The 72,089-nt window shown below is 37.8% G+C and overlaps 2 protein-coding genes across 6 annotated transcripts; one reads left to right on the plus strand and one right to left on the minus strand.

Annotated features, from left to right (window-relative positions):
* Window positions 1-16,332: 16,332 nt before the first annotated feature.
* Window positions 16,333-28,734, plus strand: LOC139723842 (uncharacterized). 5 transcript variants are annotated; one of them, XM_071635048.1, is made up of 8 exons: window positions 16,333-16,439; window positions 19,819-19,970; window positions 20,586-20,638; window positions 21,402-21,518; window positions 22,800-22,892; window positions 24,018-24,127; window positions 24,386-24,511; window positions 26,654-28,734. In XM_071635048.1, exons 2-8 carry the CDS (start codon window positions 19,933-19,935, stop codon window positions 26,852-26,854), a joined length of 738 nt encoding a protein of 245 aa, XP_071491149.1. In that variant the 5' UTR covers window positions 16,333-16,439; window positions 19,819-19,932; the 3' UTR covers window positions 26,855-28,734. The 5 variants fall into 5 exon arrangements, with proteins under 5 accessions (XP_071491149.1, XP_071491151.1, XP_071491152.1 ...); XM_071635050.1 differs by having other exon boundaries at window positions 26,657-28,734; XM_071635051.1 differs by having other exon boundaries at window positions 24,389-24,511.
* A 13,724-nt stretch (window positions 28,735-42,458) lies between these two features.
* On the minus strand, window positions 42,459-49,824 carry LOC139723798 (major facilitator superfamily domain-containing protein 3-like). The gene is made up of 5 exons (XM_071635004.1): window positions 49,618-49,824; window positions 48,462-48,565; window positions 46,640-47,684; window positions 45,380-45,544; window positions 42,459-42,871 (listed from the first exon to the last, which is right to left on the minus strand). Exons 2-5 carry the CDS (start codon window positions 48,543-48,545, stop codon window positions 42,594-42,596), a joined length of 1,572 nt encoding a protein of 523 aa, XP_071491105.1. The 5' UTR covers window positions 48,546-48,565; window positions 49,618-49,824; the 3' UTR covers window positions 42,459-42,593.
* Between the last annotated feature and the right edge of the window lie 22,265 nt (window positions 49,825-72,089).

Raw genomic sequence — 72,089 nt, forward strand, 5'->3', positions numbered from 1 at the left:
ATTTTATTTCATTTCCAACAAAAATATAAAGAACAATATGACACTTGCATGCTGTATACAAATGAAATCAATGCATTTTTTATAAAACAAAACATACAGTAGTTTAAGGGAATTATAGGCAAACTTTAAGTGAATTGTATCAAGGAAAAGTTGTTGGAAATGGAGGGGACTGCTAAAAAAAAAGTGAAATCAATGCATTTTTTATAAAACAAAACATACAGTAGTTTAAGGGAATTATAGGCAAATTTTAACTGAATTGTATCAAGGAAAAGTTGTTGGAAATGGAGGGGACTGCTAAAAAAAAAAAAAAACTTGCTTGTAGAATGCAGTCCCCTCTTGAGCAGTAGTTAATAGAAATGGACAAACGAAACGGTAAGAAAAATTGCCTGAAAAACAGAGGTAACATAAAACAAATCATACGCACATGGGATGCGCATGGGACAATCGATTCAAAAGTTATGAATCTTTACAGTTTTGGCGTTGGAACCGCTGGATGGAGGAGACTACCAAGGGTTATGAGAATTCCACAAAAAAAAATTTTCATGATAATTACACACTCCATCAACTTGATACTGACATATGTTAAAGGGAGCAATTATTCCCCCTGCTTTCTGAAAGCAGTTAGTCAAGTGCTCTTTCATTATGCTATATAGAAAAAGTGCATTTTTGTGGAATTTTCTTTCTATTTTCTTTATATTGTTTTCCACTCATACGTCATGACCTCTAGTAGTCTCCTCATCCAGCGGTTCAAACACCAAAACTTTAAGAATTCATAACTTTTGCATCGATTGTCCGATTTTCCTCAAACTTTCACTGATGTGTTCTACTAATGATGCTTCTTTCAGTCAATCAACATAGTTCTTTGGGTTTGGGTTCCCTTTAAGTTGACAGGGGGAAGAGGACAAGGAAAAGGGCAAAGGAGGAATCAGAGTTCAAGGGTTAAAGCCAAAGCACATGAGACCAGGTTTACCGAGATATACACTGTATAAAAAATGTGTTGTATTAGGTGAGTCAAGCAAAATTGATAACAATTAAACAATGCAATACATTTACGGCCTTCAGAAATGGAAATATTCATTCATATCAAACACGTATCTGCAACAACATTCATTTCACCAACCCAGGAATCTTATTGGCTCTCACAAATCCTTAGAACCGTTTTAAGAAAAATTAAAAAGAAATGATTACAGATAATTATTCTCTTTGAAACAAATAATCAAGCCCACAAATAATAATGAAATGGAGTGTATTACTGACAACAACTACAATAAAAACTCACAGCTCTTTCAATTCATTATCACTTGAAGCATAACCACATTAATCATTAATTGTGACCCTGCATCACAAAACCAACGAAAACTCGCCAGACATTATTTTTAGTTAAGGGCAGATTCTTAAAGAGCAGACTTTAAGCTTAAAAATGATGTATACCTCAATTCAAACGGACTCCTCTAACCTCTTTAAATACTAAAAAGAAAGCACACACTCTGGAAAAGTGTGAACTGAGAAAAGAAGTACAGGGTCTATTCAGGCGCTTAATCTTTACCAAGCCGTGCTAGCTGTGCAAAGGGACAAAACACAGGATGTAAACCACCGGAGCAACGACAATGAAGGGATTATCAGATTAAGCTGAAATTGAGCATGTTCTATTAACACATTCTGTCCATGATTAATACCAGCCTTCAAAGCAGTAGAGTTATCCTTTCAACAGTTATTAGACTTGAAAGTGAAGAGTGTGTAAAGGATTTCAAGAAATGAAAAGGGGACTCTAAGACATACCTGATCATTTTTTCTCCCCCAAAAGGGTTGTAGAAAAACTGCTGAAAACACACTTTCCCATTCATGTTATGATCTCAAATTAGAGAATGCTGTAGAAGAAGGATAGCTCTTTCAGAAAATATGAAAAACTCAAGATTGACTCGGTTGACGCATTTCACCTTTTTTGAGTCCTCACGTAAAATCAAGGGGTGCGACTTTTTATTCGTTTTGTGATGCACGGTCAGAATTACTTTTAAAATTAAATCAAACAAGGTTGCACTTCTTTTTTTATCCTTGTGTTCAAATTCTATAGCGAACAGTATTTGTTGTCGTTTTGTCATTGATTGATTGATTGATTGATTGATTGATTCATTCATTCATTCATTCATTTTTCCTTTTCCAACAGAAGCATAAAAATACAGAAGCTGAATGCATGAATTACATAACATTGTACAATAAACGAAATGTATAAGTTCTGCAAGTATTGAAAGTAAATACGAAAATGAGGGAAAATTGCTGTCATTTCATCAAGCATCACGTAAAATTTATTGTGACTATACCCATGGTTATTCTTAAAAGACGTAGGCCGTGATACATATTGATAAGTTACTGCTTTTATTGTTTTTGGCTTATCTTATCTTTGACTGACGTCAAGTAAAAGGAATTCAATTTTTATCTCTTTATGTCTGCATGTCTGCTAACCCCATGTTGTATACGTAACTGATATTTACAGCAATATGTTTAAAAATGCTGTGAGAGACTGTTCATAAGGATATTCAAAGAAAGATAAGACAGAGACAGAGAAAGAGAGATAACATATCATTATTTTTTTTTTCGTTTTGTAGTTCATTTGTTTTGCTTGGGTGGTGATTCGCTTTTAACCTGACCAAATAGCTGCGGTTCAACTTCAGATAGTTTGAACGAAGTTACCATCTTTACCTGAAATATGGATACAAAAAAAATAAGCAAAGTAACTAATTGTTGATCCTAAATTGACACAAAAATGTCTATAGAAAATCAGGGAATAGATATTTCAACGACACGTGATGCTCGTAGAGCGTTTGTGAAAAGCAAAGATTCGATGTGTTAACAGAGCGGTCTGGAAGCGAGAATAATTCGTCTGTCGTCATAGATCTCTCATATCACACATCCTACATGTGCGAGTGTCAAGGTGCAATGTATCACCATTCACGCCAAGGTATGCTTGTCAAACACTTCCCGTTTACTGCTAGTTGTGAAGAAAAATCTTACGTGTCGTGGCACAACGATATACAGTCGCAAAGTCCAGTTTCTTTCGTGGGAAAATGGTAACTTATGTGAGATCTTTGCTGGAGTGAGCTGGTTTTAAGAGAAGATTATTCCTCTATGAGGGTTTGGTTTGATCATGTTTGAAATTCAAAGCACGCTGTTTGATAGAATGATATCCCTGTTGTCTTTACATACACACACACGCAAACATGCTCTTTCTTTAATTTTTAATTTACATTTTTTTTAATAATACATGAATAATCATCATGAAAAAATACATTGATTATTACATGCGACACATGCAAGATCCATCTAAACCACAAAATGTTATAGCACTTGGCACAAATCAAACAGAGGGTGTATAAATAATTCACTGTTGACAGTTCAAAAATAACATGTGCAGTTATTTCGTTAATGTCCACTCATCAATTAAGGATTCTATCACTAGCATACGTTCCGTTTCTGATAAACATTGCAATGAAACAAGTTGAAATATTCTTTCTGTGAAATCGTTCTGTGCCAGAGACTTTGGACAGTGTATACAACGCTATGGGATTTTTTTTTTTCGCAAATAGGCACTAAAGCATACAAAAGGTTAAAAGTAACGCCCCCATCTCTATCACCCCGCCCCATCCCTCACTCATCCCCTCCCCCTGCCCCCAAGAAAACGGGAAAGAAAATAGCAAAATTCAAACAACACCGGACGGAACTTTCAAATGAATACTGAAAATTTGACATTTAACGCAACCTTATGCAAGTGATATCAATCGGAAGATGATGTAGATAATGGTGAGCTACGTACGAGCAATCACACGTATTCGCCACCGCCGCACTATATCAAAATGTCAGGGGCTGGTTTGCGGATATAGCGAGTAGCAGGCACGAAATTAAACGTTTCCAGAAATATCTATTCTGAGTGTCACAGGGTATAGTAGATGATACTAATAGCTCGCTCGACAAATTACTTTGTTGCTTCGGAACCTGATATGGAAATAGCGACATTATTAGACTGTTGAATTTTATTTGAATGTTTCATATCCTGAAGTGGCCCAGTGGGTTCCGGTCAGGTAAATGGTCATTAAATTCACGAATATGTCTTTATTCCGTCTCCAACACACGACGTGCCTTAGCGAAATTAATCAACCCCCAAAGTATCTATCGAGAAAAAAGAAAGAAAAGATTAGGAGGTGGCAAATCTTCGAGTATGGTTTCTAGCTTATTAAGCATTCCAGAGCTGCTTAAAGTTTAAAAGGAAATCCACATCCATTATGCGTGAAGACAAACGAACACAATAATGGAAGACTTAAATTGAATTTAAAGAAAGAATGAAAACATCGTTCAATCCTTTAAGTTTAGTAGCATTTTATAAAACAGATGTGTATCAAGCACGATGAAAATAATTAGACAATTAAAGCTATTCATATATAACCCTCCCACTTTTATCATATAAATTATTTATATACATTTATAACGAAATGTAGTTAAAATGTATTTTAACGAATTTGTATATCATGAAACCTTTCTCATTTAATTAACGAAGTCATCAGTGCTAAAACGCTACAACTTTATACTTGATACAAGAGATAATTTTCTTCTTCAAAAAAATTGTCTAAAACACACCTCTTTGTATTTCTTTCAACCTGTCTTGCATAGTGACATTACATGAGATTGTGTTTTAGTTATGTCACGGATTTATGCAATGAAGAACACTAATAAAACGCCAAACTTATCAAGTTAATAAGATGACCTTGTGGCATTTTATTCGTCTGAAATAAGCATGCTTTGTTGGTCTGAGTGTTCATATTTTTTTTCCATAGAATCTGTATTTCAGGTAGTTAGGGTGTCAAAGTGTAAACATGCATCATAATACGAGTCAACATCACTCTCTCGCAGCATGGATTTGCAGACAACACTGCACCAAAAAGGTTAGATTCGCGCCGGTAGCTTCTCATTTGCTGTCAATTAGTCGACTCGTAATACTTAAATATATCTTGTCCGCCCCGTGTTGCTATTTTCCCGCGCAATTTGACCCGATTTTTCCAAGCCGCCCCAAAGATGTCGTCTGATTATTGAGGCTCCCAGGGATAATCTACTTATGCAAAACATCACACCCAAACACACCAACGATACATCTCTGGCGGACGCGTATCCCATAATGGATTATGACAAAATAGGCGATCAAACTTGGTGGGCGTTTTATTTTAGATTTCCTCGCAGATGTTGAGGCGGTAAGAGGGACCACAACACTTCTTTGTAAAACACGAACAAAACACAGCGAGCTCCTCTAACCATAAGATCAAAAGATGCTTTTCACAGAGTTTAATGATGCATATGCATCGGTCATGCATCCAAAATATTTATGAGATTGTCAACGCTATACGGCCGATTTTATTTAGAGGTGCAGTCTTGACCACTGCCAGCATTCAACTTCATTAAAGGACAAGTCCACCTTCATTTATACATGTGGATTGAGTGAATGCAACACTATTCGTAGAACACATCAGTGAAAGTCTGAGGAAAATCCGACAATCCTTTCAGAATTTTTAAATTATCTGCGCAATCACTGCCGAATGAGAAGACTCCTACAGTGCATGGTGTCACATTCGTACAACGATAAAAGGAAAATAAAAAGAGAATTTCACAAAACTTTGCATCTGAATAAAAATGTACTTTTCTTCGACTTGTTACTGACGTATGTTAAAGGTATCCCCTTGCCTTCTGAAAGAGAGAAGTCGAGTGTTCTTTTGTTATGCGAGAAAAGTGAAAATATGTTGAATTTTCTTTTATATAATATACTTTCTTCATATCGTTGTACACATGTGACATCACAAGCTATAGCAGTCTTTTCATCCAGCCGTGACTGAGCAGAACTTCAAAAATTTATAACTTTTGAACGGACTGTCCGATTTTCCTCAAACTGTCACTGCTGTGTTCTACTAATATTGCTGCATTCACTCAACCCGCATGAAGGTGAACTTGTCCTTTAATAAAGCTGCACAAGCCTACTTTGTCCAAAAGAGGCATAAAATTATTGTTTGATGTGATCAAGATGAATCACAATACCTTCAGCAGGTGTACAGTGTTAGGTCCTACTAGAAACGTGACACGAATGAATGTTTAGTTTGTTTGTTTGTTTGTTTGTCTGTCTGTTTGTTTGTTTGTTTTCAGTAGTGTTATTTTGGACGACAGGGTTAAAATCTATGGACCATTAGAAAAATTGAGTCAGTTTCATGTACCGTACATTATAATACACTGTATACATAAAAAACACTGGCGTCAGGCTACAACCATCACTCTCAGGTCAAGGTTGCTCATTGCGCCGACATTATTCCCCAAAGACGAAGACAAGGCGGCTTAAATTGCTTCTTTTTCAATTCCTCTACGATCAAAAATCGTCACACTTCGTAATGAAGACTGAATTGTGACAACAGCAGCAAGTGACAGCAGCTATCTTGTACAGCTGCAAGTGGCTTAGCAATTATAATGAAGAGGTTGTTCATGGAAAGGAAGAATGCTGGTGAGGGTTCCCCACAGCCTGAAGATGACAACAAAAGGTATAGTGTTTGTTGTTGTGAAACAAGTAATACATGTCTGTCTCATCACTTCTACCGTTATTTTTCCTGTTCGTATGCAGCAAGGTAACGGGATTGGATGGAAAACCGTTCAAACATAAAAATTTGCTTATATTAGGGCACGTCTGAACCACGTCTGAACCCTTGCTATTCTATCAAAAAATCAGAATGTGAATTTCCCTTGCTCCTGGTGAGACATGCAACGATCGTGAACGTTGAGGGCTCTCTGACAGTCATGTACGATGGCGGGCACGTACGTGGAACTATCGTGTGTTCGAAAGTGAGGGGAAAAATGTGATTAACACTCACCCAGACAATATGTTTACAATTTATAGATTCAAGATTTACCACGAATATCAAACCTGCATGTTTCACTGAAATCTCCGCCGACGTAAAGGGTTCATAATATTTTTCTGTATGAGCTCCTCACAGGCAGATCAAGCGATTGGGACATAAAAGACACTGGATAAAAGTTTGGGGGTAAGTAGGTCTCTTATGAATAAGTTGTGAAATATATGATTTTCCCCTCTGTAGAAATTAACCCGTCTTTGGTACAGATCAGATGATGTATAGGAGAATTCAATGTAATTCAATAAATAACGTCGATTGTGTCGATGGCATAATCGTAATGACGAGTTTTGATATCGAAGGTGATTACAGTTGATATCGAGGATGGCTAGACTAGGGTGCAACACAGCAAAGAAAAAAAAAACAGCGCTAAAGTCCTAAGGTGCAAGATTACATTAGAATCGATATGAAGATTAGGAGAACTCACCCTTATGTTTTCTGTCACCATGGTAACAGTGGTTACGACCTAATTAATGTTCCACCTCATCCTGCCACGTCTTACCCCGACCAAACGATCTGGGAGCTGCAAACTTCCGACCAATCATGGATCGAGATATTGCGGCTTCCTTTGCACACATCCCCCTCATCCCAATAAAACGAAACCAACCAAACAAAGCACACACACACACACACACACACACACACACACACACATACAAACACGCATGCAAACAATAAAACAAAGAATAATTTGTAGATGAAAATTTTTTGGGAGTATTGCTTGAATGATAGATTAATATGTACAACGTATTACTTTCTCTCTTAATTCCTTTGATTTAGATGACGGACAAATAAAAAATTAGATTGAAAATCTCAATCTGGTCGATTTAAAGAAGTCAATCTAATTTTTAAAGCCTAATTTTGAATTTGTCCCTAACCACAATCTCATCGATTGATTTCCAATCTAAGGAATTTAGAGAGTTAATGAATATGCCTACAGTAGGACAGCATCAAAAAGCAAACAAATAAACAAACACGAGTACAGAAAATTGAGGGAATTTACTTCTTCCAGCAATGAAACTGACGTGGATTACTATAATGATGTGATTTGATGACGTCATCGCCAGACAGGTCTCCAGACCTCTTAACCTGCACAAAAACTCTATCAAATTTCCGTTAACTGAGCCATGGAAATGGTTACAGGATCTTCACTGAGCGACAAAGCAGAAGTAAGAATGAATATGACGTCATGGTAATTCTTTCAACCTCACCTTTTACTTGTTTTATTTTTGATAAAGCTATCAGTATTATATTGATCTTCAGCTCTGATCTTGTCAATTTTATTAAAAATTCATAGTTTCTTAAATGCGAATTCTCCATTTACGATTTTTTTTTAAATGTCTGTGCATAATATGCTAAGGATTGAAATAGAGAAGGATAACATGACAGTTGTAGCTTGGATGACATATACCTGCGTGATTACATCAATACGATTTGTGTAGAAGGTCTACGGTCCTATTGGCCTTGAGTAGTTGTCTGTAGTACAAAGACCCAGAATTTCTGAAAGCAGTTCTTCATTATCATACTCATACTTGCATGATAGAGTAGCTCAGACAAACTTATGATGTTACTTGTGTAATAAGTAGATATTAAGGAAGAAGAACTGACAGAGATAGAGAGGGATAGTGAGACCTTTAACTTGCAAACCAGGAATAATATGCATTTAAACGTTCGATGTGCCTTCAATAGAGGCCGCAAACGTGAAAATGGAATGAGCCATATCCTTATAGCCCCATCACTTTCTTGTTCTAAAGACAGAGCGTTTGCTTGTTAGCTGATGAAACCCGGAAATGGCACCAGAAGTTGCGCTGAAGGACTTTTTTTTTGTTTGTTGTTTTGTTTGTTGTTGTTTTTATCGTTTTTTGTTTTGTTTTGTTTTGTTTTGTTTTTTTGCTTGTTATCTGATCAAACCCGGAAGTGGCACCAAAAGTATAAAGTGCCCCCCCCCCCCACACACACACACACACTTTTGAAAACGTGTCGCCGGCAAGATACTAAAAGAAGGCGGGCATTATAAATGAATTTAGTAAAACATTGAAAAATAACAACTTGCTAAGAATTTATTACATTTGGTTGATTCTTTTTCTGAAATAAATCTAATTTTGAGGCTGGGCAGACTGTCTTTTCAATTTACCCTTTTTACAATTTACGTAAAAACTTAGCCATAATAGATGGTTTATGTTCTGCCGCAGTTTGAGACATGGAAAGAGAGAGAAAAGAAGAAGAAGAAGAAGAAGAAGAAGAAGAAGAAGAAGAAGAAGAAAAAGAAGAAGAAAAAGAAAGTATGTGCTATTTTTCAGAGTTGAAATCGTGGTATAGTGTTGATTGAGGTGAGGATTCAGCCTTTGACTTTTTGCATCATGATATACTAATATACTATGGAAACCACTTTGTGAAATGTTAAAGAGCTTACAATACTAAGAGGAATTCAAATTTTATTTGTTGAAAATCGGTTCCTTCATGTGTTCTTTTATGCGTTCTTTCATATATTTTGATAAAAAAGGTTTCTCATTATCCCCCCAAAAATTATCATCGTAATATTGTGTTGAAAATCTGAAGTCCCATCCCAACAGAAAATATATACCATCCCTTCAAAGACCATTGGGAGGTGTTTTGAGCAGGGGAAAAGGAAAGAAATAAGGAGTTTGTTCGCAAAAACCGATAAGTCCATATTTGCCAAATGGAGATATTTGCGATTAAAGGTCAAGAAAAATAAAGAGAACAATAAGATTTTTTTTGCTTCTTTTGACCATAACTTCAAAAATGTACCTTTATTCTAGTAGTGACCAATATATCATTTAAAAGGTATTATTTTGTACTTTATGACAGAGACCTTACTTAAAAATCTTCAAAAATGGACTTATCGGTTTTTGCGAACAAACTCTTCAAATACTTGAAAATGCTAAGGACCGGAGCCATTAAATCTTAATACGTGTGTCTATAGAGACCTTTGCTTGTTTGTTCGATTGTTTTCTTTTTTAATTACGGGCGAGACCCATCAGACACTGGCCTGTGTTTGCCACAAAGCCTTCAAATAGAAGGCTCTGGTTTGCCACACTGGCTTGCAACAGTCAGTGTAAAGCGCCCTCTATGGGGAAATTACTCTGTACTCAGAGTGTCCGTGAGTTCAAGTACTAGTATCATTCAAGACGTGACACCTGTAAAAGTAGCCCAGACCGAGCCCATCACTAACTTGTTGATATCAATGAAAGACACTATGAAATCCGGAAAGAAATCCTCAAACAAGAAAATAACCCACTGCATGTTGTTATACAAGCTAATTATGATTATTAGGTGTGGCTGATGGGGGTGAATCAATCAATACAAAACACGCCTCACTTGGAGACTAGATAATGATTATTATACTGTACTTATTTCTTTGAAGTCTAGGGGACTACAGTTTGTTTCAGCATAATACGTATAAATTTATGTGAGAAGAAACCGCCCTCTGTCGTTTGGAGCGGAGCCTGAGCAACCTCCCTCCCCCTTAAATTTCAGGGCTGATGTCGTGAAATAATTTGATCTATAAGATAATGATACCGCGAGTTTTGTGCGTATTTATTTGATTCATTTTGTCTTTTCACGTGATGCAATGAAGAACACTTTAAAGGTGTTAGTCCTCTAATTATTCTAAGATTTTTTAGTATAACCCCTCCACGTGCAGAGGGGCCATCCTGAGAAGCCCCGATCCTCTTTCCGGAGTTCACCCACCTAAATAGGGTGAACCACCTGTTCGTTGAGGCAGAAACGCGGCTGACGGCGAAACCGAGCCGAAGACATCTGTTGAGACGATGGCTTGCCGACCGATCTTAAAGGTGCCATTGTTAATGTACTCTTCTTTGTTAATACTTTATTTCTCGGCATTTTGCACTTTGAAATTCCGTTACTTGAATAGTATGCGTTCGACAGGATGATAATGATTTTATGTTGGTCGTATCAGACTTTTTTTTATTGTTAACTGTTATGAGGCCCCATCCATTTCAAGCTTAATCGTTCACGATGGTGGTTCCCTGCATAAAATAAAATAATCATTATCTCTGTTATCTATTGAAAACACTATGTCTATATAATGTGTACTACTCAATACAATTTCTTCGGTGTATCTATTTGCGTAATTTTATACTGGCCTCATTTTAAATCACTGCACTTGTCATTCTTTGTCTTTGTGCTTTTGAAATTATTTTGTATTCAATTTGTATTTGATTGAATGCAGAAATAAATCAAATCAAATCAAATCAAAATCGAATCAAAACTCCCACCCGTACTATGATTTGATCAATTGATTGATGGATTGTTTACGTGATTTGACTTTTCTCGGTGTCAATATCCAGAATAATAGACTTACGTACTTAGACTTAGTAGCTCCCGCGTCGTCCGACGCATGAGGCGGTCATCTTCTTCCAGCTTTGTCTATCGGCGGCTAGGGCCTTGATATCTTCCCACTCTTTTAGGTCTTTAACATCTCTGCAGACAGTCTGTTGCCAGTTCATTCGTGGTCTGCCTCTTCTCCTTCTGCCTGGAGGAACCCACCAGAGGGATTGGTTAGCTATACGATCAGGTGGAAGTCGTGCAGCATGCCCAAGCCACTTAAGCCGCCTTTTACAAATGATGGAGGATACTGGAAGTTGATCAGTTCTCTCTCTGACTTCCTTGTTGGTAATGAAGTCATTCCACTTAATGTGCAGTATTCTTCGGAGGCATTTTGAGTCGAATGCATCAAGTTTGGATTCTTCAGATGTTTTCAAGTTCCAAGTTTCACAACCATAAAGGAGTGTTGATAGGACATTTGAGTTGTAGAATCGAAGTTTGATTTTCAGGCAAAATTTCTTGCTTGACCAGATTGTGTTCAGCTTCTTGAAGGCAGCAGAAGCCTTCCCAATACGACAGTTAAATGTTCCTTTGCAATCACACCCTCCTTGTTTATAGAACTCCCACTGTGAAGTCATCCACAATGTCAATCTTTTCTTGGCCAATAAAGACATCCAGTGGAGGTTGGTGGTCGCCTGATAACATGTTTTTTGACTTTTTGGTGCTAATGAGCAGGCCCAGTTTCCCTGCTTCATCACTTATACTTCTGACTAGCTGTTGAAGGTCAGATGGGTTGTCAACTATGGCTGCTATATCATCAGCAAAGTCAAGATCAGGTTATAGGACTTGGTCCTCCATCCAAGTAATCCCCCGCCCTACTGTTGCTTGTTTCATCACCCAGTCAATTGCTATTGCAAACAGGATTGGTGACAGAATACAGCCTTGTCAGACACCAGTGAGGACTTGAAACCACTCACTGATCCCGTCATCTGTTCTAACACAGCATCTAGAATCTTAGTAGATCTGCTGAAATGCATCAACAACTTTTATTGGGATTCCATAAGAAAGAAGAACCTTCCATAACGATGGTCTATGAATACTGTCAAAAGCCTTACTATTAAAAGTCTATGAAACTGACTGCCAATGGGACTTGATACTCATAGCTCTTTTCAATGATACGCCTGAGAGTGAAAATCTGCTCTGCACAGGAGCGTTTGGGTCTGAAGCCAGCCTGTTGTTGGCAAAGTTTCCCATCAACCACCTCTCTCAATCGGTTCAGAATCATCTGACAGTACACTTTCCCAGAGATGGATAAAAGAGATACTCCTCTCCAATTGTCACAATCGGCTAAATTTTCTTTCTTTGGAATGCAGACAACAGCCCCATCTTTCCAGTCCTGGGGCACCTTCCCACCATTCCATGCACTGTTGCAAATTTCGAGTAGCCATGCAACGACAGTCTCTCCACCAGCCTTTGGCATCTCTGCTGAGATCGCATCCATACCTGGTGCCTTGTTGTTTTTCATCTTCTTGATGGCTTCTCTAATTTCTGCACGGGTGAAGTCATCAGTGTTAATTGATAAGGTCTCATTAGGTCGAACTGGCTCAGCAGGTGATTGTGGTGCAGGTCTATTGAGTACATCTTTGAAATGTTCAGCCCATCTTTCAAGTTTCCTTTCCCCTTCAGAAAGAAGTGTTCCATCTTTTGCTTTGATTGGGCCAGCTCTTGAAGCAGAAGAATCTGTGTGAGAATAATAGCCTGTGCCATTATTATCGAAGGAAATCAAAACCCAAACATCGATAATTATAGATGTTGATTGAGTTAAAGCAACAGTATTACTCAAATACATCTGTGAAACACAGATATAAACTGCACACAGTCACTAACTGCATACTTAGTAATCACCTCTAAAATGTAAACAATATTTGGTTATATAAATTGATCGGTCGCTCTCTTCCTCTCCCCCCCCCCTCTCTCTCTCTCCTCTCTAATAATTTATCTTTCTAGATCCCTCCCTCTCCCTCCCTCTTTTCATTTTTCTCTCTTCTCCTCAAAATCATCACCCTTTCTGTCTGTTTATATCTTTTTTTCTCCCTCTCCCTTAATCTATTCAAAAAGCACTATCTTTTCGCAGGTCTGTAATCCATTATCCCCTTTCCTTTTCTTTATCAACCGATTTTGTCCGTCGAAGGTGAAAGCTCAGATTATGATAAGCTGCTTATTTTCAAAAGACCCTTTATCATTTTGAAGGCTGCATTCCACCGAATTCGCTCTCCGATTTACTTGACTAATCAAAACAGAAAGAGGGATGATTCTCCTTTTAAAATTATAAAAATGGCGTCTGCACCCAAGCCTTGATTTCGGTCTGTCGAAACAGGGAGGTGGAAGAATTTCCCCCTCCCTGGTCGAAAGAAGCGTCAAACAGGCGAGATAAATCTATTGTGTGTGTGTGTGTGTGTGTGTGTGTGTGCGCGCGCGCGCGCGCTCGCGCGCGGGTGCGTACGTGTGTATGAACTCTTTGTTACAAATTTACAGCAATTGTATATTTCACGAATTAAAGATGGCCAAAATGATTATTTGTTTTCGAAAAAGGAAATTACACATATATTTTTAAGACCAAGAATGACAACACTTTTAACAAAGCTTAGGGAATTTCAGTATACATGGAGTTGTTTATACAAAGGAAAATCTTTTTGAGTTTGGTTTCGTTGCAAATAACCGGTGTTCTTTTTGTGAGCAATCGGTAGAAACTTATAAACATTTATTTTAGGATTGTGTGTATGTTAAGAATTTGTGGCAGGAAGTGATAGATAGGTTTGAGATGGCAGATCTTCGAAATATAGAGTGGAGAGATGTTCATTTTGGTGTTACGGGAAGGGATCCAAAAGTAAAATTTTATAATACAATGATTTTTATTCTGAAATATATTATTTTTAGATCTAGGTCGGAGGGAAAAATTCCTACTTTGGAGGAAATTTGTAAAAGAATAATAAGTTTTCAGGATAAAGAAAAAGAAATTGCTGTAAAAAGAAATAAGTTGGGATTACATTTGCTGAAATGGAAAAATGTTTCTGAAACGAGAGCTTAAGTATTGTTTTGTTTTCTTTTTCTTTTTATTAGTACAGTGTAGTTATCAGTGGTGAAGGCAATATAATGTGTCATTGGCCGCGCGCGGGGAGGGGTAAGTTTTTGGAGGCGTAAAAGTAATAGGATTTTGTCCGCAGTTAGGAGTTTGATTAGTTTTGTTTGATGAATTTGAATGTGGTGGAGCGGTATTGGGTGCGGGCGGACGATGCTTTTCTGCATACGGCCCATTACACGCTTGTATGTTGTACGTATCAATCAACATTTGGAAGTCGTTTTCATTAGGAAGGAAGGTGGTATCGCTTCGGGTGTGTTTGTGTGTGGGGTGTATGTGTGTATGTGTGTTCTGGTGTTTGGTGTGTATGTGTTTTGGTGTTTAGGGTGTATGTGTTTGGTGGTTGTGGATGTATGTGTTTGGGGTTGTGGTGGGGGTGTGGGATAGGTTTGAGTGCATCGGGGTTGGTGGGGATGGGGATTTGATTTTCAATGAAATGATTTCATTCTAGTTTTGTATAACGTATTTTCTTGGTTTTTATGTATACACCCTTGTATAATTATATATATATATATATATATATATATACCCTTATATACTCGATTTATAATCGAGTTGTTATGTTGAAGAGAGATGATTGGCAGTATAAGTATACCATAGTCAAATATATATATATATGAAGAGTTTGTTCGCAAAAACCGATAAGTCCATATTTGCCAAATGGAGATATTTGCGATCAAAGGTCAAGAAAAACAAAGAGAATAATAAGAAAATATGTGCTTCTTTTGACCATAACTTCAAAAATGTCCCTTTATATGTAATAACCAATATATCATTTAAAAGGTATTATTTTGCACTTTATGACAGAGACCGTACTTCAAAATCTTCAAAAATGGACTTATCGGTTTTTGCAAACAAACTCTTCATATATATATATATATATATATATATTATATATATATATATATATATAATATATATATATATTTTTTTTTTTGTACAAGTCATGTCAATACTTGGTCTTTCTCGTGAAGAAATGGTCAGTAGGATTGATTTATAATGGAGTTGTTATGTTTAAGGGAGATGATTGGCAGTATAAGTTGGTAATGGATCTGTCTTTTGAATGCCATTTGTACCGTTTTTATATGTTCATGTTACACCCAGAATGGGTTGATTTATGAATGATTTGAATGAAATCAATAAAATACCATTGAAAAACAAAGAAGTGTATGTGTGTGTCTTTTGCTCTTTTCATGTGGTGTTATTTTGAAGTTTATTATGTCAAAAATGTATGACCACGCACTTGCAATCATCATGTATAGTGTTGATAGTATAATACGTCGGAGCGTTCGATTGGACCAAACAATTAACACTAGCTAAATAAATGAAAAATATAATATTATTCAAACCAGATGTGTGCATTATTGTTGTGATCTTTTGTGACCACTATACCAGATGTTCAAAAGGTATGAAATGGAGATATATCAGATGTATCATTAACACTCACTAAAAAAAAAAAAAAATACACACAACCAACCATACTCATTCTTACTCTATTATTCTAGTAGAAAATCGAATCAAACACAAGAAGTTTTACGATAAAACGAAACTAATTGCACTGAACAAAGAAAGAAAAATGCTATTATCATTAACACTCACATACATACAACCAACTATGCTCAATTAAACTCTCTTATCTTAGTAGAAAATCGAATAAATCATAGAAAGGTACGATAACGAGACTAACTACAATAAAAAGAATCATTCAGCAGCTACACCACAAGAAGAGGAGGAAGAAGGAGGAAAAAAGAAGAAGAAGGAAGCAGAAGAAGAAGAAGAAGAAGAAGAAGAAGAAGAAGAAGAAGAAGAAGGACAAATTTTAAAGAAAGCACAGTTTTCGGACTTTTTGAAGATATTCATCTTGCAGCAGCTTCTCAGACTAGACTGATCAATCTGCTTATGGAATCATTAAACGTAGAGGGCAGCATACTATACACAATAAAGTTTGTTGACCCATCGATTGATGAGTGCAGTATACGGAAACATGGCTGCGATGATCTAGAGCGAGAGCCGAGAATCACGACCACAACATCTTACTTCACATTTCCTTTGATAGCATCAAAAAGGTAAGATCGGCGCTCATTATTTTGGCAGAAGCAAGATAGGCTACACTGGGATGGTTTTAAATGATTTTGCATGGGTGTTGAGGGATATTTTCAGGCATTCAGTAGCAGGCGATTATTACAGCCTTGTGCAGAAAGAGTCTGTGCTGCAGCTGCCGTGCTGCCGAGTCGAGGGAACACAGTACAGTTCAGTACAGTACAGTTGTATGTTTGGTGAATGAATATTATGTTTATGCCATGGACCCTGCCATGCCCATGCCATGGTATGGGTTGAGTGAGGCGCTCAGCTGGGTCCACTCAATACACCTGAGTGATACAGACAACACGCAGTGACGCCACATAGTAAATTTAGTCTACTAGAGTCTAGTCTAGCCTACTGTTAATTATGTTATTCTATGCTTTTCTGCTTGTCTATTTATCAGGATAGTGCCATAATCGATAATAGTCTAGATTTCCATGGTCATGGAGAGTCATTACAGTGTTGACAGTATTTTTTTTTTATGCCGCAGTCTTTCTCTTTGTTTGTCAAACAGGGAATCCGACAACACAATACCACATCTCGGCTCCAGAAATTTTTAATTTGAACCTGATCCATTATATGTAGAAATTAGTCTAGGAATTCCTTAGTCTACACTGCACTTAACCCCGGGACGCTCCGTATACACAGTTACACACTGTGGGAGCGTCCTGAGTCAATAGAGCGCTATATCGGTAAGCTTGAAAAACATACACAGTCTGTCACAGATTTTCGCACCTCCGTAGGTTTCGAATATCACGAGGAAAAAACGTACTTTTATAGTATACATAAGATTCTTATCTAATCAATACCCTTCGTTCACCTTGTTCTTGTTCACATTGGTCCAATGATCTTGAAAAAACGTTTTTTTCACGGCCATATACGGGTCCGTAGTCCTTGCTCCCCATCCCATTCACCATTTTCGAAATCAGTATGCAGTACACTGCGCACGTAAATATTCATGTGCTGGCGGAGTCGCAATGCGTTTAGCCTTCTGACAAGGCGTGCGCGCGCGCACCCACCCAGAAAGCAACGCAATATACAGCGAGAGGGTTTGCCAACAGTATGATAAGGCCTTGCCACAAAGCTACACGACTTGATGGCCAGCGCATGCGCACAAATCTCAAATCCATTTACTGTATAAGATGTAGTTCTCCCGAGTTCCTCTCGACCGAGTCGCATTTAACTCATCAAACCGAGCAGAAAGGGACTATTACCAGAACCAAAAGTTGAACGCAGTCAGTCTTCAACATTACATCTTCACCTGTAAGTCTTCATATTGCGGAATTTTTGCGATTTCATATTGATTTTTAGGCGCTATACTTCGCCTGTCATGATCATGTCTGCTACAATGCGCAGCCCCAACACTGCGTGTTGGGGCTGGTCGCAGTTACACTGCACTGTAACTGTAAGTCTAGATCTGTGTTACTGTTAGATCTGCTGTCAATAGACAATACTGACGTCATATTCAAGGTCTTGCTAGTGCTTGGCCTTCGTTGACACTGTTGCAATGTAGTGTTGGACTGATTCTGCAACAAACAAGTGAATTAGGCCTAGCTCTAGATCTACACAATATGTAGCTAGAGTCTAGGCTTCTTACAATTCTGGTTCAGTCTCCCTCCTTCAATCTTGACAATTATTGCAAACTTTGGATGTGTGTGTGTGTGTGTTTGTGTGTAAGCCATGATGGTGGTTTAGATGCATGGTGCAGAGTAGTAATCCGAATTATGGGTCTACACACTAAACAGTAACACAGTGCACACGACCTTCCGTTGGTCTATGATGAAGGAGGGCTTCCTTCCAGGGATGGTACAGTTACACAGTGCTCAGTGGGAGGATGTTCCATGTTCAACCTTTAATTCTTAAGTTGTCTGGGGAAGAAAAAAATGTTGTGGTATTCCGTTCTGGAGCATGGTATGACACATCCTTCTGCATGGAAGTTATTGGCCAAACGAGATTGCACGTGCAGTGTACATGCATCTACGTATGTACAACAAGGTTTACTCCTAAGCTAGAACATGTCTAGCATTTGTTTAATAGAGAGAAGCTAATCACAGTAGACTTCTATAACCTTTTTTAATAACCTGAGGCCCACTGCAGCTCATGACTGCAATTCATTTTTTTTTTTGAGGCCCTGTTAGTGATAGATAATTTTTTAAATTTTTTTTATTATTATTTCTTTTAATTTGACTGATATCGCTGCCCACCTGTGATAGCTTTGCAGCCCACTGGTTGAGAAGCATGTGCAGGGACACATCACAGTAAACTTTACATGTACATCTGACACTACGTAGTTGCACAGTAGTAGCAGAGTCCCATGATGTGCAAGGGGAGGAAAAATATTGAACAGACTGTCCATATCTGCCTGCCTATTTGCATAATGAAGGTGTCTTTCGCTCTTTGTTCTCTTCACAGTTGTATTTCGAGTGAAACATCAGTCATTGAAGGCCCATTTCACTATTTACATTGTAAAGCAACTTGTTTATGTTGCAGAATCTGCTGAAAGTACAACTCCATCTCAGGATCTGTAAAGTTTCAAGAAAAGTAGTTCCATGTGTGCCCTGCACTAAATTTGACCTACACTGTACATGTAGAACTACATGTGTAGTGTGTCTTTTGTGACCTTCTCTAAAACTAGTATAATATGGTGACTTTTTTTATACAAGGGTAGAGTAAAATATGGGACCTGGAATTTATTGATTAGATCCAATGATTTTTTTTTTTCTTCGGGGAATTCTAAAAGAAGTAAAGAAATATAAAAATAATAACGAAACTTTCTTACTCTAACCCTAACCCCTAAATTCCTACCGTGCAAATACTCTGTGTACCCTACTTTAGTCCCTAGTAATAGTAGTATTATTATTTAGGGATTTGCAATGATAGGTGTTAGATGTCATACTGTACATATTGGTACATGTTCTGGAATTTTCCCACCAGGACTTAAAAAATCAAATATGCATACATTGTATGAACTACTATCAAAGTGTATGTTACCTGTATTTGAAACTGCGTAACAATCAACTATGGCTCAATGAACAAACTACAAATTAGATGTGCAGACAAGTTGGTTCATATCAAGTGCCACCTTCTGCCTTCCAATCATTTACATTGTACTTGCCTTTGCACTTTGCTTCCCAGTAGACCTACTTGTACAATGTACATACTGTAAAAAAATATTTTCGCGGCATGATATTTTCACGAATTGGAGCCGACGGCCTTCTTAGCGGCATGAAATTTTCGCGAGTTGCCTCTAACATTCAATGCGTATAGTGTAGACTAGAACTTTTACATGCATTTTAATTTTGCGAATCTTGGCTCGCGAAATTCGCGAAATTAAAATGCACACAAACATTCCTCATTTTACAGTAGTTTCCAGTCGTCAGTGCAGAAGCTGTGAGTCTAGTGTTGAACATCACAGCTATTTTGAAGGACTAGGAGAGCTACATTTACTAAGTAACAGGCCAACTCATCATAATTCATATGGAAGGCTGGGTGTACAAGGAGAAAAAACACACAAGGTACAGATCTATAATAGTATATTATCAAATTTCCATATGTATGGTGGTTGATGGTATGATACCAAAAAAAAAAGAAAGAAAAATTGGGAATGTGGTCATGCAAAGTGCCTTCAAATTTCTGAGAATAGGAGTTCTAGGAAAAAAACTGCCCAGAATTCACTGTGTTTATCTTTACCTGGAAACTTTAGCCAATTAAAAGTACAATCTAATTCAGAAGAGTTGAGGCCTTGAAGTCATTTTCTATTCTATGAGATATTTATGAACATGCCTTGTTAAATGTGTGATCTGTCATTATAAAGTTTGTTTTCTCATCATTGTAGTACACAAAGAGGGCTGATGGCAGAGCATGTTGATTATTAAAAAACATGTACACAGAGATCTTGCATCAAGTACACTTGTATCTGTGTAGGTGTTCAACTTTCGAAGAATAAAGTCGCCAAAGTAATTCATAACATTTCAAAGCCATCGTTCAGTTTAAGAGGAGTGTTTTATTTTGTTTTGTTTCTTCCAGCACAATATTTGATAGTCAAAACTTGCATACAATGTACATGTACAATGTACACTGTATATTTTCTTCTCATACTGTATTTGTGTGTCCTTATTTCTTTGCTGCAGATCTGACCTGATGAATCCTGTTTATCCAGCTGGCTTACCACCGGGCTACCCAGGTGAAGTATTGAACAAACTAGTATGATGAGGTTTTGTAATCTCTCAAATTTTGTTAAATCTCTACAGTTGTACAGTGTATATGCCATGCATTAAATGTCTTGAGTGCAATTTTTTGCCTATTGGGACTTGAGCCATTTTCGTAAGTGGTTGAATTCATGATCAGGAACCACAGCAACAGAATGAGAAATAAGTATTATCCCTATTGAAGGAAAAACTCGAGGAATCCAATTACCCCCCCCCCCCCCCCCCCACACACACACACACACACACACACTAACACCCTTACATTGCATTTTTCTTATGGAGGAATATTTGTGAGTTGTTAATTTAACAAATTTCTATAAAAGATTGCAAAATTTGCAAAGATAAAAACACCACAAAGTGTATGGTGTGTAATACCAATGAAGGTGAGAAGTGTACAGTGTATTTTTAAATCCATTTTTTTTTTATATTTGTTTTTTTTCTTTATTTTTTCTTTCAGTAGAATGCTGAGTAAAAGTGTCTCATTCTCTCATCTGTTGTATTTACAGTGTTCTGTGGTATTCCAAAGAACTCTGTTATGTTATTGTCTCATGCATTACATCTTTTCTACATTCTATTGGTTTCTACAATATCTGTTTAGCTTTTTTACTTCCTTACTCAAAACCGTGTGTCATCATGTCTTTTTATGTATGTAAAGTTATTATTGCTGAATTGTCAAGTGCCTCTGACTATTATACCTTTCTTTCTCTTCCTCTGATGTTCATCTACAAATGCCCGCAGGTGTGGCCAGTATCACCACAGGCATAGGGGCAGTTCCTGGCGTGATGCCCCCACTAGCCTACACCCATGGCGTGTACTCACAAGTCAGCCCGACATACAGTGTTCCCAGCTCACTGAGTATGTACTGTAGTACTTAGCAAGGTGCTCAGAGTAGCTCTAGCAAAGGATGGAACTGTTACCATGACAACAGACAAACTTTCTATGTTTCTTTGACTTTTTTTTTTTTTTTTTTTTTTTGCTGTAGAGTTCTTTCCTGCATTTATTATATCTTCATTTAAATATTAAAATGTAACATTCTGGAGGAAAAATCATTCTGATAACTTTGGTAATACCATGCAGGCTTTTTAAGTTTTCCCTTGGCCCGGGGATGGGGGATATGGGAAATGTGGAAAGGATGTGTGGAGCTGGACAGAGCGAAGGAGGCTAGACTAGTTATAACTCAAGACTTCAATACTTGCACACAACATATAATATTAGTATGCTACTTCCTACCCATCACAAAATCTGGCCAACTCAAAATGAAATTTTTTTTTTTCAGTCCTGGGACATGAAGATGTGTACACTCGGTCATTATTTACAAAGAGATCAATTCAATCTCTGTCATAGTAAACTAGGGTAATGTTGTGTTTTTATTTTTTATTTTTTATGTTTTCAATTGTTCTCAATCTTCTGTGGTTTACGTAACATGCACAAAAAGAGGAAAGCTGTGAATACATGATGCAGTTTTGGTTGAGATATTGATGGCTTGCTTAAGAAACCACTAAATTGTAGCTTGTGTTTAATACAGCTACTACCCTTCTGTGTGTTACATGTATTTGTGGTGTCACGTTCAGCGGATAACTCCCACCAAAACCTGCTTACAGTGTACCAGTTCACTCTAAAATGGTGTGGAGTTTACGTGGCACACTTTCCCTTTGATAACAGAATATCAGTATTTTTTGTTTTGTTTTAAGATATCCATCTGATTGGTAGATCTCTGCGATAAGCAAATTTTTGTAATTCGCAATCAGCAACAGATGGATCAGGGAGGATATTCACGTCCAGCAGGGGGCCAGAGCACTTTATTATTAATCGTGACTTAGGGCAATATAAATTATCTTCAGTGTATATTCCAAATCTCTCGGACCACAAGGCTGCCAACACCCTATCTACGGCGGGTCAATGCCAGTCTGACGAAAGCCTGCGGAAAATAGTAGGCGAAAGCTCACAAACGTAGCTTATCAAACTCTGATTGTGAACTAAGGAAATTTGCTTCTTACAGAATAATTATTGGTAATGTGTGAAAGATTGTCAGGCATTTGCCAGGTTTGACGTTCTCACCTGTGTAGATGATCATGTGTTTGTACCAAGCTCTGTATTAGTCATGTGTTTTGCTATGCTTTTCTCTCCCCTAAACAGCTGCCAATGGCCAGGTGGCAGCAGCGCCCCCAGGTGGTGGGCTGCTGTATGAAGGATCAGCTTCCCCACTCATTAGACCTTATGGCAAATCAAGTGAGTACCCCTCCTCCACTGACTGCACAGGCCAAGGCTTTTAGCATTGGTACTTTCTTGTGTATTGCCAGGAGGTTATGATTTTGCCGGCGTTGGTACAGTGTATGTCTGTATATTTGTTTGTTTGCAACTAAAACAACTATTATACAACTTATGAATGGATCGGATGAAATTTTTAGAAAAAGTTGATAATGACACAAGGAACAAATGATTACATTTTGGTAGTGGTCTAGATCACTGTCTGGATCCAGGATTTAAAAAACATTTTTTTTTTTGAAGGATTCTTTATCATTGGGAAATACGTGTAGGGCTGAGAAACGAGGGAATTCAAGCTGCACACATTTGAGGTGTGTATAAGAGTGATGAGGGCGTGCTCATGCAAGGGACAGGATGAAGCTAAGATAGAGTTTAATACTAGCATGGATTTTTTATCATCGGGAAATAGGGTTTACTTTTGGCATATATAAATATGTGAATATTATGGTTGGAAATGAGCTGCTTGTCAGAGGTATGCTCTCTCTGAATGATTTTCTAGGTTTTGTACGTTTGTTTGCTTGTTTGCTTTTATGGGCTGTGAAAATCTGTCATTGTGTCACGTTTCCATTTTTCCAAAGGGATCAACAAGTAAATTGATTAAATAGATAAATGAATAAAGAAAAGCGGAAAAACATACAAGACTAAAACTTAATGTTTACATTAAACTGATCTGTCGTACAGACATGCTGATATTAGTTGTATGCATACTATGTAAACGATTGTTTTTGTTCAAAGTTCCCCAGCTAACATGTGTTGGTATGTATGGTTTTGCAGACATCTGTCTATGTTGTTCTTGGTCTCGTTTAAAGGTTTGAAAGGCAGAAGAAAGGGTTTGTCTCGTAATAACTTTGATCAGTTTCTCTCTGACTCGGATGACATGAAATGCTGTTTGCAGGTGTGAGCCTTGGAATACAATGGATAAAACGTTGACTACTACACGTGTATATAGGTATAACAGGCCCTTTTGGCAGAACAGCTCTTAAATTGATTGAAGCTACCCTGTGTTTTATTTTTTTTTTGTATTCTTGCTTCTGTTTCCTCTTGCTTTATATTGTGCTCTCGTTTTAAATGATTATAATTTCTTTCCAGCAGGTCCGTATGCTGTACCAGTTACCCACAGCCCGGCACACGCATACCAGCCGTCAATAAGCTCAGCTCCATCTCACAGCCAAACGGCGTACACACATTCTCTGTCACAAGTAAGTTTCCATGATCACCAACATTGCCTCTTCCTCCTCACTGTAACCCCCACGGAAAAAAACAAAAAACAAAACAAAAAAACCATGTTGAAGGCCCCTGTCTATAGTGGCTACCTGTTCATAACAATTTTTTTTGTCTCCCTTAAGTGCCCGCTATGGACAGGTTTGACTGTCAAAACTGTATACAAAAAAAAAAGAAAAAAGGGGAAAAAAAAGAATCCTAAACAGCACTTCTTCTTGCCACATCTCATTCCACAGCAGAATGGAACCTCGTTATACAACGCCCAGACTGCCTACCCACCGGGACTTCACCCCGCAGTCATGACACCTTCCACTCTGTACCAGCCTCAAGCTCGGCAACTTTATATACCCAGTGGAACACAGGTAATTTACCCCGCCAGGATTTCTAGGGGCAGGGCTCCGGTTTAGTCAATTTTTTTTTCCTCTTTTGAAGAAATGTGTCCATTAAGCTGTTTGCAATATGTTATACAGTAAACCTCGGATAAGTCGACGTCGAGTGAGTCGAAAATCACTTAACTCGAAGCAAAATAAAAAGTCCCGATTTTTCCCTATGTATTTTCTCTAAGAAATATTTGGATAAGCCGAAGTACAAGAGTCGAATTTCGGCTGTGTCGAAGTAAAACATTCAGTCCCTTTTGTACAAAATACACATAGTTTACATCACTTGAGCCGAAGAAGATTTGTCTGGCATTCTCATTACATTTAGAGGAGAACAAAAAATCGGCATGTCGCAGAACCCCGTCCCTGGCCTGCTGCAGGAAAGCATGCACACTCACCGTACCGCTCTGCACGCATGTCGAATACATACACATGTATACATGTATACACACAGCACATCGATCCATATACTTTATCCATACACACAGCACATCCATACTTTATCCATGTCAAGCCAGAACTCCTTGGTCAACCAATCGCTGCTTTAATATTTTAGTGACAGGCCAAGTGGGCGGAGCTTGTTTGTGCGTGCCCGGCTGGCTGTATACTTTTGTTCAATGGAGGTGGGATGGGCCTGGGAGAGTGTTTGTCTCAGGGTAGGTTGACAGAGATGGCTACCTATGTTGCACCATAGACATAGCACATGCACATTGCCACATTAGCGCAGACATTCTCAGAACTACGTTTAACTACAAGTGTACTAGTATTGATACAAATTCCATGTTCAATTTAGAACAAAATAAGAACATTATCTTCAAGAGCAGACAAATTTGAATGCAAACACACACACGCACGCACACACACACACACACACATGCATGCAAATGTACTATAATACATGTACATAACTGTGAGTCGGAAAAAAAAAATCGACTCTCGCGAGAGTCGAATTTCACTTAAGTCGACGCATTTTTGTCAGTCCCGAGAGCTTCGACTCATGCGAGGTTTACTGTATATAGTAAATCAGGGCTCGACACTAACGGTGGCCCGGGGCCACCAAAAATTCACATCGGGCCACCGAAATTTAAAAAATGATGAATTTGGTGGCCTGATCGGGCCACCAAAAAAGGTTGGATGTTTGCCTTTGGGCCACCAAAAATAAAAGTTACTGTGGAGCCCTGAGTAAATGCATTCAAATCAGGGTAATACTTGGACAAATGCGGTTGAATTGTAAATGCCGCCAGAATTATTTTCTCTATCTTAAGTTTTTACACGTCTTTTAACCGTCCCCCACTCACTGTAATACTTGGCAGTAGATATACAAATTGTAAGTCATTCATGTGAATCAATAAGACATTGTCATGTCATGTATCCGACAAGAATTATATCCATTCAATTATCACTACAAGGGTAACATGTCAATCTTCAAGGTCAGTAGTCAAGATCAATGAACTTCCATGCAAATGCTAGTGAAGGACCATACTTGGACATAATATTAGTGAATAGAAAGCAGAAGCTGTCCAGTCAAACAAGCTCAGCAGTACAATAAAAGCTATCGCTCTCGGTATTGCCTGTTGTGGAAACATTTCCTTTCTTATGTTTACAACACATAGGTCAGGTATACATGTACTTGAATTTCATTCTGATGCACTACACATATTATATAACATTATTTCTACCCAAGTGTTTTTGGAAACTTGATTTGCTGCTTTCACTCCTATGAATATTTGCAGTAATTTGCATAATAATTGAAGGGGTCGGTGCAATATAGTGCTAACCCACACAATAGTCATTTTGAGATAATCGCTGTTGAATGTTTGGAAAGTCCATACATTGTACATTAATGAAACATGAATACATGCATTTTTTACCATCTTATTGGTTGAATTCAAATATGATATTTTCACGGAGGTTAGAGTGAAGGGTAAGGATTATGAAAATGCATGTAACTCAATTTTGACAAAAGTGTGGGTTAGCACTATATTGCACCGACCCCTTCAATTGTAAAGAAAAATTTCCAAATGTGCACAGTGATTATTTGCCGATCAATTCAATTTTATTCAATCACATGCCATCTAACTCCCCCCCCCCCCCATCTCTTACTCCTGTGAATCATCATCTTTTCAGCAGCCACCGGTCAATCCAGCTCTCGGCCTGTCCCCGGGTCTGACCGCCCGGGGCTCTCCGATGCACACCATCCCCGTCACCCTTCCCCAGAGCTACTTCCCGACCATGATGACGCCCCAGCCCCCTTCTGGCGGGGGTGCCGTGTACCCCTCACAGGCCTTCTACCCCACCTACCACCCGGGCTTCCAGTCTCTGCCGTAGGACACGTGAGCGCTGGACAGGTCGGGCTGGATTAGCCGGGTAGTGAGTGCAGAGTGTAAGACTACATAAAATTACCGTAGTACGTACGTACATCCATCTGTCGGGGCATTGGATAGTAGAGCTCTATTTTCTGTGGTATTATTTATTCTTGTTTTATTCCAGTGCCGCTGGCCTGAAGGATGCCGGAGATATATTGTTTTGGGGGTTATAGCAAGTTTACAGAACAATGTGACCATACATATTCAGGGCAGTCAGAGAAGTGCATTGATAGGTAGCTGACAGACAGACATGAATACATAAAGTCCAGTGTTATTATTTTTCTTATTAATCAGATTTTTTGAAGATAGAAACATGATATTCTGTTCATCCCTGTATTCCGATACATGTACAGAGCCTGGAAAAAAAAAAAAATGTTTTCTTTTTCTTTTTTAAGATTGAAAACTGAAGTATCTTGGATGGGAATCCTACATATTTTTCCTCTTGTAAACAGTCGTGACAATTTCAAATATGTCTAGTTTTTAATAGGGCCGTGTGATTAACAGTAGACTTCAAGCTGGAATGGATAAGACAGTGAACACACAACAATTGACAGTGCAGAAGTTTGCCACAAGAACCGTGGTGGATTCGATGATGCTGTAGCAGATTTAGAAGAATGATGAATAGTTTTTGCCACAGGCAAAATACAATGTATGCGGAGCTACATGACCGGGTACACTGAAAATAACAAACCAGCAGCAGAGTAATATCCCCCTCCATACGGTACATGTGACATAAGTTTCATTTGATCTCTAACGAACACTTATTGGTTGTATGGGAGGTTACCTGTACCCTATTTCCCCACCGCTCATTCACTGGCAAACATACAGCTAGGTAAGAATTGAATGCAACATGATAGATTGATATTAGATCAGTTTCTGTATTAAAGCACATAATATACTCAAATTGTGACAAGTATTCATACTGCCAAGTCAACATCAACAGTGAAAAGACAACAAAAAGTTATTTTAACCCGTTGAGGACGAGTCCCGAGTATACTCGGGTAGGTGTCTATGGGAAACGTGTGTTGTAGCAAAATCAGTCCGTCCTCAACGGGTTAATTGGATCACGATTTTTTTCCTCCAACCTGTATCTAGAATAGAACAAAAGTGTAGAAGTGTACAGAAGATTATGTTCACTTCCCCCTTGTTTCTTGAATTACACCTGGGATGTTTTTGTACAATTCTATACTTGGAAGTCGTTTTATAGCTGTATGTTGTCATTATGAAAAATGTACAATTGTATGTACATAATGTATGCCATATGCCAAAGGCAAGGAAAGTATGATGAGATAAACATTACTAGTACTCCATGGATTATTCTATCATGGTTTATTAATCAAACCAGATTAATCTCTAATGATGCTTATTTTAAATGTTGCAGCGGAGTTAATTCTGTTGGTGTCGGTGACATGGGTGAATGAGTGATTAAATACCGGTATGACATTTAATGGCAGGGCATTAGTCTGTGTTGGAAGTGGTATTCTCATGTGGGCAAGGATCTAAGAATTGCCTGAACCACCCCGGTTTGTTTTTGTTTGTAATCAGTGCTTTATTCCTTGATTGAGTTGAGATATTGAGATGCTCAAGTCAGCTGGTAATACGAATCTGAAAGCGGCTCATGGATATATCTAAACGAGAAATCGTCTGTTGAGAATGAGAAGGGCGTTAAGTGGTCTTGAACACTATGGGTTTTGTGGCAACTTAACGCCCTTATCATTCTCAGCCGACGAAATATAGACACCTTTTGTTACTGTTTTTTTTCAGTGGCTTGAATGTCAATAGGATTGCTAGGTGTCCCTGATTGAGGGTATGGGGGTGGGGAGACTTTCTGGACAAATAGTAATTGACACCCCCCCCCCCCCCCCCCCCCCCAAAAAAAAAAAAAAAAAAAAAAAAAAAAAAAAAAAAGATATGTGTTCAGAAAAAAATGATATACAAGCATCTCTTTGTTCCAAGTACATTGTGTCACTGCTGGCAACCAGGGATAGCCTGGTGGTAGTGTCGCTCCGTGGAAAGCAGTGGATGACAGATTCGATACCCGCTGGTTTCTTTTTTCTGACATGCTTGTTAAATCAGAGATCAGCAGTTGTGATCTTACAAATTGTATTTGTAGAGGGAGTCAAAACTTGAAGAAAACTCACACTTCCAGCAACCCTAGTATGAGAATTGCTTCTACCAATTTAGGGGCATGAAGTGCTTGAATATCTCCTTGATTGCTCTTGGAACTGCTGTGATTTTGGTGTCTGACTGTTGGTAGTCCTGTATCAAATTTATAATGGCATGAAAATGCCCCATGGAACATAAACAATATTTCGAGCAGAAATGATTTATGGTAGGATTACTCCAGGCAAACTTTTGTTGTAAGCTTTAATATTATGATGTGATTGGGATGAAGCAGTATTTGGGAAAGTAGATGCATTTAATACCATCCCTTTAACTACTCCAATTTGTATCTACCATCTCAGCGACTGAACGACAGTGAGTAGGATGTGCTGAAAGTCCAAACTGATACCGTGGTCTAAATTTCTACATCCTGCTATTATTCTGCTGATAGTATTCAGTTTTACATCTCCTTAGATTTTTAAGAATGTTTATGTTACTATTGTTGATGTTGGTCAGTATGATTATAAGCATTCATTGTCATAATTATCTTCTTTTTTTGTCATTATCATCATCATCACTGTGATCAACAAGCTGATCATCATTGACACAGGCATCATTACAGATTTTATGACACTGCACTCTATAACAAAGTCTTCAAGACAGATGGTTTCCTTTCGTTATATTGGAATTCTGTTAAAGCCGAACAGCAAAGTACGTGAAGATGTATAGATGACAATATTGGGACCTGTATTTTTGACTTTGTTGTAAACGAGGATTTTGTTATAACCGTGTTCGTTATAACGGAAGTGCACTGGTCCATTCGTTGATTGTTGACATGAGATGTTGCAAACATCTCTGAACAAACGTAAAAGTTTGCTTCAATGTGAATCTGTACGGATGAACAGTAATGATGTCATAAATGAGGGTTTTCAACTCCAGTGGGTAGAAAGATGCACATTTGGTGATGAAAACAGGGGAAACGATTCCTGGTGGTGATCTTTTACCCAAGATGCCATAATCATTTTCTTAATTTTTGCCGTCTAGAGTGGTCACTCTGGGTTTTCAGCGGTTTTCGTCACTGGATTGATGCAATAGTATGGCTTTGACCATCTGGCCTCTCTGTATTGTTATTGATCTCTCATTTTTTTTTTTTTTAATCTCAGCTCCAAAGATCTAGTGTACCTTGTGCATAGTAAACAGTGGCAATCTTTAGCACTTTTTATACAATACTGGTTTATTGAACAATTTTCATGTACCAACAGTACCATGAAAGCTTGAAACTATTGTTTGTGTGGCTAACTAATGACTAAAATCCTGCAGATGGTGATACACGTTCACTGACATTAGTTGATGAATACTAATTAATGCTACTGTCAGTGGACTGACCATTACTGCTAAAACGGATGAAAAAAGAAAACACATCGTAGAAGAGCACCAACATCTTTGTGCTGTTCAAAAACATTATTATGCCCAAATGTTTTTTCAACGTTGTTCTAATATCTCCCTTCCTCTCTGCCAGTATTCAGTGGTAATGTGTTGGAGAAACTGTGAACATTTTCTCCAGCGTTATGTCCCAGCAACTCAGTTGGCGGTGATTGTATGTAGACAGTGTCTTTAGTACTTGTTTTATATGTTTATACTATTTATACATTTCCTGACTGTAGGTTTCCAAGCAACTCGTTTTGTGTCATCGCAAACAAGCAGCACATGCCGCGAAAGAGAATCAATTCTACAGCTCAAAAGTGGTACTTGCCTTCCATAATACCTGTAAAAGTAGGAGTGATTTACATGAGAAAAAAAATGACAATGTTACAGATCATGTTCTGAATGCATGATGCCTCGTTTGCTACGCTTTTCAACATGCAGAACTTAGACACATTATTTCAGACTTTACAATTACAGAATCCAAGAAGGACATGTCGAGGGTTTAGCTTTTCTTTCAGACATAGAATCTGAGATGTAAAATAGTCACATGAATTTCCTTTCATACAAGGGGATTATTTGGACATCTTCCTGGTACTACAGGAAAACAAAAATTACATGCAACTCGGTCAACTTTATGATGCGACCATGAATGGAGCTCCATGGCATGTTGGGAATACAAATCACCAGTGCACATGAAGTTTAGAACCTTTACAGCAGTAGAACTTAAGCTGTAGATCAGTGAGAATTTTGGCAAAATGTGATATTTGTTTGCTTGTGCAAGACATGACTGTGACATGATTTTCACAGCATAATTTCTTTTTTCCAAATACAGGCACGTAAAAAACAGACAAAAATATGATACAACGTATCTCAAAATTTAAATTATCTTATTTTGGATTGAAGTACTGAATGTCATCATCCTTGAGGGTGTGAAGTAGTGTATTGAATTTGATGATTTGAACATGGTCACCAATAGAAAGTAGTTTTGATGTCTTTTGATATTAAAATATGAATATTCTGGTCATGAATTCGTGAAGCAAATGAGGATTGTGCATTCGTTTGATAGCTCTGTCCGTCTGCATTTTGCTGTCAGCGGGGCAGTATATTTGCAGGTTCTGCATGGCTCTTTAAGCGTCTTAGCATTTGCCTCAGTACACTTACAATTTTCTCTGATCCTAAGCTTGCACTTCAAACTCTGGGGATCACTAATTAGATGTTTTATTTTGCTTTTAGAGGCCGCTTAATAAATTTACCGTTCTAATACTCTAAAGGGTAATTGAGCTCATTTTTTTCTTTTTCTTTTGCAACATCAGCTTCCGGCTCTCACAGGATTTAAGTGTTGACGACATGTACCTTGAATACATGAGAAACTCCAGTTAGCATCTTCTTGTTGTTTTCCATGGAATCTGCTTCCTTATGTTATTCTTCACATGGCTGTGTCAGTCAATCATGTTGATTATGTGACTGCTCCAGAGCTTCAAATATTTATTTTTAATTTTTTTTATTGTTCTTTATTGTTTGTTGTTGTTTTTTTATTAGAAAGAAGCTAATCCTACAAAGAGAATCTATGTAAGAGTATAACATACAGTAGATATCTCATGAGAATAGTTGTGGTGCCCTCAGCTGTGATGTCAGCAAAGCTAATTACAATCCTCCTTTGTTTTGTCAAAGTTTTATTTCCGTTGAAATGAATTCTCATGCAAGGTTTTCCTTCTTTCTTTCTTGCTTTGTTTAAAAAGACTTATTTGCTGATTTATCCAGGATATTAAGTCAGGACTTGACAAACCAGTCAAAACAAATTGGACATATCTTGAAGGCCAAATAGATTGAATTGCAGATGTATTCTTCCTTTGCTAGTGGGGTTTCTTGCAATAACTTTTTGATAGGTTTCCTAAGACAGCCTTTTGTATGTTTGTGTGTTTGTTTCTTCGTGTGATTTACCTGTGCTTTAGAAAATTCCACCCATGTAGGTTGGGCCATCCATATTAAACTTTGCGGACCTGCTTCTAAAAGATGTATGGCATTTAAACAAGTCCCTAAAGCCATGGATTGATATGTACAAACTGTATGGCTGCCTGTGTTTCACAATTTGGACACTGCACATAAATTGAACTCTTAAACGACGATGCCAGTAATTTAGAATGCGCACAGGATTGATGTGACTGTCATCAGCTGTCTTCAACTCACCTTACATCTCTAGTGTACCTGTGTGTTTGTAGCCATTGAGAACAGGGTTGAATAGTATTCTTGAAGTTCAGTATTCTGTGTGTATGTAGCAGTACTTCATTTGCTTTGTTGGTGTACTGTCATTTTTAGGTGCTACTTTTCTGTTTTACAATACTCTCAGAGGCTTATTTGAGTTTATTCTTTAAAATGTAGTTTCTGCTTGAATTTCCATCTCATATAACTTTCCTACTAAAGTAATGGATGGGGTGTATTATACATGGATCTGTGTTCTGTTGGGGAATAGGGGATATAAATGGTTATGAGCAAGATGTATTATTTGATGGATGTTTGTGTGTCGCAAACATGACAACTTCATTCCTTAAATATTAATTATTATCATTATTTTTGTAACCCGTTGAGGATGGGCTGTTTTGCTACAACATGCACTTCCCATAGACACAACTGCCTGAGTATACCAGGGACTCATCTTCAACGTGTTAATGTTGTCGCTGAACCAGGCAGGCTAAACTCTCTTGCGTGCAATTCGTAAATGCATCCAAAGCAATGTAATGGCACCATATCTAGAGGTTAAACCTTACGCAGTTCTTTTCCAGATCATGATTGCATGCAGTGTATGAGCCACGTTATAAAACTTTATTGTCTTCATGATTTCCATAGATACCAATCAGTTTATAATTTTAGTAATGTGGATAGACTTACAAATGGATCGCTGACTATTTTAGTCGCGACAAACCCACATCGTAATAAGCCATCCTGTAAAAATTTGCGGTTGCTATAAAGTCTTGAAACACACCCCGCATTCAAACGAAAGATGCATTACATGGAATTGCGAATGCACGATTATGGTCTGTGGCTGCCATGGAAATTCCCTCTATATATATTCTACCTGCAAATGGTGTTTGTGCTAAAAAAAAAAAATGAATAATTAAACACAAGTGTAGACTCTTTATGATCGTAAATGTAGGATGGCGAAACTGTGTCATCTGACACCATGTTTTTATTTGTGTCCTATAAGATCAAGATGCATGGTTTCACGTAAGATACTATCAAGGCTGCTTATGAAATATCAGTTGTAGTATCTGAATACTAGGGGAAAACAAGTACACGATCACCACAATAGCATCATTAAACTAGAGAGGGGCCGTCAAAGGCGGCAGACCCACGCCTAAGTACAAAGTCGGGGTAAACATAATGTGCATTCGGTCATCTACCAGAATTCGGCCACTTAATTGCCAGTGTGCTTTATCACCAGCCAGTGAGTTCTACCAAAGATCGTACACTGAAGTGTACGATCTTTGGTTCTACAGTCACATCACACGCAAATCACATAATTACACATACGGTATTAACACTCATTCACGTACAGGAAAGTCCTTAAGTCTCCTCCAAAAATCCATCGAAAATCCCAAATTCCACCGTCAAAAGTGCAGAATCGGAACTTTTCCAAGCGCGCGCGAATTAAGTCCAGTTTTAAGAGTATTGTCTACGCGACGGGTCGCGGAAAAAGCGCTAAAAATCGAGAAATACGCCGTTTTCTTGCGGGATATTTTGATTATAGCAAGCCGAGAGTGTGATGATATCAAAGGTCGTATGAGTGTACGATCTTTGATGGTATCCACAAAAGCAAAAAAGAAAAACAAAATTTACGTACCCCCTAGGCAATTACCCCTATGATTAGTGTCTACGGGAATTATTCAATGCAAGGGTTGAATGCAAATGTCTACTGCACCAGTATTCGGCCACCAACGAGCGCCGCAACGTCCCCGGTGCAATTTTGCACCAACAGTGTAGAGCGCGATGCATTTTCAGCGGCCTTGCACACGCATTGACATTGAGCACGCATATCGTGCAGTGTGACTGCGACCGAGCAAAATGCTCCTCCAACGAAAAAAACAATCAATGTTAATTTGAAAAATCATCAAATATCAAAGGTCGTATGAGTGTACGATCTTTGATGGTATCCACAAAAGCAAAAAAGAAAAACAAAATTTACGTACCCCCTAGGCAATTACCCCTATGATTAGTGTCTACGGGAATTATTCAATGCAAGGGTTGAATGCAAATGTCTACTGCACCAGTATTAGCCCACCAACGAGCGCCGCAACGTCCCCGGTGCAATTTTGCACCAACAGTGTAGAGCGCGATGCATTTTCAGCGGCCTTGCACACGCATTGACATTGAGCGCGCATATCGTGCAGTGTGACTGCGACCGAGCAAAATGCTCCTCCAACGAAAAAAACAATCAATGTTGATTTGAAAAATCATCAAAATACGGGCCAGTTTGTGATGACGGAGAACGAACTTTCATAAATCTAGAAGGACATAGTCCCTCAAATAGGCCTAAACGTAAATTTCGGAATTCTTACGAACATTTGAGCAGCGAAGTCGGATCGTTGGGGAGTTTATGTCTTCGTATGGTAGCGGAAAATCGCAAAGTGAGAAACGGGAAATTTTCGGAATGGTCACTATACCATGGGGTCAAAACTTCAAGGTCACACAGAATTTGCAAGGGTCAACCGATTATCACCAAAATCTAATCGATTCTTTCCTGTCATTATCCAAACATTCCCTGAACATTTCGTGCAAATCCGTTTTCCCGTTCTCTTGTTATCTTGTACACAAACAAACAAACAAACAAACAAACAAACAAACATACAAACAAACAAACAAACAAACAAACAAACAAACAAACAAAAAACAAAAAAACAAACAAACAAACAAACAAACAAACAAACATACGGAACCCTTTACATAACCCCCTGCCGATTTTCATCGGCGTGGGTAAAAAGAGAATTTAGGCAGTGCTGGTATTCTTTAGAAAATGTAGGTTGCTTTTTCCATGTGCTAATCAGTGTGTGTCGATTAGGGGTGGGTTGTTTCCCAAGTTCAGTGAAAAGCACAGTGTAATTTTTGTGTTATTTGTACCACCAGATTTAACCATCTCCGCTTGTGGTACAAGTCCTTGCTGACATGACTTTGATCAGTATGGATGTCCAGTGCACTGGTGGAAACACTGTACATTGTACATTATTCTCCTTCAAAATCAGTTAAAGAGAGTTGATGTCAATAGAACTTTGCCCGACCCAATGATGTTGATTGTGTAAAAATGAGTCTTTTAGTGACACAATGACACAAGTTTGTGAAATTTTCACCCAGAGTTGCAAAGAGTCAGAACTTGTGATTAATTGAGTGTCAGTGTATTAAGCAGCGTGTAAATTTGAGGGGGGGGGGGGGGGGGGAGGGGAGGGTTGTTGCATTGTGTCCACCAGTATATAACTGTGATGTTTCAATTTAGATAAGACGCGGTACCAAGTCACCCTACGTAGATGTTATAGCAGTGATAGACCTGGGTAGCTTGTGGAGTATGCTCATGTACCATGCACTGATCATTATTATGTTTAGAGGAATAAGAGGAGATTTCCATTCTTCCCATTCAAATTTCCATGTAGCACCGAATTTTATGATTTCATGCAAGCAGTGGCATGGATGGTCAGATGTGCACAAAGACTGCTATAATGTTCTTGACGAGAATCAAGTTTACTATGTTTCCAATACATATGATAGGGTTACAATGAGCCACCATACCCTTAAAGTTTGATCATGTGTTTGTATGAATACGATGTGAACATTGGAACTTCTTGTTTGTTTGTTTGTTTGTTCGTTATGATTGAGAAATCATGTTTATTTTATGTTGTTGTTTTTTCCAAGATGCAACACGATTTCATGACTACTAATAGTTGGTGAAAATGATTCTATGGCTATCAACTCTGCATATTAAAAGTTGGGTCAGTCCCGACTTCAGAATAAGCTTCAACTTAGACAGTGTTGGTTTTAGACAATGAAATGAATACAGTGTACACAGTTTTTACGTCATGGTCCTGAGAATTTACACATTTATGTACTTTGACTGAGGCAAAGGTTTGACTCATGTGGAGTTGAATGTGCTTGAGTACGGTCAGATCAAGCTGAAGCAGAATTATTCATAAACTGTCATTTTGATTCGATAATATTATATGCAGATATTGGTCTCGCAGTGTGAGGGCATAACAGTTGATACCAATGACATCGTACTCTACTAAACAGAGATTGATGGGCATTTTGAGTTCTGTCATGTTTGTAGACGTCCTTCTCATTTCGTTGCCTCGAGAGAGCGGGTCAGTGTAAAGCATATACATAGGCCGCACAGATAAATGCCATTTATCGAAGCATACGTACATGTAGTAACAACAAGAAGGGCATTCTTTATTCAGAATTGCCTCACATGATGTAGTTTTCACATGTTTCATACAGTGGACTCCCATTATAATGACGTCCTTGGGACCGGCAGTGTTGTTTCGTTACTGTATATCGAAATTTTGTTATAACCGAACAAATAAACAATTGAAGACATAGAGACAATAATGTTGCAGCCTGAATGTTTACTTCATTATAACTGGAATTTCATTGTAACCGTGTTCGTTATAATGGGGGTGCACTGTACATCAATTTAGTTTGAAGATGAGAAGAGTTTTTGTGCATAGCTGCAAATGAAGAGAAAAACAGTGAGCATATGTAATTCCCATTTGCGTGATCATTAGCTACCTTAGACTTGATGATTTTTAAGTTAAACTAGTACTATCATATTGATGCCAAATGATAATGACAGGAAATAATGTGTAGACATTTTAACGGTCTCAGAATCAAGTATCTAAACTTTACAAGGACCGTGTACCTTTAGCTGGGCCTGTTCGGCATGATGTATTCAAATTTGTTAATGTTACGGAGGCCAAATGTGTTAGAATTTCATTTGTTATCTCGTACTTGTACTTTTACAGATGGAAGTGCTCTTTGAAAACACTGGGTTTTTGCTATGTCTGGCAATCCATGGGAAATCTTAGACGAGTTTGGTGGATTGCCAAGAACAATCTTTCGAGATAGAACTCATAAAATTTGAATACATTATGACGTTGATGTGTAAGCACGTGCAGCATTCTTCGTGTGTAATTCTTTAAAATTGAAATACACAATTACAGCACAGGGAAACCCTGGCCTTATATAACAAGCTTGCTTTAATATGAGGAGGTACTGCTTTTAGCAAGGTGATTTGGTAGTGCCGAGTTTCCATTATTGTACTTCACTGGTTTCTTCTTTTGCAACAAGGTAATGGTTTTAACAGGGCAAAAAAGGCAGTTCTAATGACCTTGTTATACCAGGGTTTCCCTTTACCCTTCAAGTGATTCTTGATAAATTTTGAGTTTAAGGAGTAGGAATGGGGGCGGGTGATGAATTTGTCCATATTTTATGAGAAATTTTATGTGCTCACATTTTAGGCCATTTTTCAGTGTGTAAAATCAACATCAATGTAATAGACATACATTTGTATTTAATAATTCAAGTACATGTAGGCATCATCCCTCTTGTGGTCAACTTTAAGAGCATCAAGAACAATTAAGACATTTTTGTAGCATGTTTTGATACCCTCCTATGTAGTGTTAATTTTGTGAAATCTTCCTCTTCCAGTGAGGTCGTTTCTTACTTTGTTTCTTACCGATGTGTGTTGATTATGTGTTTACAATTTCTCGATCATAGTGTACTATAGAAGAACTATCTTAATTCTATTATTGATTATCTGTACATCTATGTATGCATTGTAAGTATGTATGATAATGATTGGATTAGAAATTACAAAAAACACACATGAAAAATTAGTGTGTTTCCATATTCAATGTCCTGTCGTTCGATTCTGATATTTTCATTCGAGAGAAGTTTGTGTGGTTTTTGCTGTGATGTATGTCTGCTTTAAAGTGATTATTTTCAGTCAAGACTCAAGACTCTCTAGTACATGTCATTGTCATCAAAATACAATGTAGTTTTCCTTGATACCAAGTGCCGACTTGACAACCAACATATAGACTGTTGAAGTACCTCCCCAATGCTGCCATTATCAACTTCAATTGATTTTCTCAAGTGGTGGCACCACATTATCCCATAATTGACACAAGATAGGCAAAATGAATAAGGAATTTTCAATGTTATGTGGAGTTGGAACATGATTGAAGATGGTCAAACAGCCAATCAACAGCCAAAGCAAGTACAATGCCTACAGAAGGCAGGGCTCAACACTAACCTTTTTTTTGTCTGGTGGCCCCTCAGGTCACTAAAATACACAATTAAATCTGAAATTTTAGTGGCCGAAAAAGATACATTTTAGATTGGCCTGAAATAAGAGCAAAAGAAACAGTCCATTTTGAATCTTACCGTGCAGGTGCCTGTTCAGGGCAACGAAAGATAAATTTGATGACCCGACACCAATTGATTTTTTAGTGGCTCCGGGCTACCATGCAGGCCGCTTGGCCACCACCAATGTCAAACCCTGCAGAAGGTCACGCGATACGACACCTTAACCACACAGGAAGGCTAAACAAAGATGTGAATATTCATTAAAGAAGTTTACCCGATCCGATGGCCACATGAAGGAAACGCAATGGCCAGGGGCGGATCCAGGAATTCTGTAAAGGGGAGGCGCCTTTGCAAAAGTAAAAAAAGGGGGGGGGGGGCGCACACACCCCCTTTTTTTTCTTTTCTATCTTTTGTTTTAGCCAAAAATAAAGAGGGGGCGCGTGGCCGGTGCGCCCCCCTCTGGATCTGCCACTGAAGGCTAGACAAAGATTTTGCCACCACTCACAAAATGGGAGCATGAAAAATGTTACCCGCAGTCATTGATATCTAAAGATATCTTCATGAATAACTAATGTTTCTACAATTAGAGCCAAATTGGAGGATATCCTTTGTCTTGTGCCCAACTTTGCTCAGTTTTGGACAGTGTGACACCTGCATTTGATAATGTACAGTGCACTCCCGTTATAACGAAATGCTCGGGACCGGCAGTTTTCTTTCGTTATAACCGAACAAATACAATATGTAACGAAAACAAGGAAGCCACGCATATATGATATTCTGTTTGTTGAATACTCGTCATACACTGGAAAGCTATGTGAACAATGAAACAAATAGTTAATCAATTTCAGATTAGTGTATTACAATAACGCAAGTTCCCCTCGGAAACTGTGCGTGACACACCAAGTGAACACACAGTGATGTAACGCGTTCGCCCATGCAGAGATGCTGTAAAAATGCCTTGTTCCGCTACGTATTTTTGAAAGCGATTTAAGCATTTCGTTATAACGGGGCACATTTCTTTTGCTTTTCTTTGTCAGTGGTGCTCGGAAAAGACTTTATGATAACGAAATTTTCGCTATAAACGTGTTTGTTATAAGCAAATTTTGTACCATAGACTTTAATGGCGATAATTTTGGGACCAGAAGTTTTACTTCGTTATAACGAAATTTCGTTATAACCGTGTTCGTTGTAATGGGAGTGCACTGTAGTTGGTCTTATACTGGTATCTGTTTCCTCTTCATACAGGACCAATGGCTGATGAATGTGTGTTCAGAGGGAATTTTACCCAAGTATAAAATTTAGTTTTACAAAGAGAGTGCTGCTATTAATGGTTCCGTGGCATTTGCTCCTGCGACAATAAGCTGCTCCCATGAAAAATCTGCACCCTATAGCCAAACAAAAATTCTAGTCAAAACATAACCCTAACCCTAATCCTCGCATCAATCTAAACCTAAAACCCTATTACAACCCTACCCTAATCCCAAGTCCTTGGAGAAAATGAGATCGGAGCAATTGTCACAGAAGTAAATGTCATGTCCCCTGCCATTATATGCACACACACACACACACACACACACACACACACACACACACACACACACACACACACACATGTACACATACACAAAGATACAAAAGAAAAGACCAAAATCTTCATGTTGATCATGGTACAAGTGTATAGAATAGAGTTTATTCTTAATTTGTGAGTTAAGATGAAAGTACACTACTGACAGAAGATTCGAATACCCTGAAAATATAGGACATAAAAATGATCCACAAACTTGTTCAAAAAATATGTGAAATAGAAAAAAAGTACCAGAAAAGAAGATACACATGTAGTCTTAGAAAAAAAAAATGCGTATGAAGTCAATTAACATTGATGTTGCCAAAAATGTACTCACTACACACACACTTGCTAGTACATAAATTGTTCTTGTCAAGGAATGTTTGTTTGCTTGTTTGTTTGTTTGTGTGTTTTTTTTTTTTTGAATTGCCATTTCCAGCAATTACAATTGTATCTGATTAAACTTATGGTCAGATTCATTTGAGATGAATTTGGTCATCAACTTGTTCCAGTCACTTGAACCACATGCTCATCTTTTCTTAACTTCATGATTTTCCCTTCTTTTTCTGTTCTTTTCTCCTCATTTTTTTAATGCTAAAAAAAAAAACCAAAACAAAACAGAGGTAGTTCTTCTTACAGGTTCATCTGTACTTGTTGGTCTAAAGAATCAGTGTTCACTAAGAAAGACAGTGTGAAGGGAGGTAGGTCATCGAGTCTAAAACTGTATAATATCTATAAATAATATCCACATCTGTATACAGTGTAAATACTATTCAGCCGAAGTGATGATACCTGCAAAATATTTTGTATACCTGTATACATTTTTCAACGAAGAAACGTCATGTCAGCTATTCATAAGAGAATCATGCTTCAGTGAAAAAACAAAACAAAACAAAAAACAACACTGGCATCTAATATCACTATGACAACATGGTATCAATGAACTCCTGTGGCGATTTAAAACTTGTCGGTGTGAAGTGTTTATGATTCAAAAGATATTTTTTCTAAACACTATGTTTACATTTAGATACACTATATAATTATGATTGTCCATTTGGGATATGAAAGGAAGATTTTCTTATACAACTGTATTCTCAAATCTTTTATTACATGCTTCCATTATTATTTTAAAGCAGTGCAAGTGTACACTGTAGGCACAAAAGGTGATATATTTCGATTGATTAACAATAATTTGTATTTTATTTTATAATAGCCACAGAAACTATGACCAATTACATCAACACTGATAAACTAGAAATTTCCAAGCCACATACTAAACATTACTTGGTTATAAAAACATATTTTTAAGCTGTCCAAACATGTTACAGTGGTTGTTTTTCAGAAAAGCATTTGCATCAGACCTTACTGTAATTTTGAATAGGTGCTGACTCTAAAGGAATGGTATAGTATTGGTGGTGCTGAGGATTTGGCTTTTAACTTTTTGCGAGATACCAAGAAACCACTTATGAAATGGTACTGAGCATGCCATAAAGAGGAATTCAAAGTTATTTGATGAAAATTGGTTTTGGAATGGCTGAGATATCCAAAAACAAAGTAAAACAAAGCGATTGTAATAAAATGTGGGTCCCACATTTTATTAGTATTGCTCTGTTTTGGGTATCTCAGTCATTTCATAGCCAATTTTCATCAAATAAACGTAGAATTCCTCTTGGAATTACATGCTCTTTCATATTTCATAAGAGGTTTCTCACTATCTCATCCAAAAATGTTAATAACCTGAAGTTACGAGTAGGTCTCAACCAAAACTATACGAGCCCTTTAATATAGAAGGTAACAGAGAGAGAGAGAAAAAACACACACGAAATACCAGTTCTTTTCTATCAATGAAACAGAATCAATATTTTGTAACAAATTTTACGCATTATACACTATCAATTTGATACATTTTCTCCAGGCGTTCAGGCCATGTGCAGTCATGACCTCAAAATGACACTACACAGGCTACAGCCACATGAGTGTGGTTCTTATCTGTTCAGTGTCACTTTGAGATTTAAGAAAAATACATTCTGTGTGTTTTGACATCTGTCTATTGAATTGACAATAATTATGATTATTTTTGTTTCAACTTCTACACCACTTGCCACTGAATAGATGAGATGCTAGAATCATGGTCTGCAGTGTCTATGTGTAAGCAAAATAGTCAGAATTGCTGAAATTTCAGAATTGTGCCGAGATAGTGGCTTTGAACCTCTGTATTTCATTTCTGTCCAGTCGTCATCTATTATTGTTATTCTCAAGAGCATTACTTGCTATTGATCTTTGAAAGAAGAAAGAGAGGTAGCAATGAAACGAGAGTAAAGCTGCGGAAGACCCAGGCGTAGCCGAGGTGATCAACAGCGAGACCTGCCAGCGAGGTAAAGACGACCTTCCCTACAACCTCTGCAGTGGCCATGGTGGTGTGATGAAGGGCCTGCGTGGTGGGGTCCTCCGCCCTCTGGGAGTACAGCATCATCATGGTGAAGGTTGCCGTGGTGATGGCCCCACCCAGCAGTAGAAGGAGGTACACTGGAACACACATGTCTAGTCAGAAAGAAGAGAGAAAGAGAGAGAGAGAAGGTAAAGAAAATAAAAAGATTTTATGTGAGACTGAACCTCGCTATGCTTTCATCCCTATAACTCAAGCTAAGGATAGATATGATTTATTGGCCCAAATTCACGAAGGTGGTTTAAATTAGCCTTTGCAAAGGCAGCTTGCAATGGACTCGCACACAGCTAGTGTAGTGAGCGGTGGACTCACACAGCTCTGCTCGCAGGTTGCTACACTAACTGTGACTGTGCACGTCCACAAATTATTGCTAACTGCCTTTGCAAAAGTCTACTTACAATGTAGTTGTAGGTTTAGATTCAAGCCATGGTCTACAGTGTAAGATATGCGTGAAATAAGCATACCTTTGACATGCACACATCAATGCATGTTTGTTACTGGACGTCTGTTGGCGTATGCAATCTGTCAATTGGATTTATGCATAAGAAATTTGCATGAACCATACACGGTCTAAATTCAAACACCTTGTGAATTCAAGCCATTGTGTCTGATCTGACGTACAGTTGTAGTGCATGCAGCATGGAGACATCATGCCAAAATCACATCGCCTCGAAGTTCTCATTTTACCCATTAAAGGTGAATAAAATGGAATTTACTTAGAAGTTGACATGCACTTTGATCGATGCGCCATCAACCAGACACTAACTAGCTGGTGTAGCAAAAGGCTCTAATCCTTCAGAATCAAAGCCAAAGCAATACAATAAGTTAAAATGTTGATAGGGTGTCAAATGAAGCCACAGCTTCACACAAAATCTGGACGTCTCTGTAATCAACAAAGAAAACAAAAATGAAGACAACTAAATGACCCTTAATATGAATATCACACAGTAATCTAAGCTACCAATGTTGCTGGACCAAATTTCGAATTCCTCTCCCTTTATTTGCATAAACTATACATGGTCTAAATTCTTTTCTTTTTTTCGTTTTTTTCTTCTTATGATTGCTTCAATTTAGTGTATTAGAAAGTACCTTTGTGTAGCACCCGCCAAGGGCCACAGGCACCAAGAGAATATCACTGACTAAAGCAGGAGGAGAGGCCATAGCATTGCTTCAGTCAGCGACATGGCCACTGATCACTATCTCTTTTAATATCTGGAGCTTCCTTGGAAGAAGCTCCTCTTCCTTACTCATTTGTGTTCACACTCTTCTGTTATGTTATCTTGCTAACATATGCAATCACAGTCACGTGGACATAATATTCCCTAATGAAAAAGAATTGTTTCATTAGCGTGGTACCAACACCACTGACCCACTACTTGTCTCACTTACTTCAATCCAGGAGTGAAAAAAGAGATACTTACAAATCAGTCTGAGCCGCATGTAATGGTTGTTACATTCTACAACAGTCGACAGCAAAAATATTGCTATGACACGGAGCACACACAGCACTGCCAGGCATTGGGGAAGAGTCCTTCGCAATGGCAAATAACATGAAGAAAGAAAGATGCAATTACAAACAACTGTATTAAACTGGCAGATAACACTTGCTCATTTCTTATCCATAGCTATAAAAGACACAAGACATACCGGTAATTGGTTTGTGACTTTCAGTCTTTTTTTTCCACTACGCCCACTCCCACTTTCGCCTTCTACAATGGAGGCACAAGTGATTAAAATGAAGTTATCCTACATGTATTACACAATGGCCTTCATGTTTTGCATTCATCCCATATATTTCAACTCATTGAAAAACAATGAAGGAACAATCAATTACATGAAGTTATCCCATATTACACAAAGGCCTTCATATATTTTGCATTCATCCTATATATTTTAACCCGTTGAGGACAGGCTGATTTTGCTACAACACATATTTCCCATAGACACCTGCCTGAGTATACTCTGGCAGACTGGTCTTCAATGGGTTAACTTTAAATACCCTGCAGCATGGGTAGAGAGGGTTGGTTCAGATTGATCTTCATGCACTTCCCATTCAGAGTATATTTGAAAACCACGACTAGCGCAGCCTTGGTCGGGAAGAATCGCTCAGTCAGTGAATGTATGCACCGAAGCATACACTCATCAGTAATGTTCAGATTCAGCCGAATGTGTGCTGCTGTAGACAAAACTGTGCACAATTCATTATGGGGGATTTCTGAATTTATCAGAGTCGTGCCACAGAGTCTTATGACTTGCAAAATGTCAGAAAATTTTTCTGTGCTATGTCAGTAAAACTTGACTAAAAGATCCTGAATCACTTGTGCATGATAATGGAAGATTCATACAGGCCACAAGGAAAATGACAGCCTGCTCTTTGACATGTCATATCAAGTGATTAAGCATGGTGAGAATGTCTCACTGTTCGGTATTAAACATGAACACTATTAGAACTTTTTAACATGTATGCTTCAAATGCTCACCATATTGCCGTGCTCAAAAAACTGTGAAACATATCAATCTGGTAATCGTAAGATGTTTTCACTATGTTTAGAAGGGTGTCAGCATGTCATGTTAACATGGACTGGCGTCCATAAATGTCAAACTGGTGCACCTTTTTGCGTCCATCCTGCTGACCAGCCGGGCACCCATCAGTGAGCCGGCGATGGAGATCCACTGGCTCAGCATACCGGTCCACAAGGCCACCTGTCTCGCAGAGACACCGGTATCCAGCAAGTAGAGGGGAAAGAGACTGGTTCCTCCCTGCTCGCCTGAAAGACAAGAAAAGTTTGCTTGTTTCGTCATTTGCTTGCTTGTTACCTCCGCCAAGGGAGGAGGTTATGTTTTCATCGGCATTTGTTTATTGTTTTGTTTGTTTGTTTCTCTGTGTGCAAAATAACTCAAAAAGTTGTGAACAGATTCGGATGAAACTTACAGGAAAGGTTGAGTTCTAATGACACAAGAAACAGATGATTAAATTTTGGTAGTGATCTGAGAAGTCTTTATGGACCTAATGAAAGATGTTCAATATTTTGGCAAGAAGGGTCAATGAACTTGGGAGTTCAAGCCTTGCATTTTTTTTAAAGGTTTTAAATATGCGCACTAAAGTGCATGCTCTAGTTTCTGCTAGGGTGAGGAGCGCTGCGCAGCAGGAAGTTGATAGTGTAACAAAAGGCTTCTATATTGAGAAATCGGCAATTTTCAGCATGCATAATATGTATGGTGGAAATCACTGATCTCTATGGAAGAACAAGATCAGTGGTGGAAATGAGCTGCATGCTTGGCGGAGGTCTGCGCTCCTAGAGTGCATCTCTAGTTTGCTTGCTTTATTGCCTGCTTGTCATAGTAACAAACAAAAGTGAATTTATTGATGTCACCTTAGCCTACAAGCAAGGCTGATTTTTTGGAAGCAAGAGGGCTGGAGAAACTCAAGAATTGTGTCATTCTCTTACCTGTAAAAAGGAGCAGTAGGGCCTATCAATATGTCAACATTTTATGGATGGAAGAGTTGGGTAAACCTTCAAGTAGTGGCCACACTCAAGACTGATGACCTGACCAAAAAAACGTATTCATCAAAACTACAAAAAATTGAAATTAACTATGACAGTATCTAAACAATATGATTAGATAGAATATTCACTTCCCACACATTACTTTCTTCAGCTACATAGATACATTTTTTGGTCAATTGTGGGTTAAGAAAGGAATCTCCATCACATTTCTGACATATCATATTCCTCCTTTACATGAAATAAAAACAAATCAGATATTTCATACTGATATCAGAATCATTTCAAGTTACCAGGAAAATGGTAAAAGCATTTACTGGAAAATATTGTAATGCATTTAATTCATAGGAGCCTTACCAAGCTTGTATGTCAGAAGGTATAGTATCAGCCATCCTGTATCTGGTACTGAGAAAATAGCAGCAAAGTTCTGTAGGGTTGACAGCTTCCCCTCAGCCTCGTCGATGTGTGTCTGGCATGTGGAAAGACATGCTGAATAGTGATTGTGGTCAAGGTTTACATTTTGAGCATGTGGCTGCAGAGTTTCCTTTGATCTTGCACACATGTGTGAAAATTCATTTTGGCCATTCCTACTGTCACAATTGGTTTGTTCTTTTGATGTCTTTTGCGGAAGACAAAGACTGGATGTGTCCTTGGTTTCTAATTGATGTTCAGCTCCTACGCCCTTGCTGGTCTTAATAATGGTTGATGTTCTCAGATTGTATCTGTGTCTTGGGAAAACAGCATTTTCTTTGTAAGGTTGATCGGGTGATCTACACTGCTCACAAGCACTTCCTTCATTTCCATCCTGTTTGGTTGTAGAGCGCTGCCTTTTTAGAACAGATGTGGAGTCACGCTGCACTATTGCACTGTAATTCTGTGGTCCCTCTTGTGAGTTGTGACTTGACTTATGCTCATCAGCGAAAGTTTGCGGCAGGAAGAAATGCACGGAGAGGGTGCACACCGAGTACAGCGTCGCTATAAACAGCAACAAGGCACTCCAAGGGAAGAGTTCGCTGGCCAAGGTTAGAGCGCCCCCACCCAGCATTGCTCCAAGCTTGTACCCAACAACCTGGATGGCGTTACCGGCGGCCAGCTGTCCAGGCGACAGTGACCGGATGGCAAACGTGTCCACAGATATGTCCTGGAGAGACACTAGAATGTTGACAGTGAGCATCGCTACACTCAGCAAACCTATCGACTGAATGCTGATGACTGATGTTAGTGCAAAGACCAGAGCCAGGCCACCCAGAGTGTAGGTCAAAGGTCGCTGCACGGAGCCTGAGCTGGTCACCAAGGGGACCCACAGGAGCTTCAACATCCAAGGGAGGTTGAGGAACCTGAGGAGTGAGACTTCTGTCAGTGAAGTTCCCCCAGCATGCAGTAAGATGGGTAGGAAAGCAACCTAATAAAATCCATAGTGCAAATGCAAATAGAAAAGGAAAACTACAATTCAGGTAACATTTTTACACTATTTGAAAAGTTCCATGGCAGCGAATGAAATAATATGCAAAGATTTCAACAAAGATAATAAACACCAGGATTAAGAGAATAATTATATATCTGCGTCAAGAAAAAATGGTCAAATGTTGTTTTTACATTGTACCTGTAGGAATATCATTTTCCAAAGTCATCATGTGGATGACAAATTGGGAATCTTAGATGTTACACAAGTTCCCTTTAACAGTGTGAACAAGTCACTCGTCAAAATTTGATTTCTTCATTTCCCCACACAAGGTGGGAGAGAGAGAGGGAGAGAATAGTTGGTATTGTTTATACACAAATTTCTATTATTCATTATTTTATTGTTTATAAGAATTTATATTCTTTGATAAATACGATGATAAATAGTGACAAATCATAATAAACTCATGTTTACACGAGTCATGAATGTTCCAAGAATATCAGGCAATTCATATCGTCTCATAATTAAGCTCATGTTCATAACATTCCATGGGGTCACAGAGCTTTTCTCTAACTGTCTGCATCAACAATTTACAGTTATACTAATTAAGAAAAAAGTATATTCCTTTTCTAAAAGATATCAGTGTCTCATGTATTTAGAGTTTATAACATTAATACATTACAACTCTTCTGTTGCAAAGTCAGACACACACACTACACATTACACTATGTGATGTGAATAATGCACTCCAATATCGGATGCATGAGCAGCAGTTACCTGAAATCCATATGGTACCCCCTGAATACCATACAGCAGCATCAGCCAGTATAGCTCCTTTGAAATGTTTATCATCATGATCATAGTAAATTATCTGCTACATTCTGGCAAAAAACGAACAAACAAACAAACGAACAATCAAATAGAAAAACATAAACACTTCAAGGGAAGAAAACATGTTATATATTATGTATGCAATCCAAATGCCTATTTCTGCCCTTCCTTTTTATCAAAGTCTAAGAAATATATACTTCTAAAAATACAGAATGCTGCCATATAATTATGTCTATTCTCCATGGTTCAGTTCTATTCAATTTAAATTCGATTTCAATTTCAATTTCAATTTATTTTTTTCAATTTCACAAAGAATAACAAATTACAAAATTGTAATATTGGGCGAAAAGACAAAAATCAATGATTTGACAATCATGACAGATAGCTGATAAGAGACTTAACGTATTTATACATCAGGTGGAAAAAAGATATGAGACCCGCTGAAAAGCAATGCTTGTAAATTGCAGAAACTCCTATTTACAAATACAAACTGTTTGATAATAGGTTCTGGCGGCTTTTGACGCAATTCCGCCATCATTCCTCTTTTATTTCTGAAAAGAAAGAAAGAAGAAAAAATAAAAAACAGAATCAGCATCAAGAGCCACCAGGTACACAAGACTGAAAATTTCAGCCTGAAAACTATCTACAATATATACATACAGTATGCGGAGATGAAATGATAATTGTGGGGGGGGGGGGATGCAGCACACTGACGGATGTAAATAAATAATGATAGACCTGCACTATACTTCATTCATACACACACTTTGTTGCAGGGCAAGGATAGGGTAAGTGTTATATTTGAAGTTTCATAATGAGTCCCTTTCACAAAATAGATAAAGATTTCTGGAGGCTCTGCCTGACATGGTTGATATACAGGTTATAGATTCTAACGTTAGACTACATGTACTCAGTACCGTACTAGATCTATCACGATCCCGATGTGAAGAAAAAAACAAGTGAAATACACTGACGTCACTGTATTACTATTATTATCAGACACAGAGCGCAGAGCAGATTGCTTGACTTTTTTTTTTTTCAATGCAAGCTTGATAGAAATACAAATTACTACAAAATTAGAAAGTTTTCTGACATTGCTTACCTGATCTGGAGAAAGCTGACCGATCTTTGGTGCCAAAAAATGATTTATTTTAAATACGAACAATGTTGAGCGTGCACATCTCATTGCTTTTCTATATATGGGACTATTACAAATACTTCCTATCTTTTGAGCTGGGGGAATTTCCGGAAAACAAAGGAAAGTTCATTTACATTTACACAGAGAATTTGAGGCACATCTACATCACAGCCATCCAGCAACTCCTGTCATTGCCAACATCAGAATATGAAATGAAACACCTGCGTTTCTGATATTTGTTCGTTCAGGATTTCTTCGTCACTCGGCAGCAGAACGTCGGTAGATTTAGTCTGGCTTCCAGACCCTCTGTTTTTACTACTGAACAGAATACAGTATTGACGCCCTCAACGTCGAAAACTGGAGCAGGTTCAGGTGAATTGGTTAGGTACACAGAAATCTACACACATAGAGTTCTGTGGTTAGGTAGAGTAAATTTGCGCTGAGGGGTTTTTGTTTGTTTGTTTGTTTGTTGTTGTTTTTAACTTGCTTGTTATCTGATATCTGATATCTGATTGCTATCGTTGTGCGAATAAAATCTGAATACATTTTTTTTTTTCTTTTAAGATGAGGGATCCCATAGAAGGCAGCAAATTTGTAATAGAAGGGAGAAATGTTGTCAGGGTGGTTGCATAGGGCCTACACGACTTGAATATAGGTAACTATAGTAAGTAGAAGTGTTAACTTCTCGACACCTCCCCTCTCGAACCCAGGCTCTGTATAGGGTCCTTCTTCTCCCCTTCACGGCATTTCCCGAGAATCTGGAACAATCTTCCCACTGATGTAAGGGATGCCGCCAGCTATGTTTCCTGTCTTCCTTCCTTAGTTCACTGAAGCAATCATTTTTGTGTGATTAAAGGAAACCAAAACCCGAAGAGAAATGTGGATTTAGTGAAAGCAGCAACATTAGTAGAGCACATCAGTGAAAGTTTGAGGAAATGGGACAATCGATGCAAAGTTATGACTTTTAAAAGTTTTGGTGTTGAAACCACTGGATAAGGAAACTGCTGTAGTACTCGAGCTTATGACATCATGTATGGACAACAATTATAAAGAAAAAAAAAAGAAAATTCAACATGCTTTCACTTTTCTAGTGTAATGAAAGAGCACTTCAATAACCGCACGTTCAGAAAGCAGGAATAATTACTATCCTTAACATTATGTCAGTATCAAGTTGATGGAATGTGTAATTTTCATGAAAATGATTTTCTTTGTGGAATTCTCTTTATATCATGTGTGGAGTTCCCCAAGGAAGCATTCTTGGTCCACAGTCATTCTCTATTATTTAAATGACATCCGATGTTCTTCAAGTGTTGTCTCTTTTATCCTCGAAGAAGTTGCTGATTATTCAAATTTATTCTATACTCATAGTGATCCTAATAGTTAGTAGAAGTTTTAAATGTATACACATGTAACTAATTGGATAAAAGCGAATAAATCATCTTCAAATAAAAAAAAAAAACATTTCATGTTATTTAACTCGGTTAAACAACTTCCTGAATAAGTGATACTTAATAATTCTGTCATTAAAGAAGTCAAGATCACAAAATTTCTAGGTAGGCCTATTACAATTTAGATTGAGCAAACTTGGAATCGTCATATTGATAACATTTGCAAGATAGTTTCAAGAACATTGGCATTATCAATCACGTTAAACGGATTCTCCCTAAGTCAGTGCTTCTTATGTTGCATTGGACTCTCATTCTACCTTACCTCAATCATGGCGTAATGGCATTGGGAAATACTGTACAAAAAAAAATATAGACAGTAATAGAGTTCTAATTCTGTTACAGAAAGGAGCAATGCGATTGATTTGCAATACCGCTTATTATAGATCACAGACTAATGTCTTGTTTAGAGAAAACCGCAAACAAAATGCTGATCCATCATTAGCTGTTTCTGAAAACAAAAGACGTACGCACACACACACACGCACACGCAAAACACATATGCACTCCACGACCGCCCCCATCGCCACCACTGCCATCACCATCACCGCCACCACTGCACCAGTATACCACCTCAACCACCTTACAAATAAAGATCTTTGTGGTACATTTTTCTTAAATTCTCTTATTATTAGGCCTACCTCGTTCTGTGCTAATTTCACAAAAAGGGTTCTCTGCATTCGACCTCATATTACGCTTGACATGAATGCATGGTTACCTGTAGGAACTTATTGGGTAACTGGTTAATGAACCCACACCCGCAAACAACGCAAAACACCCTCATACAGTCTGACACAAACGAGCATGCATTCATCAATGAAAATCATTGACAATAATGACTGTGATAGATCATGGCCTGTTGTGTCGATTATACAGCGGAGTAATATAGGCTACAAGATTACTAGTATTCAATTCAATTCCATTCCATTCCATTCAAATCAATTGTGTCCTACACTTTAAATGGTAGAGCTGAAAACTTTAATCGGATTATTCACACTGGATTAAATCATCAAGATCTAGAATCCCCTCTGAAGCAGAGACGTATAGGACTCACATAACTTTCTAGAGGTTGAACAGAAATAATTTTAAAAGTTTAGATTGATTTCTTTCATTTAATTTGTCTTTTCCCCTTTTCATGCCTGCTTGGATGGTACTGGATTACTAGTAACCCTTTAAAATATGTTTGTGTGCTTATTGGCACTTAAAATCACACAGCGTTTTCTAAACTGTCCACAATCCCTGCATGGCATAGCATGGGTCAAATGTCTTCAGAAAACGCAGTTCATGTCTCACCAAGATTTTAAGTTCTCTTTTAGATAGAGACAGTGAGCTTAGAGAAAAAAAAAACATGCTGAGGATTAACCTAAGAAAAGGGATTTTAGAGTTTTAGAGTGTTACACGTTTTTGCCGAATGCAAATTTTTCGTATGACCCACTAACACTAATAAGAAGACGCAATGATGTCACCACTTCGATATGACTCTCAAGTTGGTTTGTAGAGGAACAAAAATAATAACAATTACATTATTTGGGGCCAACAATTTAGCACCAGCGGCGCCATTATTATCCCACATGTAAGCAACAGATCACAAGACTAAAATAGCTTGAAATACGAAGGATTCAACCTATCAGTCTTCTCATCCATTCTAATATGGATGAAACGAGGAAAATTGATGATGATTTCTGCAGCGATTTATGGCCCAGTCACAATGTCGGCGATCTGTCGGGGAGTAGTTTTGGCCGGGGGTCGTCGTAGAAAATAAAGAATCCTTGAACAATCCTAGCAATAATCCTAATAAAAGTGGAGCAGTCACCATGTCTGAGATTTTTTCAAGGATTTTTACCCGGTTTTGTCGAAAAATCGTGGGATTAGCCTCCGATCGCCTCCGATTGCATCGGAGGCGATCGGAGACGATATCTGCGATCGTCTTTTCTTTTAATTTTTTCCCCCTGGGTATCAACATATATGTGGGGGAAAAGGAAGGAGGGTCTTGCGACTAGTCTCAGATTATTCGCAGGACGCCTCCGATTAATCGGAGGGCATCGTAGGTCATCGGATATTGTGTCTGGGATGCTAAAAATGGGTGAAAAATCTTGCGAGCAATCTTGCAATTTTAAAGGACAAGTTCACCTTCATAAACATAAGGATTGAGAGAATGTAGCAATATTAGTAGAACACATCATTGAAAGTTTGAGGAAAATCAGACAATCCGTTCAAAAGTTATGAATTTTTGAAGTTTTTGTGCAGTACCCGCTGGATGAGAAGACTACTGCAATGTATGAATAACTTAGATGTCACATGCGTACAACAATATAAGGAAAATATAAAGAGAATTTCACAAAATTCTATCTTTTGAAAAAAGTACACATTCCCCTGACTCGTTACCGACAAATGTTATGGGTAATATTATTCCCCTGCCTTTAGAAAGAGGGAAGTCAAGTGCTCTTTTATTATGCGAAAAAAGTGAAAATATGTTGAATTTCTTTTACAATTTCTTTATATTGTTGTACGCATATGACTCACAAGCTGTAGTAGTCTCCTCACCCAGCGGTTCCAACACAAAAATTAAAAAATTCATAACTTTTGCATCGATTGTCCAATTTTCTTCAAACTTTCACTGATGTGTTCTACTAATATTGTTGCATTTTCTCAATCCTTATGTTTATGAAGGTGAACTTGTCCTTTAAGTTCAAAGTTAGGGACCGCGACGGGTGTGGCGATGCCTAAAAAATCTGCGACAAGCCGCAGGCGTCCGGAGAGCGCCTCCGACGGGTGCAAAATCGTGAGATCTGTCTCAAGATTTTGTTAAAATTTCCCGGGTTTTACCCATCGCCGACGCATCGCAACTGATTTGTGACTGGCCCATAAGGAAAAATGTATGATTGCATTTTCTGCGCCGGGGATTGGTTTAAAGTGGTTGGATCCATTATCACTGTTTTGTGACTATGAGGAACTTTTGAATTCTCATAATTTCTTCATTTTGGGTCCGTTTTTCACAAAGTCTCTAACATAAGATTCGCACTCAACACAAATCGGTTAAGGATCGAGACTGTCCTTGATTATAGATTCGATACAGTTTATACACATCCAATATCTTGATGCGTTCTCCAGGCAAGGTAATGTTGCACGGATTGGTTGTTGTTGTTGCTGCTGCTGTTGTTGTTGTTGTTGTTTATTCCACTGATTGTCTTACGTGATAATTATGTTCACACATGAGCGATAGAATCGACAGTTCTTCCTACGTCTGAAACTAAGGGGGCATAGTTGTATTTAAAGTAAGAGTTGGACCTCCGCGGATGATAGTGAGGTCTGCATCCTGTCTACGCTGCCGATTACGAGATGCCGGCCAGAGCGCCTTGTAGAGGTACGGTCGGAAAGTGGGCAGGTGCAAGGCGTAGATCAGGGGGTTGATACAGGTGTTGAGATAGACCACAAGTATGGATGAATAGAGAAGGGAGTTGCCGAGCCTGGTGTAAGACTGGGCGCGCATGTCGAAGGTTATCCATGAGGTTATTGAAATATAGTAGCCGTAGCTAATCGCGTAACACGCCACGACGATTGTGATTGTCTTGAGGACTTGCGTTCTTTGGTTCGACCGTCTGCTGCGTTCGCTGGCGGAAAGACCAGACGTGGTCCGGTTGTCCCACACCGTCTTCAAAATGGCGGCGTAGCAGACGACAACGATCAGCAGTGGTAAGGCGTAGGACAGCGTCACAAATAGGATGGTGGTAACCTTAACCTGTGCGTACGAACGTCCGTAACCGACCTCGAAAACATTGGGACCCTGGCCGCTGAGAGCTACTGGTATTAAATTTATTCCTGAAACTAGAGTAGACAAGTGACATAGCTTGTTAACAGATAATGATGTGAACAAAAATGATGATTGAAAAAGAAAGAAACACCATCTTCTGAATGATTGCTGGATCAAAAAAAAATGTAATGAGTTGATCAACTGAATGAACAAATGGCCATGCATCACAAAACCAGCAAAAAGTCGCAAGACATGGATTTTTAGTTGAGGGTAGATTCTGAAAGAGCAGACTCTAATCTTTAAAATTATGTATAACTCAATTCAAATGGACTCCCTTAACTTATCTAAATACTGCAACGCAAGCACACACTCTGGAAAAGTGTGAACTGAGAAATTTAAAGAGGCTCTGAAGTACAGGGTCTATTCGAGTGCTTAATCTTTACCAAGCTCCGCTAGCTGTGTGATGAAAGGGACAAAACACAGGATGTCAACCACCTGAGCAACAACAATGAAGGGATTATCATGCAGATTAAACTGAAATTGAGCATGTTCTATCAACACATTCTGTCCATGATTAGTGCCAACTTTCAAATCAGTATTGTTATCCTTTCAAAAGTTATTAGAATTGAAAGTGAAGAGTGTGTCAAGGATTTCAGGAAATGAATAGGAATCTCTAAGACATACCTGGTCATTTTATATAACAATATTAAAGGGATCGTACAGTTTTGGTTGAGACCTTATTTCAAGTTTCTAGCATTTTTTGGTGAAATAATGAGAAACCTCTTATGAAATATGAAAGAGCACATAATTCTATGAGGAATGCAATGCTTATTTGATGAAAATTGGTTTTGAAATGGCTGAGATATCCAAAAAAGAGCAATTCTAATAGAGTGTGGGACCCACACTTTATTACGATTGCTTTGTTTTACTTTGTTTTTGGATGTTTCAGTCATTCCCAACCCGATTTTCATCAAATAAACTTTGAATTCCTCTTAAAATGGCATGTTCTGTACTATATCATAAGTGTTTTCTTGGTATCTCACAAAAAGTTAAAAGCCCAATTCTCATCTCCACCAATACTGTACTATCCCTTTAAATACTCTCCCCCCAAAAGTGTTGTAGAAACACTGGTGAAAACACACTTTTCCATTCATGTTATGATCCCAAACTAAAAAATAATGTAGAAGGGGGATAGCTCTTTCAGAAAACATGAAAAACTCAAGATTGACTCGGTTGACCCATTTCACCTTTTTTGAGTCCTCACGTAAAATCAAGGGGTGCGACTTTTTGTTCGTTTTGTGACGCATGGTCACAGATAAGTGATGGACATAACGACATGAAATAAAGAAAGAATTGAATGGTTTTAGAGGATATGATAGTAACAATTTTGAAAAGCAGACTGAGACATTATTAATGTATTTCCGTCGAACAGTGAATTGCAATGTAAGTCAATGTCTGGTAATGGATTTTTACCTTTTGTGCTGGCTACTTTAAGGTTCTTTTACAGGCTACGTCATTGTCTTGTAAAATAGCTATCTACTAATTCATGACCCGTCGCCTGTACATAGGCCTATGGTTCACCGTAGACTCATTGCAAAATAAACACTGCTCCAGTAATGCAATGAACTTTGATAACTGAAAATGCTCAGAAGGGAGAACTAACATTCATAACCCTAAAAAAAAAAAAAAACCAAACAAAAACCAGTGGCTATAGAAAGTTAATTAATCGCGTCAGAGCACTCTCCTATAATGGATACTTAATTGATTTTTTACCTCCTTCTCTGTGTGTACTATGTACTGTGCTTATGTGCATGTACACGTGTGTGTGTGTGTGTGTGTGTGTGTGTGTGTTTGTGAATGTGCTTTTATGTTCTTGCAACCTTGCTTAATGCATTTCAACAAAAGGCGAAACTATCATGGCCGTACGCAGAAAATCTACAGTGTATTAGTGGAGGGGGGGGGGGGGGGGGAACTATTCCCGTGCTCTCTTTCCCCAATATTATAATCATTCTTTTAAGTATTCCCATAGAGGATGAATCAGACTGTTCCATTTAAAAGCATACGCAGGAGAGAGAGAGAAAAAAAAGGAACAGAATGAAAATAAAACGACAAGACCTGTTAATTGCTTCTTTACAGTAGATACAGATTTGTAAGCTAACAGGCGAAACTATGTTAAGGCCATACGCAGGAAAATATATGGGGGAGGGGTGGGGGTACTACCCCTTGATCTCTTTCACCAATTCTTTTTTTATATAGTCTTACTGAGGATAAATGATACTGTTCCATTTAAAGGCATGCAAGATATACAATCAGTCAGTATAGACATGAGGACCTGCTGTTTCCTTGCAGTAATAGATAGAGGCCTGACCACGTGACCACCGACCCCGCCACAAGTGATTGAATGATAGGAAATTTTAAAACGGTATATTTGCCTTCAGTAACGGCAAATTGAAATATAAATCAGTTTCTTGAAAAGATTGCAAGCTTATACACAAAACGAAGATGATAATTATCATTATGCAGATGGACATTATCACAATATCGACGCAGTTTTGATTTTAACGTGAAATGTTACACATTTGATTCGACCTGCCTAAAAACATGTATAAGTAGTAATTCAGAAAGGAAAATAACACTGGATGAGGGCAAATGGACCAAGATACGATAGACTACATCCACGCTGCCGATACAGAGAGAGAGGGAAAAAAGAAGGTTCGACCTTAATATCTTCAAGAGAAGAAAGATCTTTCATGGTTTAGCTTCTGTTTTCAGGGACATTCGGGATTAGTTCCTCTAGGGCTCACTCCCATTTTAAATCGTTTCACTCTGATGTAACAGTCAGAGGTTAATATTCTTTTGTTGTCGCTGTTGCTGCTGGCAGCTGCTGTTGTTGAGGATAACAACACAAGGATGCATAAACAATATCATAATTAATCCCGCCTTGATGTGAATGATGCGAGTATAAGAACTTTTTTCCCTCAAGAATAACGCCTGTCATTATTCCGAGTTGAAATCTTGTTATCAAGAGTTGCTATAGATGAATCCAATCATAATTATTATATCACATAAAATCAACTATCCGTATAGATGATTTCGCTGTCATTCTATTTAATTTTGGTGTTCTAACTGTTCTTTTTGGGTCGGAAATATGTATTCTCTTATATATCTGTATATTTTCATCAGCATCAATAATATATTAGACTAGAAAGTGAAAACAATTAGCCTTAAAATTAAAGTGTGTATGTACTTACTTATCCAAACAAGTCCACAGGCAACAAATGATCGCTCCTTCGTTCGCCAGGCCAATGATCGCAAAGGATGAACAATCGATAGGTATCTATCGATTGCAAGCACAACCAGCGTGTTGAACGATGCGATTGCAACAAACTTAATAGATAAAGCAAAAAAAATAAGAGGAGAAAGAGAGGAGAAAGATGAATATAAAGACATGAAAAGAGACAAAAGGAAAAAAGGACAAAAAGATACTTCCTAAATATCTGCATATATAATGCTGAATATCAAAAAGCAAAAAAAAAATAATAATAATAATAAAAATGCGCATACGGGTCTGGGGCAATTACCCCATGGCAATTACCCCGGACCCTTCCCCTGGCCCTAATCCTAATTCTGAACCTAATCCTAACCCTAACCCAAACTCCTAATACCTAGCCCTAACCCTAATCTTTACCTTACCTAACCTTACCAATAACCAGTATTTAGTCGGGGGTAATTGCTCTCTGATTGGGGTAATTGCCCGGATACGCTTAACAACAGCTTATTTCAGAGAATTATTTGTTTCATTAAAAGGCAATATGATATATATATAAAAGTTGGGACATTGTTAATCAATTCAATTTGATTTAAATCAATTTCACAGAAGATTGCTTAACCCTTTTGTGAGCTTTAAATGTTGATTGTCACACACACACACAAAACAAAGCCGTGCATTAAATGCCCAAAGTCCATGAGACAGGAATGGTTAACGAACTAAAAGTGTCTCACATCTATGGAAACAGAATTATTAGGCTATAGGTATTCGAACGAAATCATTGCGTTACAATTATCATAACTGCAAAACATTATAATCATATTATGAGCTCTCTGACCGTTACAGTTTATGGTAGTTAAGTTTTCCTGAGTGATGACCTGCAGTTTATTTTCCCTCCGTTTGTATGTATCAAAGAGGAGCTGAATACATTATAATCACATGTCATGAAAATTCATATCGTTGATGGAATGTATGATAGCTTTTATCCAGATATTCATGCTTCTTTTACGAAATCTCATATTCAACTACAGAGAAGACTCGGAGAATCATTTTCGATTGCATTCATATCACCTTTTAGGTTCAACATGCACAAACACACTTTAAACAGAATAAAGATGATTGGATTCCCCACAGAAAAAAGGAACATAAAAGCAGATGAGTTTAAAGGAATTGGAAATTTCAAAACTGGAGAAAGACACGCTGCTTCGGCTGGCAAGAGATTTGATTATTCATGTACACTTTAATTGAGTACAATATAAAATCCATTGAAACAAAGTTTGAGCTTTTGTTACATCCCTTACACAGTAGTTGCTTAACTTTGAATTTCGAAAATGGAAATAAAAATTGAAATGGAAATATCATCAAAACTGGCAAAAGATACGCTGCTTCGGCCGGGAAGAGATTTGATTATTTACGTACACTTTAAATGAGAACAATATAAAAATCCATTGTAAAACAAAGTTTGAGCTTTAGTTACATAGGCCTACCTTATACTGTAGTTGCTTAACTTCGAATTTCGTCTAAAATTAATGTTAACATATTGGTATAACGGGCAATGCTTTCTAACATTAACTGAAGAGGGGATTTATCTTGCCAAACTACTATAGGGGTATATTCTTTGTGACCAGTGAATTAAGCAATTGTTTATAATACAGCCATTGAAATGAATTGATGTGAATGATCGAATCGTTTTGTTATTAGATAGCTTTCCAACCACCGCACTTACCATCTGGACAAAAATAGTGCAGTGGTGATAGTTATCGTTTCTGAAGATTTGAACTTGAAACGCGACCTGCGAGAAGACGACTACGTTGACGCCCGCGACAATGACCAAGAAGAGAACACCCAGGAAAGCCATGTTGGCCACGAAGATGTTGGGAAGCGTCTTCGTCTGCTGGCCATTAGAGAAGATGATGTAGATGAGAAGGACGTTGGTGAAGAGACCGAAAATGATCAGAACGGCGCTGATGACGACAAATCCCAAGGCGAGGTCTGATAAGAATTCACAGTCCTTCTGGCGCAATGACGGTTATCATAGAATTCACGCATGTGGAGTTGAAAGGGGGTACCGACTCCACCACTAAAGTCACATCTGGTGTCATGGACGGACGTCATACATGTAAGTTTGTCCAGCAGTGCTTAAAAGTTGTGCAGGACTATGGTTCCTTTATGGAAATGTGATATGTATCCGTCCTACCTGAAACAACAAACAATACATACATACATGCATATTGTACATATACACATGCATAAATAATTACAATAATTATAACAGAATACATTTTAGGCCTCCCTTTTTGGGAAAATCGACTAATTTCATATAAGAGCACACGCACGAGTTTAAAAATAACTCTGCAGAGTTCACGATTACTTCACAGCATATAGAAATCGGTATCAAGTTAATATTTAAACTTTTGAACCCAGTTCAACTGGAATTCTTATCTTTGAAAGTGGGAGCAAAATTATAGTCATAGAAAGACACATTGAGCCACTGATCGAGTGGATCCTTGTGAATGATCACGGACGCAAATATTGAGACAATTACGGTGCACTTATCTACGTCTTCTTCGTAAGCATATACAGAAAAAACATTAAACAATAATATAAAAAAATTACCATTCATCTTAAAATGTTATGATGTGACATGACTTACCAATACGTGTACGAAATCCACGTCGTGCCGCCTGAGCTAAGCCGGCCCTTCACACACGTGTAACGCTTTTGACCCCAGTTCAAAACAAGGCGAGAAGCAACGGAAAAACGTGTTCCAATCTAAGCTGCGGGCCGCACATTGGTCATCTATCAGTGATGATCATGTCCCACTTCACTGAAAACCGTGATCATGGTCAGACAGATGAATAGAAGGCATGTTCATTCATACCATACTGCCGAACACACAAGTAGATCAGGAAAAGCTCCGAATTCAAATTGTAATTAAAGCAACAATGCGAAATGTGTAGTTTTAATCAGAACCGTACACAGAGAAGCCTCACGCGAGGTACACTTTTAACAACCCGTTTGGTGAACACTACTAGTATTCCGAGGATATGGGCACATAGAGCACTATTTCGGTCGCTGCTCCACATAGGCATAATTGATTCAACGCCATGGCTAAATGGCACGACTTTAATCAAGAGTACCACACGCCACGGATGGACACACACAAATATAACATTCTAAAAAAAAATGGAAATCGCAGTTAACAGAAGTGATTGTAAGCACAGGAGAGGCACAATGCATAGACTTGCATGCCTGCTAAAATCTAAAGCGAATACTAGTACTGATAAAGATTAAAGGGATCGTGTAGTTTTGGTTGAGACCTAATTTCAGGTTTCTAAAATTTTTTGGTTAGATAATGAGGAACCTCTTATGAAATATGAAAGAGCATCTAATTCCATGAGGAATTCAACGTTTATTTGATGAAAACTGGTTTTGAAATGGCTGAGATATCCAAAACAGAGTGATTCTGATAGAGTGTGGGACTCACGTTTTATTACCATCGCTTTGTTTTACTTTGTTTTTGGATGTTTCAGTCATTCTAAACCCGATTTTCATCAATTAAACTGTGAAGTCCTCTTTCATAAGTGTTTTCTTGGTATCTCACAAAAAGTTAAAATCCGAAAGTATTGGTAGAACTTTATTATCCTTGAATTCTAAGTGATGATGATGAAGGAAGCTGGTCTGGTATCAAATCTATTCTCCTCAGAGAACTCAAGTGTAAAACATTGACAATGTACCTCGAGATTTCACGGCAGGTATTATGTTCTCCGCGAACTTTACTGGTATATTTGCGGTCAATGAGAACCCGCTCTGGATTAAAGTGCACTCTCCTATGCTACTAGCGAATAACATTATCACCGGATATTTCTTTAGGTTGCTCACGGCTTTATTTTAGAGAGTAACTTACAGAGATCTATTACGTCACACTGTATTGAGTTCTCACAGTGACAAGCCTCTCTATGGCCGTTTTATGATAACTGAATATTGCATGATAGTTATGACAATCATGAGCTTGTAAGAACTGTTTTGATAATGATATAAGAGTAATATGATATTATTACTATGATTATTGTTCGTAATAGTAGAAGTATTGCAGCAGTAGTAGTCGCAGTATGTACTATGTATACATTCATAAATGGGACATTAGCTTTATTACGATGATGACCAATGTATAAAGGACTTTGCAAAAACTTTGGACCCTATCAAAGGAGAATTAAATCCCCAAATATCGTTGGAGTGTAGGGTACGCAAAAATTATTAGTAGAAAAGCTCAGCCAGGTTTTAGGAAAATCTTACAATTTGTTCAGAAGTTACATGAGTAATGAACATTTTCGATGCAGCAGTCGTAGTCAACGGATTGTATGCTTTTCAAAAAAGAATATATTATACAACGAAGAATCAAGAAATAAACGAGTAATGCATTATTTTGCCAATAAAGAATGAGTTTATTGTACTCAAATTTTCGATGGCCTCCACCTTCTTCAGGAGTCTCGACGGGGACTATATTATGCATATAATATGTTATGTATATAATATGTATATGATATTATGCATATAATATATATATATATATATTATATATATATATATATATATATATATATATATATATATATATATATTATATATGCATTTAGAATTTCTATCATGGTGACGTCACAAACTACAGTGGTCTTCTCAACCAGGGATGGCTGCGCCAATACTTAATGTATAGATTACTTACTCTTCAACGATTTGCCAGATTTTCGTCACAATTCGCTGTTCTGTATTCCTCAATGATGATGCATTCAACCAATCCGTATGGTTTGGCTTCATCGTGAATTATTTTCATGTTTCATTTCATGTATTTTTGGAAAGGTGCACCGTAATGTGGCAGTTTGGATTGATAGCATAGGTGTAGATATTTCCCCTCCAATTCCAGCAGATTTGCATTCGAATCAATGAGAAAGCGATATAGCGTTCATGGTTCTTTTTATTTGTTTAATCATTTAAAGTTGTTTCGTTTCACTCATTTAAAATCATATTTCATACAAATTGGAGAAAAATGCTTTAACCCCACGATGCAAAGTCAGCATTCAATTTTGCAACAGCTGGATTGACGTTCAATATCGTCCCAAGAGCCAATTTAAATATCATTTGATATAATTATTTTAGGCACGCAACTTCCAAATGTAAACACTCGAATTCGATGAACATGATGTGATTCAATTTCATTTCGGTCTTTTTTTTTCAATGGTCTCTTTCATTCAATCACTAATTTCAATCATGTTTCATGTACACTGTACCTCTCTTCATTCTAATCTATCTTCCATTTTCACTCTATTTATTACAAGTATCAACAATTATAGGACCTAGTAAGTAGTTCTTAATACGGAATGGTCATATCCCCCATTTCTTTCAGTTTGTATAATTTTACACGTTCGCAATCAGATCTATATTTTTGGACCCCTCCCTTTGGTCAATATTTATGTTCCTCGTATGCACATTGCCTGTTGTGCTACTGGAAAGAAAACAGTGTCCCACAGTGTGTTCAAAATGTGTTCACATTATTGTTGTCAACTGTATTTGAAAACGTTCGAATTTATGAATATGACGATAATTTCACACTGTGATGTGGTTGATCAATTACATTTTCATGGTAATGTTCTGTTTCATACTTTGGATTGAGGATTCACACTAATGTTTGAATTTGACAGTGTGAACAGATTTCACACTGTGTTCACAATGTGTTCACACTGTGTTCTACATAGTGCTTAACACTGTAGTGGGACACTGTGTTCTTTCCAGCAAGGCTATACGCTATATTAACAACAACAACAACAACAACAATAATAATAATAATAATAATAATAATAATAATGATAATAATAATAATATAGTAGTAGTAGTAGTAGTGCTTAGTAGTAGTAGGTAGTTAGTAGTAGTAGTAGTAGTAGTAGTAATGATAATAACATAGGTTTACCCGGTCAATTTCACACTTTTTTCATTCAGGTTCCTTTTCTGAGCATTCGATTTCACGCATTCCACTCTCGCAGCACTGAATCAGCAATCAAATTCAATATCCAGTCATTCGAATTCCCTATCGGAGCATTCAAATTCACTGTCGGAGCATTCAAATTCACTATCGTAGCATTCAAATTTAAGAGAGGAACACGCATTTCAGCAAATTCCTGAATAGGCAACCATGTTCCAAATAATTACAATCAATTCAAAATAAGTCCTGAATTTAGTGAGTTTTGGGCCGTGTATGTGGAGGTGCCATGTGTGAGAGAGTCACAATTCATGCGCGTGAAAGATTCCACTTCATTTATTCATCGCAAAGAGCAGGGTAAACAGCATTGAGTTATTGTGCAAAGAATATAAGCAGTGAAGTGAAAATGCTCCTCAACCCTTTCCTTGACGTTGCTTGTTGGATAGATTGATAAATTGATGTTTATTTCTACATTTCTTTTTCATTAACATACAGATGTAAATTTAATATAAAGTCGATTGAACAAACTAAATGAGTACAATATTACTTGAATCTACAACCCCATTGTACACAGATATTTTCCCTCATCGGTCACTCATCGGAAGGTAAGTTTATCGCTTCTGGCCACCCACCGAAGTGTATGAGATCGCAGTCCGATGAATCAGACTTGTGTGTTGATCGACTATCAGGTGAGTGTCAGACATGTCGGGCGATGATCCGATGAGGCAAGTGTAAGATCTTATGAAACGAACTTCGCTTCAGCTGAGTGACCGATGAGGAAAAAAAAACAACTTTGTGTAATAAAAGGCTACTACAGTTGAAACAAATGACTTTGAACAGTGTAATAACGCATTTGTGTATGTGTGTGTGTGTGTGTGTGTGTGTGTGTGTGTTTGTGTGAAAATTGGCACTCAAAAGACAAAAAGGGTTAAGGTATGTAAGGTAAACATGGTAAATGTCTTCACTGTTGATATAATATATCATGTGTCTCCTGGCAAGGAAATGTTGCACAGATAGGTGGTTGTTGTTGTTGTTGTCGTTGTCGTTGTTTTTGTTGTTGTTGTTGTTCATTCCATTTATTGTGCTGCTTGATGAATTCACACTTGAGAGATAGGATGGACAGTTTTTCCTTCGCCTGAAACTAACGGACCATCGCTATAAGTAAGAGTCGGACCTCCGTGGATGATAGTGAGGTCTGCATCCTGTTTACGCTGCCGATTACGAGATGCCGGCCAGAGCGCCTTGTAGAGGTACGATCGGAAAGTAGGCAGGTGCAAGGCGTAGATCAGGGGGTTGATACAGGTGTTGAGATAGACCACAAGTATTGCTGAATAAAGAAGGGAGTTGCTGAGCCTGGTATATGACTGGGCGCGTCTGTCGAAGTTTATCCACATGAATATTGAAAAAAAGTATCCGTAGTTGATCGCGTAGCACGCCACGACTATTGTGATTGTCTTGAGGATTTGCGTTCTTTGGTTCGACCGCCTGCTGCGTTCGTTGGCGGACAGAGCAGATGTGGTCCTGTTGTGATACACTGTCTTCAAAATGGCGGCGTAGCAGATAACAACGATCAACAGCGGTAAGGCGTAGGACAGCGTCACGAATAAGATAGTGGCGACCTGTGTGTACGAACGTCCATCACCGACCTCGAACACGTTGGGACCCTCGCCACTGAGAGCTACTGGAAGCACATTTAGTCCTGAAACTAGAGGAAATAACTAGCATAACTGTAAGGTTCACAGTATTTATAATGATAAAATCAGGATAACATGCTGGATATAGTAAGAAATCCGATGATATTCCGGATTATCAAAGTATTGATTTTAACGATATGAAATGTTAACATGCAATTAAGCAAACGATTGACTTTAAAACGAAAACACGCCATTCGGAGGAAACGGACAAAATGATATTATGTCCGTTTCCTCCCGAATGGTGTGTTTTCGTTCTAAAGTCGATCGTTTACTTAATTGCATTTTATGAATGGTGTCCTGTTGACTGTAAATTAATGATGAATTTCAGTCCAGTTCTAAGTTTGTCTGATAAGAAAGAGTGAAATTTTATCAATATATCAGTAAAAAGATGATAAAAACTGAATAAAAATTAGGTAAGTTATGAAGTTATACGGTTTTGCTAATTTTTGCAGAGCAGTTTTTTGACAGGAATATGCAAATAATTGAGCTCATGCTGTTACCACCTCACAATTTTGCTTTGATCGTGTACCAAAAAAAAAATGCCACAAATCAAATGTTTCTGTTATTCAGTGTTACCTGTGATGTTATTTTCTGGTTGAAAAGCTTCAGAATAATGATCAGCTAGATATATCAACATTTGAAACAGTAGCGTAATTACGTTTGAATGAAAGGATTTTGAAATTGGAAATTTCAAAATCTTATGTACAACCTATGTGTGGCAAGTTATGAGGGGAACGATTATATCAAAACTTCATCATTTGCACTGAGTGTCAAGAAATAGGCTCCTGACAAAAAGGCGAAACTTTAAAATGCCATGGTTTTCTTATTTGTCATCCGATCGTGATCGAATATTTGAGATGCTTGAACAGTTTTATTCCTCCTCTTGAAACTAATTTTCAACTGCATTTGAATTTCCTCCTTTAGTCAGTGTCTCGTTACTGGTTATAGCTTTAACTCGCGTCTTGGCTTCTTCGAGGTTCTTATAGGCTACGCTACTGTTTTGTAGAAATAATAATCGATAATAGATACTTGCTAATTCATAACCCGTCTGCCCGTAGTCCTAAAAAACAAAAGAAAGTAAAATAAAACAAAACAAAACAAAAATATGCAATTGCCGAAGATGCAGTAAGGAAGAAATAAAAAATATAACCCTTACAAAACAGTTTCAAAAAAGTTAATGCCAGGGCACTATCTTAAAGGATTTCTTGTTTTTTCACTTCCTTCTCTGCCCTATGTACTGTATCTATGTGTACATAATAGCTGTGTTCGTGTGTGTTCGTGTGTGTACATTTGTCTGTGTGAATGTGCTTTTGTGTTTTTGTACGCTTGCTTAATGTATTTCCATAACAGGCGAAACTAAGTATAATAATGTCCATTTATACGCAGAGAATCTATTTGAAGAAAAGGGGGTAGAGGTTCTACCCTGGTTCGTGCTCTCATTCCCTGATTTCTCTTTGTATTTATATTCTTTTATTCAGGATGATACCATTCACGTTTAGAGGCTTACGCCGCGGGAAAAAATTGGGGAAAAAATGTAATGAAAAGGAGACGAGAGGCCCTGCTTCTTCTTTGCAGTAGATACATCTTTGTGAGCTTGCTTCTAATATTTCCATAATAAGGGAAACTATGTTACTCATATTATCACATACACAAAAAATCTTTACCATTATAGTATTTGAAAGTGATGGGGGCACTATGTCAGTGCTCTCTATCCCCATTTTTTTTCATTTATATTTCCTTTCTATTAAGGATGGACAATACTGTTCCATTTAGAGACACACATACACACAAAGTGAAAAGAAGGCAAGAGGACCTGCTTTTTCTTTGCAGTATACGTATAACAGGCCTGACCATGTGACCACTGACCACGTCACAAATGATTGAATGATTAGAAATCTTAACAGGGTATTTACCTTCATAAATGCAAATCGAAATCAACCAATCTTCGTGAAAGGATTGCAAGCTTTAGTACACAATATGAAATCGAGGGTACGGAGAAGTAAAGAAAGAGGGAAGAATATTATATGCTTTCCTGGCAACATTTCATATCAGAAACATTCATTTTCACTAAATTTGCACAGTCATCGAAATGCCGTCATTCAAATCGCTTTTCTTTGTTCAAATTGACTTATTTGGCAACCGATTGAAAAAACATTTTTGGCAATGGTTATTCAACTTCGTCTCCGCCTGTCGGCAAATATTCAAATTAGATAAGGGGGGGGGGGGGGGGCAAATAAACTGATGAATAAGACATATGCACCCACGCGGCCGATACGGAGGGAAAACAGTTCGACCTTATATCTTAAAGCAAAGAATTGGGGGGGGGGTCGTGGGTTTAACTTCTGTTTTCGGGGACATGCGGGATTAATTCCCTTCAGATACAACAATTATTACACATAGGGCTCGAGCACTCCCATTTTAAAACTTTTTGCGGTGTAAGAGCAGAAACTGATATTCTTCTTTTGTTGTTGTCGTTGTTGTTGTTGTTGTTGAGGAAAACAACACAAGATAATCAGTACCATAATCATTTTCACCATGGGAATAATGCGAGGTTAAGCATTCCTTGTAAATAGTTTTTTTTTCCCTCGAAAATATTGTTATCAAGCATCAGTATATATATATGAAGGGTTTGTTTGCAAAAACCGATAAGTCCATTTTTAAAGATTTTGAGGTACGATCTCTGTCATAAAGTACAAAATAATACCTTTTAAATGATATATTTTCCACTACATATAAAGGTACATTTTTGAAGTTATGGTCAAAAGAAGCACAAATTTTCTTATTATTTTCTTTATTTTTCTTGACCTTTAATCGCAAATATCTCCATTTGGCAAATATGGACTTATCGGTTTTTGCAAACAAACTCTTCATATATATATATATATATATATAATCCAATCAATCTTATTCCATGAAATCAACCATTTGATCATAATATGAGTGCGCTGTCACTCTGCATAATTTTGATTCCTACTTCTGATTTTGGGATAGGAATTGTCGACTGTCATATATCAGTGGTTTTTTCATCAGCATCAATAATCTAATTTACTGGAAAGTAAAAACGATCATGATGAAAAAACAAAAACAAAACAAAACATGTACTTACTTATCCAAACAAGTCCACAGGCAACGGACGATCGCTTCTTCGTTCGCCAGGCCAACGATCGCAGAGGATGAACAATCGATAAGTATCTATCGATTGCAAGCACAACCAGCGTGTTAAACGATGCAATTGCAACGAACTAAGTGATAGATAAGGGAAGAAAGAAGAAAAGAAAGAGACGACGAACGGTGAATATAAAGACAGGAGAATAAATAAAAGTTAAAACCGACGAAAAGAATGAGAAAAGAAGAGAAATCGCATGAATATCTCATAAATAATGTCAGATATCAATAAGGGAAAAAATGCCTACACTACCATCTTCCTCCAGACAATCAAAAGCGATTAGAATAACATCTAATTGGGGAATTGCCATTCATATCAATTCGATCAAATTCATGTTTTCAATAAATTTCTTTATTCTTGATTATGTGCTTTGAGTGCTGATTGGCGCACATACACTTAAGCCCCGTCTTAAAAAAAAAAAAACTATTTGACTGTGGTATAGTTTATGGTAAACCTCTTAAAACCTAATGACCTGCAGTTTATTTACTCTCTCTTTGAACACGTTGAATGTAAAAAAGAGGTGAATATATTGCTGGCCACGAAACTTGATACCACATCGTTGCATGATGGAATGCATAATATCATTGATTATCATGACATAATTATGTTAAGTGTACGAAGTCTCATATGTGACCATGCATCACAAAACCAACAAAAAGTTGCACCCTTTGATTTACGTAAGGACTAAAAATGGTGAAATGGGCCAACCGAGTCAATCTTGAGTTTTTCATATTTTCTGATTCTCTGAAAGAGCTATCTTCTACATTATTCTTTATTTTGGGATCATGACATAAACGGGAAAGTGTGTTTTCAGCAGTTTTTCAACAACCCTTTTTGGGGACCATAGCATGATAAGGTATGTCTTAGAGTCCCCTTTTCATTTCTTGAAATCCTTTACACACTCTTCACTTTCAAGTCTGATAACTTTTGAAAGGATATTTTTACTGCTTTGAAACTTGGAATTATTCATGGACAGAATGTGTTAATAGAACATGTTTTAACAATTTCAGCTCACACACTTTTCCAGAGTGGGTGCTTTCTTGTTAGATTTTAGATAGGTTAGGGGAGTCCATTTGAATTGAGTTATACATCATTTTAAAGCTTAAAGTTTGCTCTTTAAGAATCTGCCCTTCACTAAAAATCCATGTCTGGCGATTTTTTTGCTGGTTTTGCGATGCAGGGTCACATATTGAACTATACTGATAAGAGTCTGGAGAATCATATTCATCTTCATCAAATTCATTTAACCTTTAGATACAACATAACAAAATACATTTTGGACAGAAAAGAGGGATAAAACTCGTCAGCAAAAAGAAACATAAAGCAAATCCCAAGGTTCAGTTAAAGGACAAGTTCACCTTCATAAACATAAGGATTGAGAAAATGCAACAATATTAGTAGAACACAACAGTGAAAGTTTGAGGAAAATTGGACAATCGATGCAAAAGTTATGAATTTTTTAAATTTTTGTGTTGGAACCGCTGGATGAGGAGACTACTACAGCTTGTGAGTCATAAGCGTACAACAGTATAAAGAAAATGTAAAAGAAAATTCAACATATTTTCACTTTTTTCACATAATAAAAGAGCACTTGACTTGCCTCTTTCTAAAGGCAGGGGGAATAATATTACCTATAACATTTGTCGGTAACGAGTCAGGGGAATGTGTACTTTTTTCAAAAGATGGAATTTTGTGAAATTCTCTTTATATTTTCCTTATGTTGTTGTACGCATGTGACATCTGAGTTATTCATACACTGCAGTAGTCTTCTCATCCAGCGGGTACTGCACAAAAACTTCAAAAATTCATAACTTTTGAACGGATTATCTGATTTTCCTCAAACTTTCAATGATGTGTTCTACTAATATTGCTACATTCTCTCAATCCTTATGTTTATGAAGGTGAACTTGTCCTTTAAGGAAAGAGAGAAATGTCGATAAAGACAGTGCGGCTGGGAAGAGATTTATTAATTCATTAGGAAAATCCGTAAAAAGTCGAGTTCGAAATACCTCCCTTTAATGCTGTTGTTGTTTATCTTTAATGTGAATCCGTAAACATATCGGTAGGACCTTTATCGATATCAATGTTTTCCTCTCATAATTTGTGAAAAGAGGACATAGCTTGTCATTCTACTACAGGTTTTTTTAATTTTCTATTTTTTTATTTTTCATTTGTAAACAATAAATGGAGGTAATGTTGATGTTCAAATGATTCGTGTAAATAATTGAAATTATTATTATTTTGTTATTAAATGGATTCTAATTGCCGTACTTACCACCTGGAACAAAAACAGTGCAGTGTTGATGTTATCGTTTCTTAAGTACTGAACTTGAAACGCGGCCTGCGAGAAAATGACCACGTTGACGCCCGCGACGATGACCAGGAAGAGAACACCCAGGAAAGCCATGTTGGCCACGAAGATGTTTGGAAGCGTCTTCGTCTGCTGGCCATTAGAGACGATGATGTAGATGAGAAGGACGTTGGTGAAGAGACCAAAAATGATCAGAACGACGCTGATGACGACAAAGCCCAAGGCGAGGTCCGATAAGAATTCACAGTCTTCCGGTGCAATGATGCTTGCCGTAATGTGATTCACGCATGAAGAATTGAGATGAGGTGCTGACTCCATTACCGACCTCACGTCTGGTGTCGTGATGGACATCGTTTTACAGTTTTGTTCTCTAGCTGTGGTTCTTGAAAAGTGTGCAGGTCTATACGTCATGTAAAAAAGTGTATTGTTCCTTGCTTGCCTGAAAAAAAAAGAAAATAGATATATCTTAGAGACAAGTCGATTTATTTCAAATTATGTAACGCATCTCAACCAGTCAAAAAGAAAAGAGAGTACACGATTACTTCACACAGTGTATTAATCGGAATTAAGTCTAGAAGCTTTAGAACCCAATAAAACTGCAACTTTTACCAAGTCAAACTTTTAACGTATAACCTTAAAAACTATTATATAGTTATTATTCACACATCCGTACATGTTATATGCACATTAATCACATCCAACACAATGTTGACTCACACAGATTCATATTTCCTTCATTGTTACGTGTATGTATTTTTGATCATAACATTGATATTGTACTACTGTCAATGTCTATCATGTCTATGTATATATGTTATATACGTGTGCTT

Source organism: Diadema antillarum, unplaced genomic scaffold, assembly GCF_040938485.1.
Source record: "Diadema antillarum isolate AM-2024a unplaced genomic scaffold, OU_Dant_1.0 scf00000201, whole genome shotgun sequence".
In the NCBI taxonomy this organism is placed as follows: Eukaryota; Metazoa; Echinodermata; class Echinoidea; order Diadematoida; family Diadematidae; genus Diadema; species Diadema antillarum.

What these genes read in the sequence shown, in the direction of transcription:
- LOC139723798 (XM_071635004.1), bottom strand. Translation starts at nt 48,545, where the DNA reads ATGATCATGATGATAAACATTTCAAAGGAGCTATACTGGCTGATGCTG. An exon ending in GGGTACCATATGGATTTCAG is followed by an intron (nt 47,685 to 48,461) that starts GTAACTGCTGCT and finishes GGATTTTATTAG; the next exon opens with GTTGCTTTCCTACCCATCTT. An exon ending in CCTTCTGACATACAAGCTTG is followed by an intron (nt 45,545 to 46,639) that starts GTAAGGCTCCTA and finishes CTTGTCTTTCAG; the next exon opens with GCGAGCAGGGAGGAACCAGT.
- LOC139723842 (XM_071635048.1), top strand. Translation starts at nt 19,933, where the DNA reads ATGGAAGGCTGGGTGTACAAGGAGAAAAAACACACAAG. An exon ending in CAGTGTTCCCAGCTCACTGA is followed by an intron (nt 21,519 to 22,799) that starts GTATGTACTGTA and finishes TCCCCTAAACAG; the next exon opens with CTGCCAATGGCCAGGTGGCA. An exon ending in ATATACCCAGTGGAACACAG is followed by an intron (nt 24,512 to 26,653) that starts GTAATTTACCCC and finishes TCATCTTTTCAG; the next exon opens with CAGCCACCGGTCAATCCAGC.